Below are 60,948 nucleotides of genomic sequence, written 5' to 3' on the forward strand. Positions count from 1 at the left end.
TGTCCAAATATTTGTGTCATGAGTTTTAGAAGTGACAGCACAATGATGTCACACAGCAAAAGAGGTCAAGAACTGCTGTAGATGTTGAAAAGTGCTCAACGGTCTTCTTAAAACACCTCATAACCAGCTTTTAAAAGAGTGGTTCTGAGAGACTCCATCTGAGAAATTATTTGTTAGTGTTAATGTTTTATTCTCTTAAGGATTTGAATTTAAAATAAATCAGTTTTTTCAAACATTACGTTTTTCAAATGAGCTTGGATAAGTTTGCAAGAATAATCAAATATTTAGTTAATTGAGCTCTTCACACTTGAAAAGAACTCAGGGTCATCTTAACTCAAATTATTTATCTTCTTGTTCAATGTTGAACCACATACTTGGTTCATATAATACAGTAATACAATCCAAGTAGTCAGGGTTTTGCAAAAAACTGGATCTTATTGACATTTTTACAACACTAAAAACATTGGATAAGTGCAAGACAGAACGAGCATGCAACTTGTTTTAGTTGGAAAACTGTCAATTAAATTGATTTATTTAACTGAACTCTTCCATCACTGAATACTGTACTTTACACGATTCCCTCATACACTGAAACTAAGCCCAGTGCGTGAGTTTCTGTGACTGTATTCATGAAAGTTGCATGAATATTTAATAAGGCAGGCATTGTTTACCTTATGATTGGATGGTAAACAACTGATGTTCTAGGAGCACGTTATTTGACACTGCATGCCTTTGGCACTGCAAAAGAGCTTCGTAATAACCCAGAGTTAACAGCGGAGTGAAATGTTACTTAACCCAGCTAAAAAGAAATTAATCTAGAGCTAAGTGTAGACTTAAAATCCTTATTTTCCCACACACACAGAATTTTTAAAAAGGTAAAGGAGAAAACAGAACCAGACATGGACACATTTTTGGTCTAAAGTTGCACTTTAATCCTAACACTTATTGGCTGTTTGGCCCCCTCCCTTCTTTGCCCACCCCGTTCCCACCCCATTCAACAGGCACACAGAGAGCGATGAGTAACAGACAGTTCAACAGTTCTGAAACAAAATCCAGATTGGATTACAAATTCCATGAAGAGCTTCTGAGGTAAGAGCGAGACACACTGACAGAGAGGGAAAGGGATCTTCTCAAAAATGCAGATAAAGAGTCGAAAGTGACCATCGTCATCAACATCAAATGTCCAGAAGAGAAGCGAGTATGTGTTCTGAGAACAAAAGGAAAAGCATCTGCATGTTTCCTGACAACATGTTACGGCAGAACTCTTTGGTTTCAACATGAAATCGGAGAAGGTTTTAGCATGAAAATCTTCCTTCGTTGACCTAATCAGTAACCTTTGGATTGAAGCTGTAGTAGCTCAAGGGAAACAAACTGGAAAAACAGTGACGTTGCATTGGATATTCATTTAAATAAACTGTTCTAAGTTCCAATTTGAATGTTGCTGAGATAGAAAATTTCCATTAATTTAAATGTGAGATTTACCTGTTTATGGCAAAGCAAAACAACAGAACATACTGCACAAAATGACAACGATGCAGTCGTGGACATTCCTGCTGTAAATGGTTGAAGAACAGTTTTGCGTGTGCATGTCTACAAGAACGTCCATGCAATTGAGCACGTTCAGCATGTGAGAGGTCCTGCAGTAGAGGTTTAACTTTGGTATCATTCAGGGCCCTCTACGGCAGAGCCGTCCACACACACTTACACAGAGTTATATACAAAAAGCAATCACATGAGCAACATACACATAGAAAACCAACGTGAAAACAAAATCTGCCATCAACTGTTCTTCAAAACCAATTGTGGGCCGGATAGTTGAACCGGACGTAGGATAGATAATCTGGGGAATCCTGTGAACCCTTATACTCACGCGAAAAAGACCCTCTCCTGAGCAACATCTCCTCTGCTCCCCTTTGTCAAATTCTTAAAGCTTTTTTCCCATCTATTTGGCATTTCTAATCGAACATGAGGTATATGCAGAAGTGTATCTCTCTCACTCTTTTCCCTCATCCAACGCATCTTTAAAAAACAAAGCAAAATTTAAATAAAAAGAAACAGTTGGAACAAGAGTTATATTTAAAATTAGCTCATACATATACATTACATTGACTTAATGTGAGAGATATAGTTTAGAAACTTGTCATCTCTCGAAAACGTTGGACAAATTTTTTGAAAAGGTGCCCATGAAAACAACAGTTTTAGTAGCTAGTTTTGGTTTCAAAAACTGATAAACTATGACACTTCCATTTTTTCCTGAAGCTACCCCATATTTTGCCCAGTTTGGTTTTACGAAGATTAAAAAAGACCGAATTGATAAATGAAAATGCTATAAATACATAAATAAGCCAATAAATAAGATGAAGAGTTGGAAACATAAATCATCGATACACCCTCCCCTCGCACAATAAATAAAAATTTTTGAGGGAAAAGAAATGAAAGAGAGACAATTTAAAGCTTTTGGTCTAAAATCAAGTCATCGTCATCATTTCATAAGGACTATATTTATCACAGCCTTTTTTTTTTTTTTTTTTTTTTTACATTAGCAATAATAAGCAGTTGAACATAGATTTTTTTCCTACAAAATCTATCAAAGCACTAACAGGTACATTCCCTCTAGAAGTGTAACGTCAACTGGACTTCCAGTTGCATTTAAACCCCCATTCCACCCGGTCCCCCCCACCTCTACATTTCTCCTTTGTCTGCGTTTTTGTTTGCGTCTAAGTCGAAAACAGTTTTGCTGACACCGAGCATTACGTTACGTTGGCTAAACGGTCGTGTTTCGGTTTGGTATCCATGCTGGAGATGAGCTTCCACATTCACACACATCACCCAATCTCTCCTCGAAGAGACCTAGCACCAATACGGTCTTTCTCCACGCGTTGTGCATTGGTTAGGTTGCTATTTGGTGTCAAAAAAGCTTTTGGTATGTCTTCAGTTTTGGCTTATTGTTTCACAACATTCGCAATCGAAGCAAAACTTGGAAGCTACATGTTCACAGTATTGTTTCAAACCGCCTGATGAGGGGAAACCCCCCTCGGCACGATCAATTCAAAACGACGAAACACACGAAATATGAAAATAGGCAATACGTCAACCCATTATCCCAAAAATATAAAGCAATGAGACGAGTCACACAGCATAAACGGACAGACCGAGAGGAAAAAGCAATAAAACAAAATATATATGTATATATATATATTCTGATGTTCAGTTCAATGAGGTTAATAAATATTCTCCCGTCCAGGAAGGAGAGTGAAAGCATTGAATTGATGGAAAGAAGGAGGGAGGAGGTGAAGGAATGATCTTCTGGTCGAAGCCACGTCGAGTCTTTTCACGAGTCTTGCTACTCTAAACACCTCCTCCTCCTGCACCTCCTGTGGTCCACTCCTAGTAAAGCTCAGTTTTAGTCCATTGGTTTTGGTTTGGTTTCATTTTTGGTTTAATCCATGTGTTGAAAAAAAAAAAAAAAAAAGCAACAACGGCGACATCGCATGTCTCTCCTCTGCATCACGGTTGTTGGATTCCCCCAGCGAGTTTCCTCGGATCCTCTTCAGTCGCTGCTCCTCTTGCCTTTTGTTCATTTGGCTGACGTTTTTTGTCCGAGGCACAGGGGAGGGGGTCCAGAGAGGATGGAGGGCAGGGGTGTGGGGACTCGGGGGATTCGTTTTTTTAATTTATCCTTGTGTATGTTTTTTTTATGTCTGAGGTTTTGACGTCTGAGCACTTTACAGCCGATGCAAAAGCCCAGTCGAACGCTTTGGTATCCAAGAAAAGTGAGTCAAAGTTTGAGGCATGGATGCGTTTCCAGCGGGTGATCAGTAATGGAAAGGGAATCGGGAATGTGTGTCACAGTAAGTGTCAGTGTATGTGTGTGTGTGTGTGTAAGTGGGAAAAAACCCCTCTAAATTAGTTTGCTGTAATGTTTTGACAGGGAAGAAATGCTGAAAATATTATGGATCAAAAGTGAAAATGGAATAAATAAGAATGAGAAAATCTAAATCCTTGGTAGCAGAGGTAGATTGAGAAATACATTTACAAATAGTAAAAAAAGAAAAAGAAAGTTTAAATTATAGGGGTGCATGGAAAATGGCATTTGGTGTCGTGCAGAGTTAATCTGATCCTGGACAAGTCAGGTTTCAAAGTCTTAGGTAAAGCTTTTCTCTCCGATTTTTTGGTTTTGGTTTTTGGTATTTTGGTTTTGTGAGTCTTTCATTTCTTCCTCCATGTGTTTATTTTTTGGTTTCTCTTTCTATCATCCAGTGACACTTGTCAAATGTCCTTCCTTTGTTCCATTCGCTGCCACTTGTTTTCCTTTTTTGTTGTTGTTTCTTCGCAAAAATGTTTGGCTCTCGACCCTGCCCTCAAATTCATCTGTTCGTGTAGGTTTATCTTTTTCCATTTGGAAAGGAATAAATGTACATTCTCAAAGTAGCTCCGTTGAAGCCACCTCTCCACGCTGTATAGGTCAATTTTTTGGTTTAAACAGTCCCGTTATCCTGTTCTCTCCTTATCCCTTTTCTCTTCTGCTCATTTCTCTGTATTTTTGGCATTAAAAGACATAATGAGAGAGAGAGAGAGCGAGCACAAGAGAGAAATGGAGGGAGGGAGAGATGGCTTTGGTTGAAAAGGTGAGTCTTGTCTTGTCTTCTTTCTTCCGCCCCTCTGACTCCCCTCAGATGCAGCAGGTTGGTGTGGGCGTCACTCAGCCATGGCTCCGCCCAGAGGAGGTGGTGAGGCTTCGCCTAATGAGCAGAAGGAGGCGGGGCTTGAGCAGGGGGAGACGGAGCAGGAGTCTGGGCTTGTGCCACTGGCGCCAGGTAGTGGAGAAGCCCTGGGGGTGCCGACCAGACCCATGCCTGCGCTCCTCGCCAGGGGCAGTAAAGTGGGGCGGTTTAGGAAGAGGGACTGGCGAAGACCAGCTCCTGGACCTCCAGCTCCACCCAGGAACATTTGACCACTGCCCTCAAGAGCGGAAATGGACATCTGCCCACCACTGGCAGCCAGGGCTGTGAAACAGATGAGAGAAGAGAGGGGAAAGAGAGGAAATTAGGGCATGCAATGTATATATACTCGTACGATCGCTATCAGATGGCTCTTTTCCACAAAAAAGATGCTGGTGCTTTTCATCAAAAATACAGTAAAAACAGTAGTATTGTGAAATATTATTACAATTTACAATCATATTTTTATTATTAGTTTATGTTAAAATGTAATTAATTACTGAGATGAAAAAGCCGAATTTTCAGCATCATTAATCATGAAAATATACTGATTTGGTGCTCAGTATTGCTTAGTATATTTGTGTAAGTCTTTACAATTATTTTTGATTTATCAAATTTGTGGTTCCACTTTATTTTACAGTACGTGTACTTACAGTGTATTTATCTAAGAAATTATGGTAATACAAGGTAACTACATGGGGTAGGGTGAGGTTTATGGGTAGATTCAGGGTTAGTACCTAGTTATTACATAGTTATTGTAATTACTATAATATGTACATAGTATGTACATGGGGAACAGGACTGTAAAATAAAGTGCTACCAAATTTGTTCTTGCTGAATGAAAGTAATAATTTCTTGCAAAAATGTTTCTTTCTAAGCCCATTCTTTTGAAAGGTAACTAGCAGAAAAAAAGGCACAAACGCAGGTGTGCCTTTTGAAAAGGTACCGCCACAGTGACAACTTTTGTACCTTTTTTTCTGAGAGAAAATATATGATTAAATATAAAAAAAATATGATTAAATATAAGATGAATATAATTTGGTCCAGAGTTGTCTTTTGTTCAGGGTAAACTAAAACAACGGTTCTAGAATGCACGTTGGCTCCAGCATTGTGTTTGGGGCAAAGGGTTTTAAGTGGTTAGGATGAAAATGAGTTCAAGAACAAACATAAGGGCACAGAAATGGCAGGTGCTTTTGAAAGAGACAGACAAAGTGCACAGACACACCACATATACGCACACGTACACCACAAACACACGTATGTAAGTAGTGAGGATGAAGATGTGATGAAGATGCGGTGAGAGTAAAGTAGACGGCTCTTTGTGATGACTGATGGAAATGTTATTCTAACTGATCTCTAGTTATGTTCTCCTCCTCCATATCATTCTATTAAAACACTTTCATGCAACCATCTGTCAGTCGTTTTCTGCCCTTTTTCTCGTCCTCTCACTATAACAAACCTTGCATTGTGGCCAGGGGGTTGCTGCTGATGAGGGCCTGGTTCATTCCTGTGCTTACACCCATCATTGTGTTCCTGTAACGTGTGTGGTGTCATTTACACATGCCCACAAACACACGCCATTCATACATGCAGAGAGAAGCAAGCATTTTGAGTGACATTTCCAGAGCAACTGTGTCCATCGTGGAGTTTGTGTTCATTACACATGCTGGAAAGACTTGCATAGAGACAGACAAAGAAAGAAAACTAAAGAGCAAGAAGTTCAGCAGACGGTTTAGATTACAGTTGATAGCTTTGGAACACAACTGAGAATAGAGATCTCATTGCGAAAACAAGTATGATAAGACTACAGCATAGCTGTAATTATTTGAGTTCAGAAGGCTTAATCACACTGAAAGCTGCTGACAGAATTACACTCTGTTGTAATCACAGGCTTCAAACTTATGACCTCAACATTTCACATAATGCAGAACAGTGGATGCCAGATTTATTCAAATATTATTGATTATCAGAGGTATCATAAACAATAATAAATGAACTTTTACAATATTTTATATTATATATTCAGATATAATTAATTGATTGAAACAACCTAAAGATAGATTTTTTTCTTTATTATTATTATTATCTTTATATTATATTATTATTGTTAGAAATATTTGTAACAATTAGACTTACATTATGTAATTATTTTAGCAAATTTTGCACATATTAAAAATAATAATAATTATTATTATTATTGTTGTTGTTGTTGTTATGTTGTTGTCATTTACATTATGTACAGCATTGGATCCTGAGTTTGTGCAAATTTGTAAAGTATAATACACATGAATAAATTAAAATTCATATATGTGACCCTGGAGCATAAAAAAAGGCTCTTTGGTATATTTGTAGCATTGTATGGGTCAAAATTGTATATTTTTTATGCCAAAAATCATTAGGACATTAAATAATGATCATGTTCCAAGATATTTTTAAATTTGTACAAAAAAAAAACAATTTCCTACTGTAAATATATCAAAACTGAATTTTTGATTAGTAATATACATGCTAAGAACTTCATTTGGGCAACTTTAAAGGTGAATATTTTTACTTTTATGCACCCTCAGATTCCAGATTTTCAAATAGTTGTATCTCTGCAAAATAGTGTCCGTTCCTAACAAACCATACATCAATGGAAAGATTATGTATTCAGCTTTCAGATGATGCATGAATCTCAATTTCGAAAAATTGACACTTAAGACTGGTTTTGTGGTCCAGGATCACATATATCATTCGCATATTTATCATTCGATACATTACTTTCTTAGCTGATTCAAACAGCCGAAAACAAATAAATGATTAAATAACAATAACCATCTTCTTCATAATCATCTTTATCATAAATATTCATATTATTTATAATAAAAAATCTATTATTTACTATTAATAACAAATATTTATTATAATTATTATTGTTGTTTCACTTTCAAATAGTTATTACTATAAAAATAATCGTTATTACTATAAAAGCAGTGTCAAAAGAGCATTTTCCTGCCCTAAACAGATGAAAGCGCTTCTTACCCTGTGTTCAGACCAGGGCTGCTGAGACTGGGTGGAGTCGGGCTGACTGTGCTGAGAGGAGGCGGAGTCACAGAGGAAGGGGCGGAGCCCATTGCTGCATGTCCACTGGGGTTGAGAGGGCAGGCCACAGAAGGTGTGGGACTGACGGCTAGATTCAAGAGGAAGAATTCAGTGTCAGTCTTCAAAACCACAAATGTGAAGTCGTGCAACACTCTGATTCATTCAAACTGCTCTTCTTACCGGTTGTGCTGAGACTGGTAACAACCTGAGCCAGTCCCTGACTGGACATCTACAGGAAAAAAGGAATAAGACTAATTAACAGACATGCGTCTCCTCTTGACATTCTTAATATTTTCCTTCACAGATCCAATGATTATTTTATGGTGGAACGCATCATGACCGGACATGTCTCCTCCCCATTCTCACCATGCACCATCCAAATAACATTTCAACACCAGCCATCTTCCCGGAAATGGCTTTGGGCCAGATCAATGGCTAAATCTGTGAGTGGGCGTACCATGTGCGGGCTGTAGCAGAGCGGTTTGTGCGTTGAAGCTGGATGATGGTTGGGCAGAGGAGGGGTGGCGCTGGAGGGGTTTATACGCTTCTCTTTCTGCCGTCGGTTGCAGAACCAGACTCGGATAACCTCTTTCTCCATGCTGAGCTGCTCGGCCATCAACAGGATTTCTTCAGAGGTAGGCTTCTGGTTCTGGGGGTGAGATGAGGTGCATGAGTACATGAGACATGCCAAACTCTTGCACCAAGGCCAAGTTTCAGCCCGAAACAATTTCATGTTGATGCATGAAATACTCAATGCATGATCAAAGAAGCAGTTGAGCAACTGATGCACAAAAATGCATGTAAACACAGATTTATTGAGTCCTTAAGAGCATTTAGGCACTGACCGTAATGCCTACAAGTAGAGTTACTCAGAAATGGAACGATACAGTGCCGCGAGTGTATTGGCTGTTTGCCTCGGCTTGATCTCTTGACACTTTTCCTTGGAAATAAGCATCAGTCTTACCAACACAGGTGTGGTGCTTACCAGAGAAGTGCTTTTGAAATGCATGTGCAGCTGTACAACAAAACTGCTTTTGGGGATTACTGAATCTGTGTGGTGTGGTATAAGACACTGAACTGATCTGGAAATGAGTTTTTTTTAGGCCTGGTCTCCATGTTGGTTTTTAGATTCACCAACACTAAGTGCTACTTGGTGTTCCACCATTTGAACCAATAAACAATCAATTTTTTATTTTACTGTATTTCATTTTATCCAAAGCAATTTATAATAAGATATCATAAAATGCATCATTATTCTAATATTATGATATTTTATTATACTTAAAAATATTAATCTTTTTTTTTTAAATGTATTTAATCCAAATAGATTTACAAAGAATATTTTATTTTATTCAAAGCGACATACAAATGTGACATACAAAAAGATATCTTAAAATATGTCATCATTATAATATTATATGAAATACTAATATATTTTGGAATACTACTTTATTATTTTACTTGTATTTATTTATTGTATCCAAATTGACTTATCAAGAGCCAAAACCAAGAATACTGTAATTTATCATAGCATATCATAAAACTCATTATGATGAAAATATATCAAATATTATATTCTGGAATTATGTTTTATTCTATATGACATATTGTTATATTTTGGGATTATATTTTCACATTTTAATGTATTATTATTTATTATTTTATCCAAATAGATCTACAAATGAACAACATTGCAAGCAATTTATAATAAGATATCATGAGAGTTATTATTATTATTATTATTATATTATGTTCTTTTTTTATTTGTTATTTTTCCTCAGTTGGGAACCGCTGTCAAATTACTACACTTTTCCAAAGACATTCTACTTGAACAGTTTAGTAATCTGGCCTATGATAATAATGCATAATAATATGCTCAATTAATGCCTTTACAATCACGCCAGATTTTAATGCGGGGACAATTTTTATACTGCATATTGCAATAAATTAGTTTGCTGGTAGATTCTGATTCTCCATAGAGAGAGAAAAAAAAATGGCATCAGCATTTTCAAAAAAAAAAAACAATATACTTGTTTATCAAGCCGAGATGTGCTAAAAATCGTACAACATTTGGTGCGGTGTGTGTGTTCATGTGTGTGTGTCTAACCGAGATGAAGTTGCGCTCCAGGGCTATGCGGACGTTGGTCTCGATGCTGGTGCGTTTCTTTCGGCGGCGTCCAGACAAGCCTTCGAAGCCCAGTAGAGGCGAGGACAGAGAACTGGGGCTCGGCAGCATGTTGTCTATCGCCATGGTTTCTGTAACACAAAAACACACACATACATGAATCACAGGGAACGCTAACGTGAAACGGCGATCGGGAACTGACAGAAACACACACCTGCGTCGCTCAGCCATTTCTCCAGCAAGGGTTTGAGCTTGCACATGTTCTTAAAGCTGAGGTTGAGAGCCTCGAAGCGAGAGATGGTGGTCTGACTGAAGTCATTGCCGTACAGTTTACCCATGGCCATACCCACATCCCCCTGCAAGAAGACATCGAGCAGAGTTAACATTCACATTTTATTCATTTATCCCTATGAAGACATGAATAGATAAGTCTGAGGACAGCTCGACTTATGTTTCACAGACATACTGATCTGATCTGACAGAAATGTCTGTGTTGTTTTCTCACAAAGCATCTAATTTATTTTGTTCTTCACTGAATAGCTTTACTAAATCAAAATTTCTCACTATGGCAACTGTTTGCATCTGCATCATGGATTTTGACCTTTTTGCCAAACCTCTGGTAAAATAACAGTACGGCTGGTTAATTAAATAAACACTTATACGTTGTTGGAGACGTTTTCGTCCACTAGAAGTTGAGTCTTATTTTGGCCACAACTTTCTCTGTGTTTGAACTAATGGAATGATTTTTGGTGACAAATCTTATTTTGACCCATATTTTGGGAAAATGTTTTGAAATTTTTCAAAAACTCAACAGTACACTGTGGGCAAATTCACTACCCTTTCGTTATGTTCGTGGATGAAAACATCCACTAAATTAAACTGCTGTAAAAATGTATCAGATAAATATTTTTTTCAAATTTTTTTTTGGGCATAAATCTATTAATCAACCTCAGTCCTGATCAAAACTACCAAATGTTTAAAAAAAATTCCAAGATGTTAACTCTTTAATTACCAAGTTCATAAATGATGTCACTGATATGGGGGGAAAAAATACACAAAATTACATATTTTTTAATATAAGTGATTGTGGACTGGATATTTTTTTAACTTTTATCACAGTCTTGGGCATGTCAAAGATTAGTAAAAAGATTGGCTTTGATGCATTGTTAGTTTTTGTGCAGCATTAGATTTGAATTTTTTCTCCCTAATTTGCCCCATTGACTTCCATTAAAACGACATTTTTTGATTGCAAAGCCATGACACCATATAATCATGCATTCTTGATTGTTTGTGGTTTTCCCTTTTGGGAAGAGGTAAAAAAAAAAATATTTTTACAGTTGATCACTAGGTGGGACCATTAACCCTTTAGATAGGCCTGGTAAATTATTTTTAACACTTAATTGTATTGTAATTTAAATTGGTATTAAAAAAATGAAAACACAAATATTTAAAAGCTGTCATTTAAATGTAATTAATGCCTCCCTTATTTACATATATGAAAACTAAGTATTGTTTATTTCTTTAAAAATGCAAGATGATAGTTTCATATTTTAAATATTTATTAAAATTCCAAATGCATTAATCTTGTATTAAAATGTTATTTTGATCAATACAAATGTGAAAAGTATTATTTCAATAAAAATACAAAAAAGATCATAGTTGCATATTTTAATATTTAATATTTTAGCATATATTTACCAAAAATGTAAATGCATTAAAGCTGCCTAAATTCTACACGTTTCTAAAAATCATATTTTTTGGAGTTAGATTTTTAAAACATGTTAAAGAAAATATTCAAGATTACACACCTGTGTGAAGCCCAGTTTAATTCTCCTCTGTTTGAAGGTTCTTGCGAATTGTTCGAGCTCCTCCAGATCACTGGGCTCCTCTGCGTGAGCTGTCACCGTAGAAATGGAGCTCATTGGCTGTGCTGAGGAGGGGGCGGAGCTCACAGCGGTCTCCACGCTCTTCTCCCTCTGCAATGACCACAGCCTGTCGTCAAGATGATGCTACAGCACAGATTGGGGAAACACACTACTTTCTCAAACACAGGTATGGTGCGAGACAGACAGCGCTTCCATTTCAAACACATCACAAAAAAAATCTTCTTCATATTCCCTGAAAATTCGTTTCTACCCCTATGGTTTTGAACTGTTCTGAAGGGAACAAATCTAGACTTTAGATAGCATACTACATACTTTCAAAAATATTCAATATGTACATTCATGTTCCAAACGTGTGGAGTCTGTGAGATATTTGAATTATAAAAAACTAGCTTATGCATTTTTAAAAAAAATTGCAATAATATTTCACAATGTTACTGTTTTTACTGTATGTTTGATCAAATAAATGCAGCCTTGGTAACCATAAGAGAGATTCAACTGCACAAAAAAAAAAAAAAAAATCGTATGACCCCAAACCCCAAACTTTAGATTGGTAATGCATGCACAATAAGAAACAATTTCTCAGCATACATATTGAAATGATTACATTTGCTGTATACATCAGAACACACTGTAATGTGCTTGACCCTCCATTTCTTGTGCATCTATAAAACTCCTTTATTGACTCATTATTTTATTGTACTGTCGAAAATTAACACTTATTAAAAAAAAAAAAAAGACAAAGAAAAATAACCATATTTATTGCTGAGATGATAACTGGACACCACTTGCTAATTAAATAAGCAATAATAAGGTTGACAGCAATGTAGTTTGAACCTGTTTTGGTTGCATACCTGTGCTTGAAGGCCCAGTCTAGATGGCGAGGTCAGGAGACTCCCTGGGCTTTGCTGAGGTAGTGGAATCAAATTTTGTGTCGAAAGCAAACCTGAAAGAGCGTGAATGGCAATTTCTCACTAAAGATATCAGTACACACAAATGTTATTGGTGTGACAGAGACCCCATTGGCAGGATGAGAATGTGTGAACTCACCTTGCTGCCCCTGCTGAGCCTGGGCTTGAGGAAGCAGGAACTGAGCAGGAGACTGTAGAGGATGACCTGGCATCAGGACCAGCTGCTGTAACTGCAGAAACTGCTGAATGTCCTTCAGAGAGAGACAGAGAGCCTTATGAGAGTGGGCAACAAAAGACAGGGGAATAAGAGAAAAGGCACAGTTAAGCTACAAAGCCAAGATTCAGAAGCCTCAAGTAAATCATAATTTGTATTTGACTTTTGTCATAGATCCTTTTACTGAATATTTGAACTGTGGTCGCAATTCACATTCTGGTAATGACTGACTAACAAAATGTTTCCTTGCATTATATAGATGCATATTTTAAATATTGAATAAAACATGGTATGCATTCAAATTGTATTCTAATTTGCATCATCTGAATGAATTAAAAAATGTTTACTCAAAATTATATTCAAATTGTATTACATTTCAATAACAAAATAACAATATCATAATTTTATTATATAAAAACAATATTAAAATTATCATATTTTTGTTTTAGGATTATATAAATTTGTGTGTGTGTATATATATATTTAATTAAATAAAATGTATAAAATATATAATATAATATAATATAATATAATATAATATAATATAATATAATATAATATAATATAATATAATATAATATAATATAATCAATATTTAATTTATAATATAATCAACAAATTACAATATAAATTAAAAACATTCATTCAAAATGACTTTTAAATTGTATTACATAAATGTAAGTAACAAAATAACATAATATAATAACTTAATTAAAATTAAAAATACAATAATATTTTAATTTTTCAAATTTAGTTTTTTTTTTAAATATATATTCATTGAATATTTAAATGCAGTAATTTTCTCTTCATAACTGGCTGCATGCCACAGATAGACCAACGCTACTTTTGCGTCATCGAAGGGTAACGCCCCTTTTCGGGGGAAAACTAACGGATTCCTGATACAGAACTCGCTCCAGGGACCTTTTGTTTTTCATTGTTTCTGATGTGTACAGGCCTTTCAGACACAATTTCAAACAGATATGGTTTAGTCCTAGCCTGCGAATATTTCAAACGTAAAATCAATTAACAGCCAAGGTAGCGTTTCTAATGAGAGCTAACGTTAATGACGTAGCTGCTAGCAGCTTCGTATTTCTAACTAGTATAGCTAGTCGACAACAAAACTGTCAATAGCTTAAATCAAGTGAAATATGATCCAAGTAAACCACCGACTCCTCTTGACATGGCCTCATCGTCTAGTTTATCATACTAGGATTGTGTTAATGACAAAAGTAGGCTACTTGGTGATTCCACGAGATATTGGTAACGTTAGATGTCCATATTTGGCCACTGCGTGGGGTTATTAATCCAGTTTTCGACCATTTCAAAGGGAAACCTCTGTAAACATCATATCCAGTAGCTTCATTAAATACCTCTCACGGTCCTCGGCCGGCAAAGAGAGTGTGTGTGTTTCTGCCATTTTTGCTATCAAGAAATTAGAGCGAGTTCTGTATCAGGGGAATGCGTTTGTTTTCCCCAAAAAGGGGCGTTAACCTTCGATGACGCAAAAGTAGCGTTGGTCTATGCTGCTGATGGAGTATATTTAACCGTGAATGTTCCTTCGATTGAAATACAGAAAATATTTTTTAGGAAAATGCGCTTTCCTGAAAACCCAAAAGTGCAGCGCTGAAGGTACCTGGGCAGTGAGCTGGATAGGCTGTGACAGAAGCGGAGGCGGAGCTTGCTCAGGTTTGGCTTGAGACTGGGCTTGTGCTGCTGCCTGATTGGCCTGCTGCTGTTGTGTCTGATGCTGCTGATTGGCTGCCGCAGCTGCGTGGGCCGCATGTGCAGCGTTTGACTGCTGCATGGCTGCTGCTAACAGCTGCGCTTGAGCCTGCTGCAACAACAGCTGCTGCTGCGCAGGGAGGAGAGCGGCAAGCTGAAGACAGGAAGGAGAGGAGCGAGGGATGAAGAGAAAAGAATAGTGTCACCAAGCGGCATCTGTAGCAGTTGAGTTAGAGAGGCATGTAGTTGCATTTAGTTAATACAAGCATAGAGCAGAGAGAGAGAGAGAGAGAGAGAGAGAGAGAGAGCCTTGCTTCAAGGGGAATCAAACTCACGACCTTGGAGTTGCTAGCCATGCTCCAATGTTTGTATCCATATAATAACCATAAGTTTTCATTGAGATTTATTATTATATAACATAGCAAATCAAAAAGAAGTTTATTTCCAGAGCAGGATTTTCAAACAACTGTTTCTGCCCTAAATAGTACTATCGGTTAAATAAAAGTGCCACAAAGCCAGTGTTTATGCTTCACGTTGGAAATAATTACAAAGAATTGGCAAGCAACACTTTAATTAAACAATTTGAAGTAGAAAGACTGAAATAGTATTTATTTTCTGAAATACTAATGACCTAAAACTTTTTTTGTTTAAAATTTAAAAAAATATTTTTTTACAGAGTACGAATGGCTTGTTTACAGTTTATGGCAATGGAAAAAAGCAAAGTATTTGAATAAAAAAAAATGGTCATGTATAAAATGTGTATAAAAATATATATAATTAAAATGATTAATTTGGTAAAAATGTCACATTGACAATCAAGATAGAATGTTTTAATCTGATCATTTTTAAACTCAATAAATGTATCATTTATTATACTTAATTTTAAAATAAACACTTAAAATCTCAGTGGTGCTTACTAAAAAAAAAAAAAAAATAATTTAGACTGTTACTCTAGTGTGGTTGTTCCCGCTCAAAAATGCGAAACATCTTGTTTTAGAATCTTCACTAGAGAACCTGTTTGTCTCATTGTGTGTGTGTCTGTGTGTGTGTGTGTGTGTGTGTGAGCACATACCCCTGCGAGCTGACTGCCGGCCAGCATGAGTTGTGTGTGTGGCAGAGCTGGCTGAGCTGGAGGAGGTGGAGGAGCGTGAACACTGATCATCTCAGCTGCCTCCTCAGCTTTAACCTATCAAACACATTCACATACCTCAATCTGTGTTTATATGTTAATCAAAGACAAGCTTCTCAAGCTTCAAAGCAATACAAGTTTAATACAGCTTTATTTTTTTCCCACTACATTATGTGTCCTGTTTAACTGTATTTGTTTCTGAGCAAAAATGAATGACTATTATACATTTTACCATGGTTTACAGAAGACACTCACTAAAATGTCATTCAGTGTAACAACAGTTCATATACCAAAAATCTTGTCAGGCATATTTATAACAAGAATGATTAGATGAGATTAGACACAGCTCATTCACAGCACAGCTCCCAAAACAAATTCATTCAAGTTTTTACACTATCCTTCAAACCACTAGGTTATACCCATTTATCAGCAAGTTCTTAATCATTCAAATATAACAACATTTTATATGATCACGTGTTTTACTAGTGGTCAGAATCAGTATGACGATGAACCATTATTTCACCCATATTTTGACATTTTATTTTCACAAGCGTTCAAGAAGTCAATTTACTTGCATTTAATATGCTTTCTATGTACATAAAATCTATTTTGTAAATTAAATTTGATGATGAAATCAACATAATGGGACATCTCATCTATGAGCTATGTGTAATAAACACTCAGATAAAAACTAATAATTTAATACACTTATGTTCTTTACACACACACACACATAAACAGCAACATTACAAAACACACTAAAACGCATAATGCAATATCAAACAAATAGAAATAGAAATTATTTTAATTACTCTAAATATTAAGACTTAAACAGCATTATTCATTTTTATTCCCTTAATCTGTGTCAAATGAACAATGAATCATTTGTTACTGGTATAGCTAGTTTTCAACATCTATGCAAATTGCCCTTACTAAATGTCAACGATCGATTACCCTAACTACCACTTCATGCCTTTTCTTGACAAAGACAAAAACCACACACAAAGTCCATTTCCATATGTAAACACACACACTTCCAGTTATTCATTTGATTACTCACCGATTCAACAGAAGAGCAGCAGTTCAACTTGTACAGTTATGTTAATATAAATCAAGAATCTCTCTGCTAACTACTGTATCTGCTCCGGTCGATCCATCTCTTTTTACTTTACTTTATCAACTCTCTACCTCTCTCTCTCTCTCACGCTCTCTTTCTCTCTTCTTTGTGTTTTGTCTGGCATCTTGTTAGGAATGCAGTTCAAATGACTAAGGACATCTCATTTGCATATTACAGTGGCAATGGAGAATTACCTGAAGGCTTCCATCTGAGCAAAAACACACACACACACACACACACACACACACCTTTGTGTTGCTGGGTGCAGGAGACAGGCAGAAAGGACTAGTTTTAATTGGCTGGGTCTAAATGAGACAGGAAAAATTGATTAGGGATAAAATCTAAATTAAACGTTACAAAAGGTTTTTGCTATAGAAGAACCATTTTAAGTTCTTTAAACAAACTTTCAGTTAACAATTCTTAACAGAACCATTTTTCTTAGTGTAAAAAAGAAAAAACCTTTTAATGACCTAAAGAACCTTTTCCTCTATAAAGAGCCTTTTGTGGAATGTAAAGAAGGATGTTAAAGATTCTTCATGGAACCATGGAACCTAAAAACATGGTTCCAAAAGCATGTTTTCTTTTCTTTTTTTTTTTTTTGTTGTGAAGCCATAGAAAAACATTTTAGTGATCAGTTCTTAAAAGAACCGTTATTCTTTGTGTGCATTTTAATGATCTAAACAACCTTTTCTCACTTGAAAGAACCTTTTGGTGCAATGAGGAGGTTACACAGAACCACAGATGCAAATAAATCCTGTATTGTTAAGAGTGTAACAGTATTAATGCACCATGTTCATTATTCATTCAGGGGAGACTTGCAAACAACTGTGAACTTTTCACTGCATCTGTCCATATTCTCGTTGCAGTAAGCGACACACTTCAAAGTGGGAAAATGAACATGTTAGCCACGGGACTGTCCCTGCATTCACCTGGGATGACATTTGCAAATGACAAATGATGCATGTAATTAAAAGAAAGGTTTGATCTGTCGGGAATATGAATGGTTTTTAGCATCTTTTGCCAGATATGCTAAATATCCCTATGTTGTTTTTCCTCAAAATCAACTCTTTGACAACCCTGATGTAGATGGTCAAGTTTCTGGAGACTCATGGGCATGTCTTTTGTTAATTCACTGACATCAAACAACTAATAAAAACTATACACACACCTGATCGCTGGCTTCTGGACTGTTCCTCTCAGAGTCTGTAGAAACAAACACACACACACACATCAGGTCAGAATAGTGCCTCAGGCTCCAGCCCTCACATCAACAAAAGCATGGTCTGGTTTGCCAGAGGCACTGCATTATTGGAATACCATGGAGCGTTTAACCTAGCTTATGTGTGTGTGTGTGTGTGTGTGTGAGTGTCAGATTGAGGCCACGGCTGACTAAAGTGTTCTGTGTGTGATTCAGACCAAGTGGAAAATGTGAGAATTATGTCGAAACAAAATCTCATCACGCTTACACACACACACACTCGCAACACATCTAGGAATATTCATGAATCATAGTAGTATAGATGATAAAACATGCTTACACATGCAGTGTTTCTCTCCAACAATAGCATCACACCTACACACTCTCCATCTTCATGATTTCACATACTGATAACACTAATTATAGTGATTTTATTTATAGATACTGCACATAATATAAGTTTCTACTACATCTTAAAGCATTCAGGCTCACACAGACCTTTAATAATCAGTTGTAATATGGATTTTTACCTGTACTGTCCACTGGAAGCTCAGTCCCCATCTTGTCATCCTCGACGGCTTTAGACATCCTGATATCTACTGAAACAGACAGAGAGAAACTGACTGAAAACACTTTATTTGTTCAATCGTACTTATATCATCAACCACATAAAAGGGTAGTTGATAAATTACCTGTTTTCATCACAAAGAGTCATGGTTTAAAGCATTTAAATGTATATTGTAGGTGCTGAAAATGGCTTTACATCCCACTACTGACATTCTATGACACATTTTCAGTAAAAACTTATTGATTGTTTTTGGTACTTTTTTTAGGTTTGTGGATTAAATTTCTGTTTTTATTTTATATCAGTTTTAAAAATCTTCCTATTTTTAACTATTAAATACTTTACTAAAGTAAACACCTTAAGACCAATTAAAAAACATGAATTTAAACACTCGGATTCAATTTGATTTGAGGATCCTAGGAGAGTTCAAATTTAACCAATTTTAGCAGCTCTGCAGTATTAACTTAAAGTACAAATATTGTCACCTCATTTTAAAATGCCCAAATCTAAAATTTTCAGATTTAAAAATGAATAAATAATAAAATGTAAATAATTTAACATTAAGCATAGCTTGTGTAATATAATACTTCACATTCCAAAAACACTGACAGTTGATTTAATTGAACTTTATTTAAACAACATAACATTATTTTATCATAACATTCTAAAAGAACATATATAATATAATAAAGATAGCCTAATAAATATAAAATATACTTAAAATCATAATATTAATAACAACTTCATCCAAAATGTGAATAATCCTTAACCCAAAACCTCCAATTAATGAAACAAACACCTTTGCATCAAAAGTCAATTTCCATCAGCAGAACTATTCCAGCAGCTCCACTGCTCTATCTGTCTTTCCTTTTCTATTTCATTCTGTTTTGGTGCTGTTTGACACTCTCTTCATCCTAATACAGCACCTGCGCCTCCCAGAGAGCAGCAGGGATGCAGGGGCATGTCCCATCCTGCACGCCATCGTTCATACAGATCCACACACACACACACTCACACACACACACCAGCAAGAGCTGTAAATGCAGGCGGGAGAGGATCTCATCCCGCGAGAGCACGTGTTGCACTTCATAGGAGGATAACAGCTTTTCTCTTTCTTACTCACGGTGAAATTGATGGCCACCTCAGACCATCTCTTCCCAGAACAAATTGATTTCCCTGTCCAGTTTACTCAATGTTAAATTAGCTCATATTACATGGCTGGAACGTGTACGCTGCACATCCAATTTATTATAAAACTTATGTGTATGGAAGTAATCATGCATCAGCAGAGATTTTAACAGGCATTCATGCAAACAAATCAACAGTTATTGCACAAACATTGTAAAAATATAGATTCAAATGCACCGGAAATAAACAAATTTTTCTCAGAAATCGCTAGTCAATTTTACAGATAATTATAAAGAAATGGAAAGCAATGTTGAATTAAATGTGAAATTTTGAAGTAAAAAAAAAACAACTGAAATTGTATTTTCCTGTCAACTCCAGTGATTCTTGCTTTATTTATAGCTTTAAATTAATTATCAAGATGAAAAACATAAAAAAATAATAAAAGAATTCAACAACTTACTGTAAGTCCTACTGTCAATTTTGTGGCGTTGCAAAGATGACTGGAGGATGTTTTACAAGAAAATACCATATGAAAATTTCATGTTTAAAATTAACTAGCAATTTTTGAGCCCAAACAAAACTTTTTTAATCAGCATATTAAACATTTCAATTAGATGTTTAGACATCTAGACAACAAACCCCAGTATTTAAATTAACTTCTGACCACTGACCACTTCAAAATAATCGCGCACACAAAGCAAAAAACTGAACCTGATATTCAAGTGATATTAGAATAAGTCGCGCTTCAGTGAAGAGTGACACGTTACTGAAGCTCGGTGTGTTTGTGACTCACCGGAATGTTTTTAGCTCAGCTCTCTCTCTGTCCTCCGATCACTCGATGAGAACAGATCCTTCACTCTATATGCCACTTTACCAGCCGTGGGCGCTTTTTAAATTTTTTTTATGGTGGTTCACAAATTTCACTTGCTTTAGTCATAGAAGGCAAAGTCAAATTAAAGTCACTTTCCATCTGAAGCAAACGAAACCTCCATCCTCCGCCGCCCACCTCATTCGAGTGCGTTACTAAATTAGGATCAATTACTCACTGATATTGATAGTCAAATGAGTGGAAATGAAAGAAAAGGTTGATCATCTGCTTCCAGACAATCACGCCGGTGAGGTGAACTGGAGATTGCGATCGTAAGCACATTGTAAATCACAGTCAGTGTACCACCAAGTTATTCTGTCATGATGCAAAGCCACGAAAGGCCTAGAGCTCAATATGACGCGCCGGTTGCATAAAAGTGTCTGGTACTTCCTTTATCTGAGACTCGAGACCCTTCTGACACGAGGAACCTTCAGAGCAAAAGTCTGGTTGATAATGAGGCTGTGATGAAACAAACGGTGAAAATAACTACAGAGACACTTGAAAGACGCTCAGGATAGATGTAGAATAAGGAAAAATGCTAAACTGCACTCAGTAAACTATTGATTTTTTTTTTTAATGACACAATGCATGTGTTTCAGGAATAAAAGAAATGTTCATAAACTTAACGTGTAATGTCCTGACCAAAACAAATAAACTTCTAGTACCTTTAGCTATTTTTCTGTTGATTTTACAGTGTGGGTTGTGTGTTGATTTTAAAAGCATTACTAAACTTAAAAAAAAACATGTTTGATTGTTTAAATATATATATATATATATTTTACATTTAATTTAATGTGACACAAAGATATATAATTTCCTTTCAAATAGTTAACAATAAAAAGTCTGTTTTTATAATATTATATAGAAAGAAAGGCATTTATATGCTTGTCGAAAGCCTGTGGTATATTTTAGAAATGGCTGAACTTTTTATTCGAAGGACACAACAAACATGACTAACTAACCATAAACCTCACAAAGCCAGGTGGAAATATCATTCTGATGACACTGTTATGAAATACAAAATTGTGTGAAAAACGTGAAGGTTGATTCACATGCATTCGGTTCTGTGTCAGATTTACCCACAAACCTCTGTGTGTGTGAGTCAGTGTAGTGTCAGCCCCATTTCCTGTTTAACTGTGTGGCCTTCCACTCACACACACACACACGCACACACACACACACGCACACACACAGAACGACAGGTTGAGAGATATTCTTGGAAAAACTCGATCAATCAGTTTCAGTCACATCTTCTTAAAGGGCTGACCAGGGGAAACAAATGTACAAATCATGATCTTAAAATAAAAGCCTTTGAAAATTCTTATCATATTTAAATAATAGTGTATGCATGCACCTATTAATTCATTGATAATGCATATATGTATGTATATATGCCTGTGATTGTAATGATAATTTTATTATGAATATGAAATGACCTATTTAATTAAATTTTCGTCTATAGCTTTAAGCAAGTTTTTTTAAGCTATAATATATATATATATATATATATATATATATATATATATATATATATATATATATATATATATATATATATATATATATATATATATATATATAAAGATTATTAAAGATAATAAGATGTATGGTTATGTAGGTGTGTTGTTGTGGGAAAACAATATTAAGGTTGTGATTCAAATAAAGTTAAAAGCCTCAAAAGCATGTTAATGATTTTCTTAACATGGAGTAAAGCAGTAAAGACACAGCAAGAAACTGCAAAACTGCCCAAATAACAACTTCATTTACACCGGTAAATCCTGTGAACCTCTTAAAAAACTAAGTACAGTACACCACTCACATTTCCTACAAACACATTCAAATCTAAAAGCTCCTCTTTTCTAACAACAATATCGGGGTTCTCCATCTTTAGCCGTCATATTTGTGCTATTGGGCTGTGGTTTATGTATTTGTAATCTGATATGCCAGATATGCCACCTGGAGCTTTTCTGGTCATAGAGTGACATTTAGTATAGAAAAGCTTTTATAGGAATAAAACATACTCCACTGATTTTTTTTAAACTTATTGCCTCATCTCTCTAATATTTTAATGTATTAATAAAGTACCGGGAGTCTGTACACACTGTTTGCTTACATCAGGCCTCTACATACACCAGCATACATTACACCTCATATACACACACACACACACACACACTGATATTCAAGTCTCTTGCATTCCTCCAGAGAGTTGCTCCTGACATTTCATTAGTTCTGGCCTCAGTCCAGTTAGTTTTGATGTCCTCTCATTAGCAGAGTCTGTTAGCGAAGGCCAAGCTAATTAACCTTGCGGCCCCCTCTCGAGAGATCATTAGAGGGAAGGAAAAGCGAGAGAGAAAGACACAACGACTTACCTGGAATTCAGACATTTCGCCATAGCCGCCATTTTATAAATAAACCACAGCCTTCTGTCTGCGTTTGTCTGAGTCTCTCAGGTTTATCAGTGTGCAAGACTTCAGTCCAGCTCACAGAGCCCTTATGAGCTGACCAATCACTGCTCTTGATGATCAATTCATGCAAATTACAGAGTGAATATTCATGCTCTCATTTGAATATCAGAATCCATACCCAAAACAAGGCTATTGACTCAAACTTCTAGCTTGATAGGTGTTCGGCCGTCCTGGTTCAGCTGCATTTAATTGTCAAATGAAAAACTGAATGAGATATGTGTTCATACAGTCACTCTCTCCTCACTTCCCTCCCACATTTTCTCTCCACCCCCCAAACACCACCTTATCTCACCCCTACACTTCCTCTGACATCTCTGAACAGGGGTACAAGTGAACACTCACACAAAAAAGGAAAAAGTTATTCTCTAGAGACATATATCAGGTTAAATAGGTGGTTATTCTATGTTGTTTTGTTGTGGGCAGTTATCAAGGCTGGTTTGAAGTGGTGTAGCTCAATGTTGAGAAAGAAGGAGGCAGAAGGAGCGAAAGAGAAAGAGCGAGACACAGCTCAAGTGCTGGGGTGGCTGGAAAGTGCTCATCACAAGAACGAAAAACAAGTATATGTCATTTTCGCTCTTCACACGCCTCTATTTTCCATGGCTCGTTCTCAATGCGCTAAAATAACCACTTCTGCCCAGCGAAAACGAAACTGAAGTAGCGCGAGTGAACCGCGAGAGGGCAGCACTGTCTTTAATAATCACGCCTGACACCTGCTTTACAGATTTCTGGTGATTTTTCCACTTCGGTTTATTATTTGTATTTGTTTATTTATTTGTTGTCGCGTTTATTTTAAATATTCAAAGACTATGGTTTTGATTAATACAGCTGCCTTTTAAATGCACATTGATTTTAGCTAAAAAGGGAGAGCAAATTTAACCCTGCACGGATCGAACGGACGTTTCCTTGATATTTCCAACTTTCTCCTCGTCCTGGTAATTTTACTCTTTACTTGTGCTTTATTTCAAGGTATATAGGCTCTACTTATAAATTATGTGAATTATAAGAAAGTAAGACTAAATCACTCGCCGCACGAGCGAATTAATTATATAATAAGTCGTTTCTGCTTTCAACTTCTCCCTCTCGTTTTTAATTTTACCTTTCTTTTTTTGACTAGCTGAGCTTTGTCATTGGAAAGCTGCTTTTGTTCCGAGTAAGTTGTGTTTATGTCGGACTTAAAACAGATGACGGTGTATATTATGTTATTAAGAGTTTAAATAATGGCATTATTCGGGACGGGTGCCGTAGCCTACCCCATAATATGGAAAATAGGTTTTCATATCCATACAATAAGCCCTTTATCACGTGTAATATTCAAAACACTTTTTTTCTCCAGGACTGTTTTTTTTTTGTCATCGGGAAATATTACAATATAACAATAAAACTTAATTTCAATGTAGAAACAGGGAAATAATTAAACAGACTGCATGTCTACTCTTCACATTTGCTGAAATTGTTCATGACAAAACATTGTAAGTAGTTACATATATGCCACAATTTCTAGCCTGATATTATTGGCGAGGTTTTTTGGATCCAAAATATAGCTTGTACATAGAAATACTACTAATAACACTGCAGGTTTTAGCAGGAAAGTGAGATATTGTGCATTATCGGAGCTATTCAACCATCAATCACCTACTTACATCGGTTCTGAAAATACATACACATTGACTTTAAAACACTGCAAAAAATGTCTTATCTTACTTTGTAATTTTGTCTGGTTTCTAGTCGAAATATCTTACAATTCTTAAAAAAAGAGTATTTTACTTACCCCACTGGCAGATCATTTTACTCGTTTTAAGCAAAATGCATTTAAAAAAAATGTTTTCCTTGAAAACAAGACTAAATATCTTAAAGTCATTTGGCTTATCTAGTAAAAGTATCTTGATTTAAGAATTGTAAGATATTTTGACTAGAAACCAGACAAAAATACTAAGTAAGATAAACAATTTTTTGCAGTGAACTTAAAAAAAAAAAAGCCACACATGGACCCCTCGCACACATTGATTCACTCAAAGAACAGTTGATGCGTCTTTTGGTTTAAGCCTTTTACCCCAGCGCTCATAATGGATCTGTCTTCTGAGTATGTGTGTGTGTGATGCTCAGGGTCACGGTCAGGGGTTTAGCAAGTTTTTGGGCCTCCTTTATGTGCCCCCCAAGCTCCTCAGTAACGCCTGTCAGGGCCGTGACAGACGGCGCGTGGGTGTGTGCGTGTCCGTACTAGGGACTGATGCTGGGTGGCGTGTGTTAGGGTCAAGGGTCAGTCCGCTGCGCACCCTCCCTTATCCCCCTTCCCCCTGGTCTTGCCCCCCTTGACCTTTGGGGAGGCCAGTGAAGGGGGTACGTCTGCCTCGGAGGAACAGGATGCGGGGTCTCTCGCAGGGACGGCTCTATAAATAACTCTGGCCCGCTGATCACAGACTAGTTGCACTGGTCCCAATTAGATTCGATGTAATTAAGCGCTAAAAGACGGGTATGCAAATACATGTATGTAGATATATTTGTACTTTTTTCAGTCTTCTTTTAATATTAAAGCTGATATTCAAGAGGTTAAAAAGTCATATGCCACAATTTCTGATAATATTGCCAAGATTTCATATCCATAAATATCATGTACTATTCATGTAATATTACAAAAAATGTCAGCAGTCAATTGGGAAAACATTTGAAATATTTGGTTTCCAAATATCCAAGCAATACAACCGTGAATCTCAATCTCAATTCGTTTTTTACCCCGCTTTAATCTTTAAATTTACTTTTGTTTCTTACCCAATCTATTTAGCTTTAAATAAAATTTTATTCATTAATATTGTGACACCATAATTAATATTTTGTCTTTAATAATAAAATGAAAAATAGATGTTACCATTTTGTTGGTTAAAATTTTTCAGGCTAAACAAACAAAACATGAATGAAATGAACCAAAACATGAAAATGAACTTACTTGCCCAACACATTAGGTTTATTTTTTCTTACAAATGAAAGGATGTGTCAGTAATATTGAGGAACATGCCACAGTCCTGTGTCCAGAGTGCTTTCACCGTATTCCTTTAACCCAAACCAATGCAACATTAAGAACAGGTTTAGAGATGCAGCGCAAACACACACACACACACACACACACACACATCTTCTCATACTTCAAGCACAGCAGTGACCCCCCCTCGACTCCAGGAGAGATGCAGAGGCAGCTTAGGGTGTTAAATCTTATTGGCTGTTGACCTGATTTAAAGACAATGGAGCAGAACAATGGATGGAGGGTACAGGTATAAAAGAAGACCTTCCTCGCACTTTCTCTCTGTCCGTAACCGAAATATACTTATAAAGTTGCATCATGTGCTGCCCAGGCTTTGTATTCAAGACTCACTTCAGCCATGGTATGTTTTAATAATACATTTAGTTGAATCATATATACACACACAAAATATCATTGTGGTGTTTTCACAATGATATGTACAATAAAATATACAAAATCTTAATGTTACAACAAAACTTTATGGTAACTCGTGCCGCTGTGGTTCAGTATACCCCCCCCCCCCCCCCACTCTGTACAGCGAGCAGCAGTGCTGGTCAGCTGCGGTCATGACATCACTGGACAGCACAGCTCTCCAATAGGACACCTAGCCTCGTTGCCAGGCAACAGCAGTGAAAGACCTGCATGTGTGTGTATATGTGTGTGTGTGTGTGTGTGTGAGAGAGAGAGAGCGTGTATGTGATAATCAAACTAAAAAACTAAAATGTTCTGGTTTCAAATAATAAGTTGGTTTGTTCTTGTTCATACAAGCAAATTTCCTCTCTAACATTTACATTTAAAAAAATAATACACACTTCAAACAGGAATGTATCACAAATTCAGACCGCCATAGTGTGAATTAAATATACCATCCAGTGGACTTTAACACCATGCACCTGAGTAGTATTTTCAAGGTCAAAATGTTTCTCTGTACTTATAAAAACACTTCAGTAAATGCAATTTAATGCAATTTTAAGAAGCTTTTCAGCTCATATGAATCATCTGTGTTAGTGTATTGTGTGTGTTTTCTCGACCTCTAGCTGTGTGCATGTGTTTTGAGTTCATATTAGCCATACGCATTTCTAAGAGCGGATTTACGTAAATATATTTGTGCTCGGGTGTGCGTTAAGCCTCTCTGGCGGTGAGTATTTTGTATTTGTGTGTGTACGTGAGCATCTCTGGGTTGGTATTTTGTATTACTGTGTGTGTGCACGCCTCTGCGTCTGCCGTCTCAGGAGTGTATATTATATCCGATACAGTACCTCTTTCGCGCACCACATATTTCTGGGCCGATCGATACCTCTGACTCCCTACAAGACAATAATCGCTCCTCTCGCCCCCCTCCCCTGTATGGCTACCATTATTACCACCCTCCCCGGGGGAACACACAAAACAGGGAGGGAGGCCGATGCTTCCACCCTTCCTCCATCCCTCTGTCCATCCACCCTGACCCTCTGTCCTTCTATTATTTCCCTCCGACAGGAGGAGTCAGTGATGGAGGGATGGAGAGGACGACGGGCAAAATAAAGTGGCAGGAAGCATATTAAGATATGAGTAAATGCAGGACGGGTAGAGAGACAAAGAGAGGAGAAGAAAAGTGAGTGCAGGTGCATTGTGATCTTACAATAAAAGGAGGGAATGACAGAAGATTTACACAGCTGTCACCTAATAAAGGATAAGAGGGAAGGCTCAGACGTGGAGAGAGGCAGCGTATAATTATGCCCAGAATTTACAGAAATCCAAATCGTACGCCAAGTTCAATGAGCACCGAGCCATTCTGAACGAATCGCATCTGGGGGACGGTGTCCGTCCCTGACAGAATCTACTAAGCAACTAAACAGCATGATGTATGTGTTATGGGGGACGGCAGATTGCTCGGTGTATAGGTTTATCGATTGCACTGGACTTAAATTGGCTCTCAATTAAAGAGAACACTTATTTGACCTCTTTCTTTCTGCCTGCGCCGCACGTCTTTCTTGCTTTTCTTTTCTCACCTGCACATCCATCTCTCTCTCACATGCTGAGGCTACGACCTCAAACCTGTTCTGGCCTGCTCGTCCAACCTGGAGGCCAGTCCCTCTTTCAATATCGGCTGGATCCTGCAGAATCTTTCACCCGTTATCAATCCAGTTTAAAACTGCGGAGATTAATTATTAAGTTTATTTATTCAAACACTATTAATAATATAAGCAGACACAACACCTCGAGTCGAGGCGGACAGGAAGAAGTGCGTGAAAAGGGAGAGAAAATGTGGTGTGCATAGGGGTAGTAGTCGTAGTTGGAGGGCTAAAAAAGGTGGAGGGAGAGGAGAAGGGAGGGTTAGGAAATTGGTCTGGCTAGCGGAACAGCTTTTCACCCCTCTATCCCCCCTCCACCACCACCCCCCCTTCTCTCCCCCATTCTGCTTTGTATTCTGTGGAGATGACAGGGAGAAAGCTTTATTGCTCTGAGTTGGTATCGATCGGGGCCCCTCTCAGAGGGTGCTCAGACCCGCGCATATTGGAGGCACTTTTGCAACGCCTTCAACCTCCCCCCTGTCTCTCGTTTCTTCTTCTTCTTCATATTTCTTTCTTATTCTGCTTTCCTTTCTCTCATGCATTCTTTTTTGTGTCATTTTTGCAGCCTGGGGATTCAAAAATCACAGTTTCAAGACGCTTCGGGTTGTATTTACCTGAGCGCTTCTTGCACGAGTGCAGCGGGGAGTCGAATCAACAGAGGGCCTCACAATTCAAACATGGATGAATACACAGAAACTTACAGATCTCTTATTCCCTCATCCTCAGCCTAATTTCTTCATTCCCATCTCTCTTTTATCGCCTCACACACTTGGTTAAGCGCTGTGTTTCAGTGAAAAAGTGACAAGAGAGAGAGAAATCTGCAGGCGGCTACATGCTGCTCTCGAAGGATCGAAAGCTGCTTTGTAAGGTAGGTGTGTTGTCTTTGGATAGCGCCGCAGCGATGCTAACAGCACCTCAGCGTCGGGAAACATTAGGATGGCTGTGTGGAAATACACTGACTGACAATTCCCCTGAAGAATGGAGGGAACGGAGAAATAGAGGGATAGTTGAATGGATGAAGGCCCCCTCTACCCTTCGCTCGTGCCCTTGGGCAAGGTTTTTCACCCATGGTTCCCTGGGGTGTGTTCAACCTCTTCTTCTGTCTTTCTGTGCTGTTCGCCGTCCATTTTGACCGCGGCACCTGCTCTTCTTTCACGTTATTTAACCAAACTCCATTTTGAATTGTGAGGCTCATGGCCACATTCGTTCTCGGACGTCGTCCTAAGCTCTGGCTGTACAAAAAAAAAAAAAAGGTAGCCACTCTGCTGTCTAATTTTACCTCGCCCTCTCCATCAGCCTACCTTTCCACCGCCTCAGTGCCACTTATGTTCACTCACCAAATGACACACAAACACCCCCATCTCCCCCCATCCATCCATCCATCGCTCGCCCGCTCTCTTTGTTGCTACGACGTCGGCTATATGGTCGTCAAGCATGGCAATTTTGCCAAAATCACAGTGAGTGTGTGTATTTGAAGGGGAAATGGCAAGATATGTGTTTTTGTGTTAAAGATGTTGAAAGGGGAGTGCACAATGTGGCTTAAAAGTACTTTGTGAAGTCACCTTTTGATTTGTAGTGTGTTAGGGAACTGCACTTTCGTTTAAAAGGTGCAGACAGAACTGAAACAGATCTTATTGTGGACAAAAATAAAATCATGTCATAAAAACATAAAATAAATCGATACTTTAACCTGTTAAAGTATGAAATGATACCATCTTATTCAAAAAGTATAATCTTAAGAACATGAATTACTTTGAAGTCTTTTATGACTTATGGAGTTTATTTAAGTGTATTCCTACTTAAAAAATAATAAAGTCTTCAATAAATGTCTTAAAGTTACAAACGGATGTATACATCAGCTGTACATTATGTTGATGTAAGGAAAACATATGTGAACATATCGACATTTTTGTATAGTATGTTGTTAAAGTATTCACTGTATTCACACATACACATCGACTACTATATTTAAAAAAAGTCAATATTATTAATTAAAATATTAGTTTTAAATAGTTTGATGTTAATTTTATATTATAATAGTTTTTTTTATATTATAACAGTATAACCTACATATAATTTATTATTATGACCATTTATTATTATTATTATTATTATTGTTAAATGGTGTAACCTTAAAATTATATCTCAGTGAATATAAAAAAACAAACACTACACACACACACACACACACAAATCCATATTAGTCTGGTTATTTAAGATCTTCATCTATAAATGACTTATCAAAGTAAGAACTGTATCAGATATTTATGAATAAATATATCAAAAGCTCATTAAGTTATTTTGTGTTTTTTTTTTTAAATATTCACAAGGATATTATATTTAATATATATTAAATATTTGAAAATATAATTTTTTTTAAAAAATATCAATATTTAAAATTAGATTTTATAACATTTTACATCTAAAATAATTATACAGTATAACCTATTAATATTATTTATATTACAATATAATTTATAAAAAATATTAATAACTATTATTTTAAATTGTAACCTGTTAAGGAAAAAAATACATTTGTATTTACATTAAAAAGGTTTGTTCTTTAGTCTTTAGTCTGATTTCTTCTTTAGCTTTGTGTCAGTGTCTGCATGTGTGTGTGTGTGTGTGTATGCACATGTATGTATGTGTGGTGTGTGTTGATTGCTGGCTTGTGGTCATGCTGGGTGCCAGGGTAGTGAGGTGCTGGGTGAGTGGCACATCACCAGCAGAGAGAAAGAGTGAAAGAGAGAGAAAAACGAGGATAGGAAGAGAGCTGAGAGGCTTTGGGGAGCGCCGGTCCCCCGGCCGACCGCCATTTCACACTGGTGACCAACACAAATTGGATCAGGCCGTGTTCTCATTGCACCAGCAAAAAAACCAGACGCACAAAATGGCTGAATCTCCAGTACCGCAATACTGGACACTGGACCACTGACGACTGGACAGAGGAAAACATTTGTAACACAAAGTAACGCAACAGTAAGAGTGTAGCAAGACTATATTAATATAAGAATATATTAATGCAAAGTGACACGCCACAATGTCTTTAAAAACAACATGAAATGCATAATGTGGAAAAATATTTCATATTAGGATATTAGAAAAGAGAAATAATAGTAGGCAGGATTTCATTTCATCCATCGTGAGGATTTTTGACAGTTTTAAAGCAATATAAGTGGAAAACGGAAAGCTAGACTCGAACTCTGGTTGCAAACCAATCTGCGTCTCTGACAGACTTGATTTGATTAGTGCTGTGGAAAAACATATCATACTGTGATATTCCTGGTTAATATTGTTTTTCCCCATCTATGCTGCCCTAAGTTACATCAAGTTAATCAAATCAGGGGCAGAGAAAGTAATGACAGATTCTACATTTTTTCTCTTTAAAAACATGTACTGATGAATTGTGCAAAATAAGACCAGAGGGCATTTATTAATAAAGTAAATCAGAGTCGATATTGATTTCATGTTGTCTTTAACAATTAACAAGGCTATTATATGTAGTATTAACCTGACAAAGAAACAGATTCTCCTGCATGCTTAATGATGCTCATAACATCATTCAAGTTGTCTGTGCTCAATGCTCAAAAATTAGGTTCAAAATTAGGTTCATATTGAGGATTCAAAGCCCACACAATAGTCTGCAAAAAAATTTTTTTTAATCCAAGGTCAATGTTAGATTCAATACATACTGAACAATATATATCATACCACAGTTGTAATCAACTCAATCAGTAGAGTGAAATCAGAAGACTTCTGAGCCAAATTCACTTATTCACTATTGAAGTCGAAGCCATTTATACTTTTAAGCTATTTGTGAATGGCAAAACAAATAATGAACTGCAAAGCAAAGACTGTTCTGTAACTTTCTGATGAATATATACTTGACATCTTTAGCTCTTTTATTCAGACAGAGTAAACCAGAGCCAAAGTCAGAGTAACATAAATGTTTCACATTTTTGCTAATGCACGCTTTGCGTATTTGTTTATGCGCGGACATATGTAGTTCTGGCACCACGTGTTCGGCGTGTTTACACACTGAGAGCGGGGCACATGGGGCGATATCTCACGGCAATCGATGAGAGGGGGGGTGGAGGGGGGGTGGAGGAAAAATCGGTAAGGAAAGCAGGTTATCTCCCGTCATTAATGGGGGGGAATCCCGGGTAGGTGGGCCCTGCGTGTGTATATGTGTGTAAGTTGGGGGAAGACCTGGATTCATTGAGAAAAAACACAGACTGTTTGGCATCGGGAGAAAGCAGACAATTATCTGTATTGATTAAAGCCAGCCAGCCAGCAGGCTGAAGACAGAAAACTATGACTAGATCAATAGAGAGAAGGAGAGAGAGAGAGACACACACAGAGAGACAGAGAGAGAGGGAGGACCACTGTGTGTTTTGTTGGGGTACTGCAAATAGGTTGTGAGTCGGCAGAAAAAAAAGCTAAGTGATGCAACAGTTGTACGAAGCAAACAGGACAGAAAAAAAGGCAGCGGTGGACAAAGAAAGGAGGGCGTTTTGTTAGGTCAATGAAAGGGAAACATGAAAAAATAAGTTGTTTTGCTCTTTCCGTCTGTAATTTTATGAGACTTAAAGCATCTGAAAAACTTTTTTTAATCTGTACAATTCAAAAACTTGAAAACAAAAAGTTCGAGTCACACTAAAAATTAATAAAAATGGCAAAAAGCCTTGAAATTGTGACATTTCTGGAAAGAAATTGAGATATGGTGGGTTAACACAAGTTTTTCAGGCATTTTGCATAAATGCAGTTTTCCACCTCATGTATTTGATGCTAAATAGTAAATCACTGCTGAGCAAACAGATGGACAAAGTGAGGGGTCACGGTTATTAGACAACATGAAGCCAGACAAGCAGACAAGAACTAAAGAAAGAAGTGTGTTTGGGTCTCCCAATGCAGTTGTGTGCTTTGTACTTTCTTTAAAAATACATCTTGTATGATTAAACTTGAAAGTAAACCATACTGTGCTAGTGTGTCTAACAAGCCACTTCAAAATCAGCAACCAATCACACACACATAAACAGCTGGACACACATATTCAATTATGGCACACTCCAACATTGTGGTGCACAAGTCTGGCCTGATTTCTCTCTCTCCCTCTCTGTCAGGGCATGCGTGAAAAACAGACACAGAGAAAGAAAGAGAGAGAGAGCAGGTCTTTCCTGAGCTGTAAGGCCTGGGAGAAATGGAACTTAAATGCCTCTCACTGGCTCTCAAACTCCAGTTGCCTTTATTGATGCACTGGCCTACTGCCAACCAGAGGCCTTTTCCACTTCAAAGGCTCCACGTTCACACACACATTCAAAAACACACACACACACACACACACTCATCCTCAACTGTGAGCATGAAATGCACTCCAACCTCTATCTGTACTTCAGGCCTATATCCGTGATGTCCACCTCCATGTGTAATCTCAGATATAAAAAAGGGCACTCAAAGTGCGATTCAATGTGCAATTCAAACCTCTATCTGTCATCTGAAAGTCTATAAAACCCCATCTACTGTATACTGCAAGCGAGCGGCACCGCAAATCTAAAACACTCCTATTATAATCGAAGCGGTTTCGAAACGTAAAGTGATTGGAGTTTGTTTTGATGCTTGTGGGGATTAGAATCTGATTTAAAGCTTGCAGTCATTCAAAATCAATTCATAGATAGCATTCTTTAGAATCCACTTTGAAGATCTGAATGGATTTGAATAGGTTTAGAACTGGCACTGGTTTCAATTTTACAAGGAGTTTAAAGAGATTCAAATTACTTTTGAAGTTTGCAGTAACTCAAAGTAAATTATAACGTTAGAGTGATTTAGATTTGTTTTGGAGCTTTAAGTGTTTATATTTGCAGTGATTCAAATTCATTTCAACATTGTGGATATTCACATTCAGTTTGAAGATTATATTAATTGAAATTCTAAGCTCTTATTCAGTGTTTTAAACATGCTTATTTGCACTTATGTTTAAAGAGAATAAAAGTGTTTAATAGTTCAAATTATGAAAAAATGTATAATATTCTAAAAGGAAAATAAATCAGCATGTATGTTTTCTGTGACTTACAATTCAGGTACAAATGATTTATTCATATTGCAGTACTTTCCTAGAAAATAAAATGAACCATGTGAAAATGTTAAATGAAAAATGAATAAAAAATAACTAAAGATGCATGAAATAACATGCATTAACTAATGCATTTTTTTCTCTATTATTTTTGTCTAAATGCAATAAAAAAGCTATTGAAAATGCATAAAAGCAGCATGTACATTTTCTGTGACAATCCATTCACAAATAATGACGCATAATAAAATACTTCTCTGGAAAAAAGTATTCTTAATGTAAATATTTGAATGCCAAATGAATGCTAAGGATGCGTGCAATAACATTCTTTTAGGTCAACATGAACGATTGTTAAAATAAATGTACTTCTCAATTAATGTATAAATTAATAAATAAATCTGCATATTACTTATTTCTATCTAAATGCATAAAAATGTGCTACTGTAAATGCACAAAAAAACCTCAGGTACTTTCTCTTTGGCTTAATAAACACCTTTATAATTTATGACATAACTGTTAAGCGACAACTTGTCAAGATCAGTAGAAACGCTCCTACATTTCAGTCCCTCTCAGGCTCTACAGGTCTGAGATAGAAACTCTGCGCTGTGTGGATCCCAGAATTCACAAATGTCGATACGACTCACATGTCTAAGCCTCAGCCTTTGCATTTCAATGCAGTTTCTTTTTCATTATTTATGACTCTTTTACCCACATCAAAAAAAAAAAAAAAAAAAAAAGCATGGGCCTACACCTCCACACCTATCCCCATAGTTACCAGCCTCACAAGTCCTGTATATGCACAGAGAGCCCTCACAGAGCACGTATCATATACAGGAGTATGTGTGAGTGCACGCTTGGACATACATGTATGCACAATGGTAATGGGCTTCCTGGTGTCCTGGGGAGGAAGTGTGAGGGGTGAGCGTCTCTCCATGCCCCTGAGAATGGAGTGAGAAAGCAGACTACCGCTGAGTGTGAACTAGCTGGGACAAGATGCTGTCGTATCTGATGGGACAATGACAGTCTGCATATGAGGACATTATATAGAAATATAGAAAAGGGTTTCAGTTTTCTATATTGTATCTTTGCCAAAGGAAAAATATATCTGATTTTCTGTACAAAGGGGTTAACATGGTCACAAATAATATATTCTGAGTTACAGTCATTTGAATTCATTTTTTTCTAGAGATTCGTGGTCAATTATAAGTGATTCAGATCCATTCACGAACATAAAGTGATTCAAAAAGTGAGTCATTCAGTGGTTTGCCTCTTGCACTGATTTGAATTCGATTCAAAGCTTTCAGTGTTTCTGCTTAGATTTGGAGCTTCACCTGACCACTAATCTATTTGAAATTAAATAGATTTGAACGATTTGAATTAATTTTGACGTGATTCAAAGTAAATTTTAATGTTGAAGTAATTCTGGTCTATATGGATCTTGCAGTTATTTCAAATGTAATAGAATTTGATTCAAGGTTGCAGTGATTCAAATTCAGTTTGACACTTGCATTAGAATTCATTTCAAAGTTTGCAGTGATTCAGATCTGATTTTGAGCATCACATGGTCACAAATTTCTTTAAGTAAGAATTTTAGAGTGATTTATTTATTTATTGTGTGAGGTTTGCAGTTATTCAAAGGCAACAGGAAATGTTGGAGTGAATCGTTTTGGAACTTTCAGTGTTTCAAATTCTGTTTGTCACTTGCATTGATTTGAATTTGAGTGAAGCTTACAGTGATTCAAATTCGATTTTGAGCTTCACATCATCACAAATGTGATTTAAATTCAAAATGGAGTTTGGGGGATTCAAATTCATCTTAAGGTTTGCAGATTCTTACATTTATTCAGATTCCATACAAACCATTTCATTTAGTCTCACAAATGTGCATAATTGACCTTAGAAATAGCAGAACCTTAAAGGCATAATTCTGTCTTCGTTTACTCATCCACGTTCCAAACCTGCATGAATTATAATCTTATGTGGAACAGAAAGGAAACATTTTGAAGAATGTTTGAATTTTTTGTGTCCATAAAAAACAACACTGGAATGCACTGACTTTCACTGAATGGACAGGGGGGGAAAAAAATTCCATACAGAAAAAAGTAAAGTTTGAAATTACATAAGGGTAAATGATAACTAATGATGAATTATAATGATGAATTATTGACTTATTAATTTTTCATCATAACATTTCTTTGTATTACATTACTCTTTTCCAGGTTTTGAATTCCAGATGTAAATGCCCAATATCCTAATACTATTTTTCCATCAATCCATGAGTAGTTCTGTTTTTACCTGCGCCTGTTCCATTGTCCTGCTTTGGCCCATCATCCCCTTTTCCTTATGTCACTATCGTTGGACAATAGCCCTTACTGAATGTCCCCACCACTGCAGCTTACACTTAATGAACAACAGCCCCCCCCCCCCCACCACCACCATCATCCATCTATCTACCCCCCAACACCCCCTCCCATCCACCCCTGCCCACAACCACTGTTGTCCACTGTTCACCTCATCCATAGTAGACAGTATTGATTTTCAGTGGGGAAAATAAAAAAGGCCATGAATTTTAATGCTTTCTCTCTCTCTCTGTTATACCCCCCATCCACCTTTTCCTCCACCCTTCTCCTGACCCATCCCTCTGCTATGTTCTTTCCTGGGGGAAGGATAAAGGAGAGGGGGATGGGACAGTCAGGGAGGGGAGAGGTGGAGGGGTTGGTGGTGTGGCGTTGGGTCATTTCTCATTTCCGAACCCTGGACGGTCACCTCCCCCCTTCCTGTTAACTAGCCTTCTCAGATGCAAACACGCAAGGACCTCTCTGGACGCTCTTCATCAATACGATTTGTCTGTGACTCTATGCAACCTTGTGTTTTTAGTTAAATAAATGAATAATCTGATCATCAGACACCATATTTAAACAAATGCATGTTAATTAAGAGTTTCTAAAGCTTAAAAAAAATTATAAACAAATTTTAATTTCATTTAAATGGATTCAAAGTTAAAAAAAAAAAATTATAAGACTTTTTTTTTTTTGGCAAAGATAAATTACATTGATAAACAAAGTGACATTTGTGATGTGACAAAAAGGGTATTTCAAATAAATAGCATGCTTTTGAACTTTCTGCTGCCAAGTAATCCATAATTCAAAAATGTTCAAAAATATTAAGCACAAAAATATTAAGAAGCACGTCTGTTTTCATTATTTAGAAGAAGATATGTGACAGCCAAATCAGCAAATTAAAATGATTTCTGAAGGATCGTGTGACACTGAACACTGGAGTAATAATGCTGAAAATTCAGCTTTACATTATAGAAATATATTAAATTAGAAACCAGTTATTTTAAATTGTAATATGGTTTAATAATATTATTGTATTTTTGGTCAAATAAATGAAGCCTCTGTGACAATTTACTGACCCCAAACGTTTAGCTTCTGCTAATAAAATAATAATAATAAATAATAAAAAGCTATAGGTATAAGTCAATACAATATATTAGTAAACAGGCAGTATTAAATGCATTCTTAAGCACAGCATACACAACATACACTATGCTATATGACAACTTGACAACTCATTAGCATTTATGTGTATTCATGAGACTTTTCAAACAATAATTAGACTGGAAATGCTCTAGCATTCAGCATTACTTAAACATGGACTCCCTGCTAATGACACATGGTCATCACCGGTGCTCAAATAATATAAAAGCAGTGAAAAGGACACACACAATATACAGTACCATTTCTGCAGGCACATAGCCTTACAGTGAGTGACCACATACTCCAGTTTCCCAGCATTTACACCTAATTGTCATCAGTGTAATTTCTGACAGATAAATAAAGGAGCGAGGAAAAATGTTCAAGGTAGGACACATGCGGTGAGGCATATAATTCTGACAAGCACATCTTTTTGTGTTATTTTCTGTATGTGGTTTCTCACCGCCTTCCAATATAAAAGCCGAGAGGATGGACGAGAAATGGACAAAATTGAGGGAGTAAAAAGGGGCTTTTAGGGCCGAAAGCATAGTTGGTGTGTGTATATGTGAGCTTGCATCTGTGTGTGTGTGTGTGTTAAGAGAGGGGTCTTAAAAACTGCATCTACAGATTATAAAAACACCATAATGTTTTATTTCCTTTTACAATTACACAGTGAACTATTATTGTCATCTACGGTAGAGCATTCAGACAGTCGGTTGTCATTAAGATAATTTTAATAATGTTCAGTAAATATTTTAATGAAGTTTAACTGAGTATACCAAAAACTCTGAAGACTGTGCACATTTCTGTAATTTACCCTACACAATAATACTAAAGAAAATACATCATGTCCTAGAAATTTCTGTCTGTTCTACAGCTAAGTGACTTCTGATACTAAATTCAGAACTCATGCATTTAAAATGTGACAAATTCAATTTGACCCAATCTCAATCTCAAATTCTGATAATCATTCAATTACACCATACAAAGAAAGGGCATTATAACAACATTCGCACAAAATGGTTAAGTGCAAAAAAATATTCCTTGAGTTGATGTTCAAATATATCTGGATTCTTATTCCCCCTTTACATTGGTCTCTTCTCGATTCAACGATTCATGCGTCTCTCACCTCCACCTCTCATGCCACTCTGAACCACACCGAGGGAAAACATATGAATGCATGTCTGCTGAGAAGCTAATAATGACACAATGGTGCGTTTCTTTGGCATGTTTTCACCGTCTGTGCTTCTGTGACATGCGAAAGGTCATTTGCTGTGGACTGTGGTATTAACTAATAGCCAAGTGTTTTGTGGTTCATTCAGGTTTGCTGTTATTCTTGCGTGTTTTGATTAATCTTGTGAGAGCTGCTGGACTCATAATGAGGATTTGAAATTGAGGTCAAACACTTTCGAAATGCATCAATACGTATGTCAAGAAATTCTACTGGAACGTCACACAAGCATTCATAATGGATACATTCAAAAACGCATAAAGCATCAAACAAACCACAAGAATCATGCGTTTCTCATCAACTCTGGTTAAATTAAGCAACATAGTTTATTATATTCAAACCAACCACAGTTCATTTACTTGAATATTGGAGATAAATTTGAGGCAGTCTCAAGGATATATTGCAAACGACATTATACAATAGGCAATATCTCCATATTCTGGAGGCACTTTTGGTGCACATCACAATGTTGGTTCATTCAGGTTTGCAGTTATTCTTGCGTGCTTTGATTAATCATGTGAGAGGAGCCAAACTCATATTGGATATTTGAAACTGAGGTCAAACACTTTCGTAATGCATCAATACATATAGAAGAATTGGAACATCACAAAGACACATCTAATGGATACGTCATGTCACTAAAAACACACAAATTGTTATACGCATCGCAAGAATTGTGCATTTATTCATCATTGGGAACTTTCATCAAGTCTGTTAAATGAAGCAACACAGGTCATTATATTCAAAGCACCCAGAGTTGATTTACTTGGAAGACAATCTCAAAAATCTACTGCAAATGACATTATAAAATGTCTAACATGTCCAATTTTTGGAGGCACTTTTGGTTAATGTTAATGTTGGTTAATTCAGGTTTGCTTTTGTTATTGTGTCTTTTGAATAATCTTGCATGTGCTACTGGGCTCATAATGAATATTCATCATTATGCATTTTTATCAGCTATGGTTCAAATAAATACATCTAATCATATTCAAACCAACCACAGTTGATTTACTTGGATTTTGGATATAAATTTAGAAGCAATCTCAAAGATTTAAGGCAACAACGTAAACAATTTTGGGTTCCTCAAATAACCATTCAGTAAACAGTTCTTCAAAATCTTTTATTAATTTGAGGAATATTTTTATAAACTACTTTCTTAAAAGTAAAAGTTCTTTGTTGGGATTGATGAAAAACATTTAACATCTATGGAAACTTTCTATTCAATAAGAAGATCTTTAAAGTGGATTCTTTATATTTTTTAAATGTTCTTCACATAAAAGAAAAAGTGGTTCTTTTAAGAACTGTTCACTATAGGTTTTTTGAGGAACCAAAAATGTTTTTAAAATGACACTGTTTCAAAAAACCCTTTTTAGAACTTTACATGTTCTTCATGGAACTAGTGTTGCTTTCATCAAAGAAAATTGTGACTAAATATTGTCATCAACGACCTTTATCCCGTGACGAAAACAAGACGAGACACAACATAAATGCTGGTCATGTGACGATTGACTATAACTAAATGTATAATGCAATATTGCTTTCGAATAAAAACGAGACAATGTAGTTTGCAAAATAAAAACTATTCTAAAATGTCTTCATTTTCAATTGACCAAAACAATATGAAACGAAATGCTTTAACGTTATAACGATGTGTGTACTTCTAACATGTTTGTTTGGTAAAAATAAATGTTATAAATTCAGATCAGAGCATCTTCCGTGTCTGGAATGGATGTATTCTTGAGTCTAAATGGTAATAATAATATAATAAGATAACCTTGTTTTAAAAAGGTTTGGCTAAAATAAAAATTTGGTTTACAAATACCCTACTATATTGACTGGGTTAAATAGAATTGCATTACTAAAATGAGACTAAAATAAATTTTCAATGACTTAAACTAGACTAAATGTTATGAGTTTTTGCAGACTAAAAATTGACGAAAATAGTCATGGATAATTCGGACTAAAATAAGACTAAATTGCTCATATTTTAAGGTGACTGAAACTTGACTAGACTAAAAGGAGTAAGAAAGTGACTAAAACTAATAAAAGCTAAAATGACAGCTTCACACAAAGACTAGCCTAAAACTAAAATTAAAACAGGCCACCAAAAACAACACTACATGGAACCATAGATGCCAATGAAGAGTGCAAACAATGTGCTTGGAACACTTTTGATGCAGATCATAATGTTGTTTGCAGTCCAAGCACATGGTGCATTAAGGCACAAGGCAGAGGTTCCCGCTTCAATGCAAGCGGCCCGCGAGGCCTTGAACTTGAGACAGCGGGCGAGTCAATAAGAAAACAGTGCTTTTAGAAAGACGGGACGAGATGAAAAAGAGGAAAGGGGGATGATGAGTGGCTGCATGTGAATTAAAGGGGGCACAAGAGAGGAGGGGAGGAGGGGTAGGGCTGAGGCAAGGGTCAAGGGTCAACTTGTCAACCCCCACTGCCCCTCATGGGCAGACAAAGGGAAGCGCGAGGGGTCAGAGTGCACGGCTGAATGGACAACTGGCGAACACACTCCAATCTGGGGTATCTCTTTAGCCACAAGTAGAAAAGAGCGTTTTTCACACTCGCAGCTCATCCTTATGAGGCTGTTTGAACCGACTGAGACATTCAGATTCCTTTCAAGGTCTCTAAAAAGAGAAATTTGAATACACAGCCGCCCTGACAAGAGTCTCTTTTTCAAGAGCCGCTCTGCAAGTTCACGTATGCACGCGGGCTCTTTTGAATATGCTAATGTGACTGAAGATTTCCTTTGTTGCCTGTACGTTACGACTCAAAGAAAATGATAACAAATCTCCTTCTAAATATAGATGCAATACACATGCATGATTGCACGTCACAACTCCCTTATTATCTTAAAACATGCATCGCTGCCGTGCTGGCAGAGGTCAAGTCCACTTACGGTCCGAGCTACGCTAGCTATTTATCTTATCTGCGGGATTAGCCGGGCGGCCTGTCAGGTAAACCACACCCCGCACCAACTGCACAGTTCCCGTGGATACCCTCTTGGGTAATCAGAGCGGGATTTCTTTATAAGATTATGCAGCTGACCAGCATGTATACTCACCATATTCATCCTGCATATGGAACAGGGCAAGATGGATAGACGTAGGGAGGAGCAGAAGTGATGGGGTGGGTCACCTGACCTAGTTATTCTTCACAAATACATATTATTCATACATACACAAATCAGAAGTGTCATCATGAGTAAACACAGAAGTGCATTAGGAGATTGGAAACATTGCTTTCTATATGCCTTTGTCAGTGCTATCATATGATTGCATTCTTTAATTTTCAAGCCAAATAACATGACTTGCATCAAATTAATCATATATATATCAATATTTGCTGAAATAAAAGCACACAAAAAGTGGCAAAAGGTGAAGTCAATATAAGGTTTGTTTTAGTTCTATATCATTAAACATAAGCTGATCACTGCCTACACAGTCCACAGCATTAGATTTTACAATAGAGTTAGTAATTCTTTTTGAACTAGGCAGATTCAATCTGCACCATTTTTAAATGTTAATCTATGCATACTATCATTCAAAAGTTTAGGGTAAGAATTATTTTTTTAAGAAATTATTACTTTTATTCATCAAGTACACACTTAAAATGTGTTAAAAGTGAGAGTAAAGAACTTTATAATGTTACAAAAGATTTATATTTCAAAACAAATGCTGTTCTTTTGAACTTTCTATTCATCAGATAATCCTGAAAAAAAAAACTATATCACGGTTTAGGTTCAGAATTTGAAGAGTTCAAAGAAGTTAGAAGAGTTGCAAGACCTCAGTTCTGACATGCAGAATGGCAAATAAAGAGTTAAAGGGACAAATATAGAAGAAAGATGGTTGTAAGACAGTAGATTAGTTTCATTTCAGGATCAAAAGAACTGAAAGACCAAAAAAAAATATTTGAGTATAAGTGGACATACAAGAAAAACAAGAAAACAAGAAAATGAAGTGTTGAACTCAGGCACTTGTGCTTGTGTCGAAATTTAAACAAGCACCTTGACCTAACAATGTGTATGTGCGGGACAGGCTCTTAGTATTCCTTTGGACACCCTTGGATGTGTTGAATTTTCAAATGTTTTAAGCAAAAACAAAAACATACATATTTTATTATTATGAATCTCAAAGAAATTCAAAGGAGCTCCTCGCCAATCTTTCCATGAATATGTGGACTTGATTGTCTTTCTATCAATTCTTTTGGCCACATGCAGTGTCAAAAGTGTGAAAGAGTACATGCTCGCATTGTGTGTGAATGTGTGTTGCAGGAGAGAGGTATAGGGTAAAGATGCGGTTACTTTGAGAAGACTGAAGCGCAAAAGCACTCTGATTTATTAAAAGCTGCTGCTCACGCCTACCTCCCTCTCTCTCTCCCACACCATTGTTGCAATACCCCCTTCATTGTGTATACATTGTTGAGGGATATTAAATTTCTCCCTCCGAACCCAACTGTAACCACTACACAGCCATGGGGAAGGGCAGCACGTCCCTGCGGTCCAAACACACACACAGATACATGCACGTGCTCATTTTCATACAGCTTGTCCATCAAATTAAACTGGGCGGTGAAAAACCCACCCCAAAACTGGACACTCTCAGTCCAGGAGCTTATATGAAATGCAGGGCAGAGGGACAAATTCAATCAAACATGCTCTGGTTGTTATGAGTCCACGTTATTACTTAAATGGCCACATCACGGGCGGCTGGTCAAATGTAGATACTTGTGAAAGACATGCGTACACACTCTGAAACCTGCACAGTGAGACCAGACCAATCGATAAAAGTTTAAAGGCGAATATTAATTCAAGCAAGTAAAAATTTAAAATCAATATGAATGTGTACCTGATTGTTTTACGCTCCTCTTTACACTCCACCTGCCCTCTGTCTTCATCTAACACATTTATTCTTTCTGCCACTCAGCAACCAACAATTTCTGTTCTGCATGGTGCAGAGCTGACCAGAGGGCTACGGTCTCTTTCTCCTCATAACAAAATGTGTGAACTCTTGACTCTTTTCCTTCAAAAGAGCGGGATTTCCTTGGATAAGGGCTCAAAAAGTGGCAGTGAGGTGGAGAGAGAAAGCAAGATGGCGAAATAAGAATCTTCTAATGATGCATGTGATTTCAAATGGGTAAGTGTGTATCTGTGATTGGTGAAATCTAATTCCTGAGTTTAATTAAGAGACAGTAAGACCCTGACCTCAATGACAAGCCCTATGGTTATACACAAACTGCTTTCAGAGGAAGAGATTTTTACAATCTGTTTATAAGGCAGAGATATTTGGTATTTATGAACATACTGTACAAACAACTAAGATGATGGATGATGCTTCTCTGGTTTCTAATTGGTCTAGTTATTTATACCAGCTAGGTTTTCAACTGGCTAAACTGTCTTGGTCATGCTTATTTAGGCTGGTAGACCACCCTAGAACAGCAACAAACCAGCTTGACCACCTTAGGTCAGAAACATAATTAATGCTAAACTTGAATGTGAATGCATGGCCAATGCACTGCAAGCAAGTAGTCCCACTATACATTATTAACATGCATAGAAATATTGCAGTACCTCAAAGAATTTTTTTCTGCTTTATGCTATTATATTTAATTGTTAGAAAATGTTCAACTGGAAGACAAAAGCCACATTTTCTGTGTGGATCCCGTTGGATTTGCATTGGATTATGAGTTCAGATAAATTTTGCATTCATACACAAACTTCCATATATTTCACACACATAATATATTTCATGCTATAGAGGTAGGTCATACAACACTATTAAAAATAAATGTTACAAAATGTTTTTTACAGTTTTGCCATGGCATAGAAGAACCATTCTGGGTTCCCAAAAAACAGAACCATTTATCTTTAGTGAATATACAGCTTGAAAATGTGATTTCTACACGTGGGCGGGAACTTCTGCAGTTCCACGCAGCTTTCTTCTGTGTAGATATCAATTCTATGCTTTCCATCATCAGCTAGGCATGGCAGGGTATAATATCACTGTCACAGCCTATCCTGGTCGCCCAGTAAGTTTGTTTAATTAATTAAATACTTTTTAATTAAATATTTTAAACTCTAATATAGTCCTAAAAGGAAAATAATAATCTATTGACCTGAGTGTATGATATAACTTTCACGCAAGTACAACTGGAAAACCGAGATAATAAAATACATACTTTTTTAAAAGTAAATAAAAAAACTAACGAACAGAAGATACACTGATTCTTATTCAAAATGTAACACAAAATTAGCTATTTTAAGCAAAATGTCCAAGCTGCTTTCTTCCATACAATGAAAGTAAATATGGACCATAGCTATTAAATTTTCAGGCTGTTCCTCAGATTAAACTATCATGTGGTTTTAGAACAAATTAAGTTTCTACAAAGCTTTTATAGCACTTTTGTTAGCCTATTTTAAACAACTCTTGGTCACTATCCACTATTATTGTACGGAAAAAGCAGCAAGAATGCTCATCAAAAATTATTTTAGTGTTCCAAGAAAAAATAAAGTGATATAGGTTGGAATGACATACGTTTAACTTAAATTTTAATGTGAACAATTTTTTTAAACTGGAACTGGTTTTTCCAACAAGAGAGGAATGGAAACATAAAGGTACTGGTCACAGTTGACCAGCGGGAGTTTATTAACATGGCCGTACCGTGTAATTTGGTTTATGAGTCTGATAAAGGTCTATCGAGATTGTGATGCCTTGCTCTGTCTGTACAATAAGACCACCGGATCCCATTTCCCACGGTTGGGCTGTAATAGCGCTCAGTGTGTTAAGAGCTATCAGAAATCGGCCAACACACTGTCCCTCCAGCGATCGTTATGCATACGTCCTCACCTACACACCAGGTAACTCAAACACACACCAGAGCATGAAAAAAACCACTTGGCCCTGTCAGATATGGGGTATTGGAGACCGAATGAGGTCCATTTAGTCGGCAGTGGTCTTGATGGTGGTCTCCATCGCAGAGGTGAGGGCCAGCACAGAGCAGAGAGTGTTTACCTACATCCCTTTATTACCATCTGCTTAATGGCCTATGAATGTCTCCATGGATACTCAGGAGGGAGAGAGAGATGGATGGAGGGACAGAGATGGCTCCGATCGGAAAGGTAGGCTCTCAACAGGGAACTCTCGTGCGAGTGTGAGTGCGTTTGGTTTAATGCATGTGTGTGTATGTGTCCAGAGATACTTAGTGCAATGAGTGCAGTACTTCAAATGATTTCAGTTTCCTGTAAGTGCAACATCAAAAAAAAAAAAAGGATGCAAACCAGTACGTGTGTGTGTGTGTGTGTGTGGAGGGTAAGCCTAGGTGTCGGGATGGGGAAGAGAGAGGTGGTTTAATGCAATAAAGCATGTTGTATTGACATCTCTGTTGTGTCTATTGATTCCCCATTATGTCCCTAACAAACCCGGGTGGACATTTTGTCATTCGCAATCACGTTAGCACTGGGACTCGCCGACGTTTCTGCCCAAATCCGATCTATACACACACACACACACACACACACACTCATGCTCTCTGGCTGCGGACAGCAGGGATGATCTTCCTTAATCAATACCTGTTTGAGGTTAAAACACTTTACGGCACATCAAACTGTAAATCTGTATCAGTGTAAACACAGTTCACCTGCGCAGACAGACCACGACGGAGACACAGACTGACCTGATCGCATTTGACCTTTGACCTGAAGCACACCCCTATCTTCTCCTAAAGAGCTGTTACTTGGATTTACACAGCAACATTAAACTATTTTGAGGTTTTGTCGCAGTGATGTACAAAACTAGAAAAAAGACAGCACAAAAAAGCACAATGCAACAATGTGGTTCCTTATCATAGCAGCAGGAAAATAAGGCCTGAAAATAATAGTGGACCTGTTACACATCTGTAGCATTCGCTCCTTATAGCTAAAAACACATAACACAATGAGGCTACATGTTTGAGTTAACTAGTGAAATGGATTATATTTATCTAATTATATTACAAATTATATAAGCAGCATAATACACACACACACACACACACACACATATATATAGTGCATATCAACTTTTTACCTTAATGATACTTTAGCTTGCATGGACTCCACCAGTTACCATGGCCAACATCATGAATGTCTTCTATTTTAACTGAATAGTACAGAATATTTCCTTTTTTCCCAAATGTTCTTTATATTTTTGTAAATATTAAATTATTTTCATAAATTCTAAAACTTTTATCAAGAGGTTTAATTTAATATAAATAAATATTTTTTTTTATATTTTGTCAGACTTTTGGGCTGACCAGTACATCTTTTACAGCCAATATGAATATGGATGCTAATTGAGGGACAGTACATTTATTTTCTGCTTTCCTTACAGATAAACACTATTGAGCGCATTGGTTTTATTAGCTACATTTAACCAAAGCTTAGCTGAAATGACAGATCAAATGTTTTGGTGGTCTGCATAGCATTTCTTTGTGAGAGTGTGCTACACAATGTGATGAAAATCTGTGAAATTTTTGACACATACAATTACAGGAAGGTTATCACATTAGCAATTTAATGTTTACTATATGAATTTCTGGAACTACTAAAAGGACCGCTGAGGCATAACCAACAGTGCAGAATCTGTTAGAAAATAAACGCTTCCTAACAGCATCAGCCCTCAAAGTTACATTATAAATATAGTGTGCAGACTATCCCAATCTCTGACACTAAGATGCTACAGTAAACACACAGGGTAAAAACTGCTAGATATCTTCATGGTCATCGCCAAGGAAAAACCTAGTAAAAACTTTGAACCAACGCCCTCGATAGTGTCTATCATCTGTAAATAAGGCTGAACACAAATGTGGTTTCCTCACCCAATATAGAGATCCTTTCTGGCTCTTCCTCTTGTCACTCTGACCTCTGCAGCATTTAATGTCAGCTGTGGCACCTGGTGTCCATTTTGAGTCTTATATTATCAAAAAAGAAATGAATCTTTGGCATAATTTTAAAAGCCGAAAAGGTTAAAATCTTAAAACCAAGTGGCAGCCAAACGCCAAATACATACAGCTCTTTTTTTTTCATTTAGTGAAATTATAAAATGTGACACATCAAGTGGTAACATTATTTCATCACCAGACATTAAAAACGCTAATTAGCACACACACACACACACACACAAACACACACGCGCGCACACACACACACACATAAAAGCAAACACTGAACACAATTACACACACCGTCAATAAAAACACAAAACCACCATTAGTACCTGTACAAAATTAACTTGGTGCATAATTAGTTGTTCACTGTCATTGTTTAGGCTTGCAATTTATTTATTTATTTTTAACATTGTTTTTTAATGTAAATTTAAGCATCAATGTCTCTATAATTTTCGGGAATTATGCTTCCTAGAATCCCCCTATCTTTTTTTTCCCCCTTCCTCAATATTCTCCAGTTCACTGACCTAAAAGACAAATCCCAACCAAACAAGCAGGCCAATCCATTTTAACACTACCTGCATTTCAAGAAAGCCCATCACCATGTGGACCCATTATGTGGTGCAGCTAATGAAAGCTTAACGTCTGGCTCTTTGCTCATTTAGGCGCCAGTAAGTAATTAAAGACTCGATCTTGCTTTCATTTATTGCGGTATAAACCTTATTCAGTGCAGACGCCATATTTACTTTTTGTGAAGAAGCAGCTGTGAAGTATTTTTGGTTATTTCGTTTTTAACTTTGTCCCCAATCGTTCTGCAGATGCAACAATGAAAAAAAGAAAAAAAATATCCACAAAACTCTGGAAAACAGGCGATAGGAAAATTAAACTTTAGCTATATATGCATAACCTTATGAGCGGACTCTGTCTCTCAGCCTCTTTTTGATAAAAATAAATAAATATAAACATGGCCTCCACTTTCAATAAGGTCTATGTTGGATCCACGTTTTAGTATTTAGCTCTTGCATGAAAGAAGATAAAAACGGTGCAAACGCAAAGTTTTAAATCCCTTATTTACATTGCATTCATTGTGTGCTGGTGGAGGCCTATGACATGCGTTTAAGGTGACACGTGATCTATAAGTGGCGCATACGTTTAATCCATCTGCTGGTTGGAAAATTTCCGCTTCGTTGAATGCCAGACGATGCGCGCACACATTGCGCGCCCCCGCCCCCCACTAATGCAGTAGGTTACTTCAGAACAAATACTCCTTATGCAAGGAAAACTATTATGTTTTTTCCTTTCAAACCGGCGAGAAGCTTTCTTGGTAACACTTCGCATTACAAAGTCTTGTTACAATTTTCATGCAAATACAAGTAATTACTGTAATTATAGTATTATAAAAGACTCCAAGCAACTCCACAAAACATAAACAACTAGGCCTACACGTTGTTTATTTGAAACACGAATACAAATATGCAAATTCTATTAAAAAGTCTTGACTAAAAATAAAAGTTATATCTGCCATTTCAAGCCTTCAGTGGCCTAATATCTTGGTTAAATTGCAGTCGGGTATTGATGAGTGTATTTTTAAATTAGATTAAGCTATTTACGTTATTTAAGCCTAAAGTGAAAGCACTTAAAATCGACAAAAACATCAACAAATAAAGTGACATCCAGTCTCATTCTTAAACTTGTCGTTAAATTCACACACTCGCTCCGTTTTTCCCCCCTGCTGTCTGCTTGTATCGATCTCGGCGGAATCGATAAAATACCATGAATATTCCCTGAACCGGTCGTGAGAATAGTCAGACGGCAGATGGAGAAGCAGATACGGGGAGGACAGAAGGATGAAAGAAGCCAAAAGAGGCCGAGACGAACCGTTCAAACAAGGGCAATGATGGGCAGACGTCTTTTCAGCTCAGCCAGCCTTCAATTAGGCTAATACACCCTCAAAGTGGCACCACACATATACATATATATATATATTATCTATATATATATATATATATATATATATATATATATATATATATATATATATATACATAAACAAACAGAACTAAAAGGATCTGAACGTATTTTGTAAGCTACCAAAATATGTAGGCTATTGGGGCTGAGCAGGTGTTTCGGCTCCACGTTTAACTTTTTTTTTTTCCTCTCTCGCGTTCTTTTCCTTTTCAGTGGTGAGGGAAAAAAGAAAAACTGTTACCGACATTAACCAGAGGGAGGTAAAGGTATCTCTTACCGGAGTTCCCGGAGCGCAGAGGCAGCGGAGACTTGAGTCGCCAGGCGCTGAAATCAGGAGCGGTTCTCTGAAACACCAACGGCACCGGCAAGGGAACAAACATGATCCGCTGTCGGCTGGGCTTTTCTTCTATGGGCTCTTGTATGAGGTGCTTGTCTTGGGGTTCTTTTCCTTTGGTTGCTTATACTGTCAAATATAGACTGTTTTGAGGTTGTTTATTTATTTTTTGGTAATAGTTTTTGGTTTAAATTTCTCAAGCTATCTTTACATTTTTGGTATTGTGCCTCTCAGTCATAACTTCTTCCTCAGGGATATCTCGGACTGACACACAGACGGATAGCCGGAATCTTTCAAGCGGTCTAAATATAGTCTACATTCATATAAAACGTGTTTTGTTGTCACTTAACGTTTGTTTAGTCTTTCTCTGCTTGGCTGAAAAATCCGTTAAACTAACATACAAATTAGAATAACGGGACATTTAGACCTACGCTGGCAAATGTCGAACCGTTGGTTGAAACTGTGATTTTTTTAAATTCAAAACTCACTTGTTGTCCTAACTGTCATATCGTTTCCTGGGTTTTGCATATCCCGCGCGAGACCAGGTGTGCGGCCGGTAAACGTCACAATGGCCTTGCGCGCGTCTCGATCTGGTTCCACTTTGGTTTCGCTTTTTAAACAATTCTCGAGTCAAAATCGTGTTCCCTTTAGTACAAAAACTATTTGGTTCAAAACAATCAAGTCGCGTTTGCTGGCTTTAAAACGGTTTACAAAGGTGTAACGGGAATATTTCGTTTCTGTATTTGGTTTCTAGCTCTCGTACTGTTTGGTTTACCTCGCGCACATTACATGCATTTCAAGCAGCATTTTTTATCGTATAAAATATAATAGAATCGCTTAGTAGCCTATATTTAAATAATGACCACGTATAAGGCTGCGCAGCGGCTCGATACGGTCCCCCTTCGATTCCACTCACGAGCCGGTAATTAAAACGCAATCAATCGATAGCCTAAATAAATTAAGGAGCAGCACTGCTTGTCCACGAGATCTTAAAACTGAACGGAAAGAAAACAAAACGATACCCGTTAAGCGGAATTCAGCTCTTTGGCTTTGTCCCACCACCATCCGTCTGTGTGTGCGTAGCCTATGTGTCCGTTACGACAGTCCCGTTATCTGGGAACCCCGGTAGCTTGCGAGCTCTGTCCGCCTCCCGGTACGAAAGCAACACTGAAACGAGAGGAGCAGCCGCTATACTCCCCCCGCCCCCCCTTCTCTCCCTCCATCCATACCTCCCTCCCTCCCCATCCCCTTTTTTTACTAATCCCATATAAGGCAAGCCATCCTGCGTATTGATCGCTTGATTGCTCTTCATTATGATGAGTCTGATGATCGCTGTGGGCCGCTGATCGATAGGCTTACACACATTCACCGAGTGGCTTACATCAGGTGATTATATCCTCATCTACATGCAGGTAGGCTGTATGCTGTTTGTGGAAAAGATACGAGCGATATAAACGACCAGGGAGAAGCCATTGATATGTTATGGTGATTATTTAACGTGGCGGATTATACAGTAAAAAAGCAACAAACAGAACCCGATCATCGCAACCTCTTAAAAGTTTCATTTGGTCTATTGCTAGTCTCAGGGTATCTCATCTCTCTTTCTCTCTCTCTTTCCGACACACTGAATGCTGTCAGTAATAAAGCTACAATCTATGCCGCGCACTTACACTCCAGATTATTGCCGACATAGATTTTTTAAATAGAAAAATCTATACGCTAAACATCGCAGTCAATATGGGAAAAATCGAAAGCTCAGCGCCTGATCCCCCCCCACCACCCCAACTCACATTCGCCCCAATCTTCCTGTCTCTCTCTATCTATACGTCTATCTGTTCTACTATATCCAAGGTGATATAGATCAATTATGTGTGAGCGTTTCATAAGAAAATAAGACAAATACTCAATTATCAACTGATTTGAAACATGCAATAGGCCTAATAGCTATTTGATTAACCAAATATATAAAGCATTACACACGCCATATTTTGTTCAAAAATATATTTTCCTGCAACACAACAGACTCACAATGGTTCCTTGAGCTTTATTGTCCCCAAGCACCCCCTTCATTTGACAGATGACATCCGCGTGTCCAACGAGCGGGAGGGGGGAACGAAAAAAGAAGAAGAAGCGACAAGTTGTCCTTCACGAATCCCCCTCGCCTGAAAGGCCACGCGTTGCGAACCCCCCCATCCAAACTCCTTCCAGACAAAAGCAATTATTTCTTGTAGAATATAGTGTGTTTTGCGCGACTATAGCGCGGCGAAGGAAGAAAGGTGTGCAGACTGAAACACTGTTTCCAAATATGACATTTCCATTTGGTTACATTCAATGGTCAGCTCATACTCCACAAATCCCTTAACACCAATAGTAATTTCAATGGCCATGTCATCATTAACTCAAAAACTACTGCAAATGTATCATGCAAGACATTGTAGTTAAAACAGTTTGAGCAACTGTTACAATGTATAAGGTAAAAACAAAATAAAGTCACTAATAAAATTATTTAACATCATTTTTTGACAGGCATTATTGCTGCCATCATTATCATTATTCAAGTTCCTGTTTAAAAAAAAAAAAGTAAATTAAGGAACTTGTTGATCAATAGAAATAATCATTACTTAGTGCACACATAAAAAGAAACTTCCTCCTCTGTGTGTCTGGGTGGGTGCACCAGACAGTGATAGTGAAAGAGTTCATCGTTAAATGGCAATGTCATGTTGACAAATGCGTTGGTTGAATTAAATTCCCTCTCATCAATAACAAGGCGCCCCAATCAATACCAGCTTACAATTATATCAACACCCCTTCTTGCTGTAACAAGCAGATAATACCGTGGCTAGGACACATTCCCACTGTGGTACACACTGACGTATACAAGAACAGGTTCTAGATTTCTCTTTGTATGCTCAATCTTTGTGCATGTTGTATGCCTCTTAACACACACACACACACACAAAGCTCTAAAAAGATCTAAAAAAATTAAAAACTTTTACTGTACTCCGTTATTTGTTCAATTCCCGAATGATGGAGTTAGACGTAATTCAAGCTGGGACTCACTCACGTTCTCTCTTCAGCTGATCTAATGATCAGTGCTGACATATTGTCAATATCCAGCTCAAGTCTGTCAATAATCCTAATTCAAATCCATCCTCTGAGCCGTAGCTCTCTTTTAACACACGCAGTCGGGTAATAATTACACAGTGCTAATGCTGTCTTCTCTTAATCACTAATCGACATCAGATCTTGTCTTATTGACAGGTAGCCTGCTCATCAATGCAAGGGAATGTTGGGATTTGTAGTTCTTTATATATCTTGTTTAATGGATTTAACATTTGGCTTATTTCTTCACTGACAAAAGTATGAATGAATAATACCACAACAAACGTCCTTTTTAATCTCAGATACAGTCTAGGCTGCTTACATCATTTGGCTTTTTTTTGCTCTTCTTGCATAGCCTGCCAAACACTCTTACAATATTTCGATTTCACACATTTGCTTATGGCGGCTAAAATTCAAAAACACGATTTTTATTTCTTCTTTTTATTAATGCATCCTTTACAGGAACCGCCACAAAAAGTATTTTCCATTTCATACAGATTTGACCACCATTCCATGCTATGCTAGTTTTAACACGATCAAAGACAGCAGCTGAAGATCCAGCAGTCAGAGCTGGTAAAAGACATCGACCCCCAAAGTGCTGGCGATGTGTCTTGCCCGCAGCGGCCTGCCGCGGCCTAATGCTATGACATGGAAGGGGCTATCAGTAGCGCGCAGACTAGCTTGAGAGGGGGAGCTGATTTCGCCCCGTCAGAGGCCTGCTGAATATGTGATCCTCCATTACAGCGGAAGAGGATAATGCCCCAATACCCTGTTTGTGATCTTTATGGGTTGCTGGGCGTCTGTGTAAGTGTGTGCGGCTACGTGCAGGTGGTGAATAAGTGTGTGCAATGTTCAGTGTTTTTACATTAAAAATAGGTGTTTATGTATTACATTTTACAAATCACTATATAAATAAAATCTGTATTATTTAATATAACAATTGTTTTTACTATATTTAATATTATAAATGTGATATTTTATTAAAATATTTATTAATTAATAAAATTTAAAATGGTTTATATGGCATATACAAATATTTCGAAAGAGACTTTTGTTGACAAGCATAAGTAATAGCATTTATGAAATATCCATTCAAGGTAATTCCAATATGTTTTGAACTCCTTTTTTGTCTAACAGTGACACACTTAACAGGTTCCTCTCCACTCTTTTCTCTCTCCCTGTCTTGCCTTGTGCATTGAGACTGTGTGTGGGTAGATTTAGAACCGAGATCAATAAGAAATGTAGAAATCAATGCACTTAGCACTAGGAAATCAATGGGCCCTAATCGGGATGCCGATGGCACAAGTCAAAACAATTAAGAGAGAAGAAAAATGTTTAACAACCTCTACTCTCTTGCTTACACAGTGAAGACGAGAGAGAGAGAGAGAGAGGGGGAAAAGGAGAATGTGGGGAGCAATGCCGATGAGATTACAGCTGGGAATCAGGAAGTGCTGAGAAAAGGGGAGCTGAAAAGCCGAACATTGATAGAGGGAAGTGGGCGAGGAAAAGGAATTTATGGTGTCAATGAAGCAGGAGGAGATGATGAAAAATTGAGGACGAAATCAGACATGTTATTATCCAGCAGAGAAGAAAAGAGAGGAAAAGCGGACGGGAGAAGGGAAGGGTGGAATTATTTGACACAAATAATGAACGAGTGCCAGCGAGAGGACTCAATTATGGACGACGGCCAACCTAAATGGACCATCACACAATTTTAAATGGTGACTAAGCAAATTAGGGTGTCAAAGGTTAGCGGCCATGTTTTTAATGTGCGACTGTACAGCAGTTGGTTCAACGGTCCCATCAGATGGCCGAACACAGGGGCGCTCATCCATGGGTAAGCATGTAAATCTAGCTGTCAATCAAAACAAGGGCCAATTACTGATGCACCTTGACCAAGTCGCATCCAGCCAATCGGAAGCAAAGTGAAGCGCCGTCGGCTCAGTCTATGAAAGCTACGGTGGCACAGGTTGATGCAGAGTGGGTGAGTTGTGATTTGGGGTCGATCAATAGCTGAACCCCATCTTGACCTCTACCTCATTCTTAAGGCAAAGGGGGGAAATCAATGCGGAGGGGTCTATGATTCCTGATGTATGGATTGGTGAAGTGCCAACTAATCAGTGAGTTAATGAATGTGACACTATACCCATTAACCTATTGATATGACACTTGGCAACCTGAACAAACATGCACATGACACTGCATATACTCACACTCCATCAACATAAAGATACAGTAGACAAAATAAATGGGCAATAACTATGGGATTTAGTATCAAGATTTTTTTTTAATGCATTTAATTGTAGCTTAAAAAGGAACATCACTGAAGATAAATACATTGCACAAACAAAAGAAAAATAAGTGAGAGAAACAAGGCACAAGATGACAATTGCAGGGAGTGTGAGTGACTGATAAGACGAGGGAAAAAAAGAGGGGAAGAGGAAGCAAAGAAGGTTGTATCAAAGGAGGTTTCAGCATTAGGGGCTCAAAGGCGAGGGGGGATACCTCTGATATTTGGGATTAGAAAACGTGGTGTAGGCAGGGATTAAGCAGGAAGAAAAAGAGGGGAGGAGAAGTAACAAAACCTATAGGAGTGTAAATACTTAGTCTGGAGATATCTTTTTTCAATTAAGAACTTTTCTGGCCTTGCATTCCCTCGTTTGTGTCTACCTACACTGTAAAAAATTTCCTGTAGAAATTACAGTAACTTACTGGCAGCAGTTTGCCAGTAACTTACTGTAAATTAAACTTACAGTAAAAATACTGTATTCATATTTACAGTACCATTTAACTTGCTGTAAATGTATTTGCAGTAATATATTTTTTTACTGTAAAACACAATTATGTTTTTTTCTCCTTTTATATATTTTAATACAATAAAATATTACTTTACACTGTGAAATTTACTGTAATTGGTTCACTTTTATTATGTATTGTAAAACTTTACAAATTATTGTATTTCAACAGGTCTCATGTCTCAGTAGTAAAAACTATAAAAAGAAACAAAAGACTGTTTAACTTCTTTTATTGGTTTAATAGTTAAATTGTAATACTTGAAATAACATTTTAATATTCTTGCAGATTGTACTTTCAGTTTTCCAAAAACTTGAATACATTTCATTTATACATAAAAGTTTCATATTAAGAGCATTTTAAAACAACAGACATGAACAGATTCAGTCATAAGAACAATCTTAAAAATTTACTAATTCAGAAAACTCCTGTGTAGAATGTATTTGCTCTTAGTAGCTTAATAGTTTTGCCAGCTGAAATCCAGAAACTCCTTAAAGGGATAGTTCACCCAAAAATCTGAATTAGGTCATTAATAACTTACCCTCATGTCGTTCCAAACCCGTGAGACTTCCGTTTATCTTCAGAACACAGTTTAAGATATTTTAGATTTAGTCCGAGAGCTCTCAGTCCCTCCATTGAAGCTGTGTGTGTGGTATACTGTCCATGTCCAGAAAGGTAAGAAAAACATCATCAAAGTAGTCCATGTGACATCAGAGGGTCGGTTAGAATTTTTTGAAGCGTCGAAAATACATTTTGGTCCAAAAATAGCAAAAACTACGACTTTATTCAGCATTGTCTTCTCTTCCGGGTCTGTTGTGAGACAGTTCAAAACAAAGCAGTTTGTGATATCCAGTTCATGAATCATTCGATGTAACCGAATCTTTTTGAACCAGTTCACCAAATCAAATTGAAATGTTTTATACTGTTCGCGTCTCCAGTACGCATTAATTCACAAATTACTTAAGCTGTTAACTTTTTTAATGTGGCTGACTCGTGAACTAGTCAGTATTTTGTTCGTTATCTGGCTCAGCTCGGTGTTCATCTTCAGTTCTCTCCTCACAGCAGTTCAGTCAGTGTACTTTTTGAGTAAATGAATTACTCCGGGATATTGGTTTGTTTGAACTCAGAAGTGTCAGCCACATTAAAAAAAGTTAACAGTTTAAGTAATTTGTGGATTAATGCGTATTGGAGATGCGAACCGTTTAAAATGATTCAGTTCGATTTGGTGAACTGGTTCAAAAGGATCCAATTACATGGAGTGATTCATTCGCGAATCGGATATCACAAACTGCTTTGTTTTGAACTCTCTCTCACAACAGACACGGAAGAGAAGACAATGCTTGGACCAAAGCGTATTTTCGATGCTTCAAAAAATTCTAACTGACCCTCTGATGTCACATGGACTACTTTGATGATGTTTTTCTTACCTTTCTGGACATGGAGAGCAGACCGAACACACAGCTTCAATAGAGGGACAGAGGAGATAAATGGAGGTCTCACGGGTTTGGAACGACATGAAGGTGAGTTATTAATGGGTGAATTAATTTTTTGGGTGAACTATCCCTTTAATGAAGGAGGATACATGAGGGTTCAGACCAGAGTTCTTCCTTTGCACCATCTTCCCACTTCTTTTGATGACGTGGAACTTTGAGGAGCACTTGCTGTTGTCAGGGTTATCATTTAACCTTTACATAACAGAAAAAAAAGTTAGATCATTTGATGTGAAAAATGTCTAACAAAACAACCAAATACTCACAACACAACCAAATACAGAAATGCACTGCAAATGGCACAGAACACAACGGAAATATTTCCAGGGGACCCAATATGTGACGAACCCGGATGGAGCATGTTTAGTACTCAACGTCTACTTTTGTTTTCTTGCAAAAAATACAGAGATTACATATTTATGACATACAACTTTATATACAATATAAAAAATGTAAAAAGAACATGAGGGTGAGATATTAATCTATACATTAGTAACATTGTAAAAAAAATTGTAATGTTATGTTTAAATAAGTTTCATAGGTAAGAAATGTAAGGTAATATAGGGTCCAAAGATGAAACAGCTAATTTTAAAGTTGAGACACACACAGATAAATAAAGCATATTACGAAAACTTTTTTTGTATAAAATGTATTTATTTGCAACAGTTATGTTAACAGCAATAATAAGACATTTATGTCCTAAGTACAGCTATTAAGCTGATAGACACCATGCTGCTTTGTCACGAGAACATCCCAGGTTAAAATAATGAGGAAATTACGTTGGCTAAATCCGAAATCGCCCCCTTAACACTCATTCACTCATTTCTACATTAGTCCACTAATACGGTTCACTTGAAGCTGTGAATGAATTCGGACAGCAGTTGATCGCGCATTGGATGTACACAGTCGGGTTCGTCACTTACTGGGGTCCCCTGAAAACATTTCCATTGTGTTCTGTGCCATTTGCGGCGCATTTTCGCGAACGAGATTATGTTATTCTCCCGATGCTGATGTACAGAACAAATGTTACATTTGAAGTAGACATATTTGTTTAGTTTCCTTAACTTTATGTGTTTGCGGTAACGTTAAATGTGAGACTGAGGGGCGGAGAGGCTTCGGAAAGTGTATGAGCATTCAGGAACTGCACACGAAAACCTTAAATTCGCCTTGTTTTTATGCCCTTTGGCATGATTAATAAACGCGTATAATGTCTCCACAGAGACGCCAGTGTTTGCACACGACACGAACATTGCGGGTTTACTCTAGCACTACAAGCATGACGTGCATTTATATGGGGTAATCAGTTAACAGCAAGCGATAATAGCGGGAAAAAATCTGACTGACTTTAAGCTAAATCCACGAAAGCTTTGTTGTTCGGCTAACAGTTCACATGAACACTCACCAGCTCCTGGAGTGGTCAAACCCAAGGCAGAGACCCGTGAATGTCCATATTTTGACGGTGAAACGTTCAGAAAAGGGAAAGAAAGGAAAGAAATATGAATGTTTGCACAGTGTCACCACAACTCTCTCTAGCTCTCTTCACAGCATAAATGTGAGGTGACTGCGCGCCATACAGTGGCAGCGTTTTTTTTTATTTATATTTTTGTTTTAGTTAAACCAAAGATATAATATATTTAAAGTAAAAGAAGTAATATTTGTACCCACCTTTGCATCTGACTGGTTCTTTTCGCATCTGTGTGTCTTGTTTTCTTCTTTCTCCAAGTGGGAAATAAAACTTGATCTGTGATTGGTCAGGTTTCGCGCTCATTTTTTCTTTACTGTATTTAGATTTACAGTAAATTAAAAATACTGTAATTTAGTGTCGCCAAGAGGGTATTCCCCAAAATGTAACTTTAAAATACAGTAATATGCTGTATAACTGTCCTACAGTAAAATACAGTTCATTTTACAGTTAAATACTGTTAAATTTACAGACATTTCTAACAGTGTACCTAATTCTTATTGGTAGGCCTATATTTCAGTTTTAAAATATAAATTCTTAACTATACAGTAACTATTGCAGGTTCTTCAAGATAAAATTTAATAAAATAAAAAAGGCAAAATAAAAAAAGATAGGGAGCATATGTCTTTTTTGTATTCAGTAAAAATACACACGCACACACACACACACACCCTTACCACTTTATTTAGCTGCTGAAAAAATACACTACAGGCCTTTTTGATGACAACATGCACGTTGTGAGAAAATCATATTTAGGGGAGACATTTTTTCTTCTTCCCCATATTAATGTTCAATAAAAACAGGAATATTTAGAGGACAAACCTGTGTAGATTAACGTGCAATTCATGATTTGACATTTACTTAACATCCTCACACAGGCTTCTACCTTTACATCTGTGTGTGTTTGTTTCTGCCGTCTCTCTCTTTATGTACGTGTGTGTGAGACTGTGTATTTTGGGGCCGTGGGGGTTGATGTTAGGCCCTCTTGAAGGTCAGGTTCAGTGTCAGTGGTCAAGGTCAGGTGTTAATTCATGAGAGCAAGTGAGAGAGAGAGACACAGAGAGTTAAAATCTACTTAATCTAAAAGGACAATGGCAGAATTTGACCAAAACAACGAAAATGCACACAACACCAAGAAATGACACCATCACGACTGCTAGATGACCGGCCCCAGTGCCAATCATTTTCTCTCTTTCTTTCCTCACCATACCAGTTTGACCACAGGGGTCAGACTCTAGTGAATGAGGTCATTCATCTGGGATGAAACTGACCTTCAACCCCTCAACTTGATCGCTTGCCCGCATTCTAAGCACCTGGACAACCAACCAGCACAGAGCTAGCTCACAAAGCGTGCGTGTGTGTGCATGCGTATATGTGTTTGTCACAAAACAATCAAATCGTTTCACTTATAGAAAAACATAGATACATGTTCTCAAGCCTAAATATATATTGGCAATGGTAGACAATAATATCATAGCTTATTAAAAATTAACCATACCATTCTATTCTTATTTTTTTAAGTAATACAGCAAAGCCTTAATGCAGCTCAAACACATGCATGCACACACACTTGATTTGGTCTGTAATAAAAGCACACACAATGAAGACGAAGCAAAGCATCGATGAGGTCAATTCCTCACTGACTCTCCTTATGATGGCACATCAAAAAATCAATGATCAGCTCCAGAATCAAAGCTATTGATTACAAACAGAGCAAACCTGACATGCAATCTACACACTGTGTCAATGCTCCGGCAAAATTAATTAAAAGTAAATTCAACCATGAAATATCCTTATTTAATATCTAGCATTATTTTGGAGGAACAAATATTTTATATAAAATATTAAATAGTATACATTTACTTTCATGGATTATTTTCGGTTTCTATTTTATATT

General features: G+C 37.1%; 1 protein-coding gene across 7 annotated transcripts; it reads right to left on the reverse strand.

Annotated features, from left to right (window-relative positions):
• Positions 1-990: 990 nt before the first annotated feature.
• LOC127934938 (POU domain, class 2, transcription factor 2-like) lies at positions 991-51,343 on the reverse strand. Of its 7 annotated transcripts, none has more exons than XM_052532515.1 (16): positions 50,148-51,343; positions 18,632-18,697; positions 18,072-18,106; positions 17,152-17,208; positions 15,730-15,843; positions 14,569-14,811; positions 12,861-12,972; positions 12,665-12,756; positions 11,736-11,936; positions 10,142-10,283; positions 9,910-10,058; positions 8,260-8,451; positions 7,983-8,031; positions 7,743-7,890; positions 6,181-6,254; positions 991-5,006 (listed from the first exon to the last, which is right to left on the reverse strand). In XM_052532515.1, exons 1-16 carry the CDS (start codon positions 50,248-50,250, stop codon positions 4,699-4,701), a joined length of 2,085 nt encoding a protein of 694 aa, XP_052388475.1. In that variant the 5' UTR covers positions 50,251-51,343; the 3' UTR covers positions 991-4,698. The 7 variants fall into 7 exon arrangements, with proteins under 7 accessions (XP_052388475.1, XP_052388472.1, XP_052388474.1 ...); XM_052532512.1 differs by having other exon boundaries at positions 12,861-12,993; XM_052532514.1 differs by having other exon boundaries at positions 18,632-18,700.
• Between the last annotated feature and the right edge of the window lie 9,605 nt (positions 51,344-60,948).

The sequence above is a fragment of the Carassius gibelio genome, chromosome A19 (assembly GCF_023724105.1).
Source record: "Carassius gibelio isolate Cgi1373 ecotype wild population from Czech Republic chromosome A19, carGib1.2-hapl.c, whole genome shotgun sequence".
In the NCBI taxonomy this organism is placed as follows: domain Eukaryota; kingdom Metazoa; phylum Chordata; class Actinopteri; order Cypriniformes; family Cyprinidae; genus Carassius; species Carassius gibelio.

Coding starts and splice junctions, on each gene's coding strand:
- LOC127934938 (XM_052532511.1), bottom strand. CDS start 50,250: ATGTTTGTTCCCTTGCCGGTGCCGTTGGTGTTTCAGAGAACCGCTCCT. Junction 12,994..14,568: donor CTATCCAGCTCACTGCCCAG/GTACCTTCAGCG, acceptor CACTCTCATAAG/GCTCTCTGTCTCTCTCTGAA. Junction 10,284..11,735: donor TTAAACTGGGCTTCACACAG/GTGTGTAATCTT, acceptor GTCTTCTTGCAG/GGGGATGTGGGTATGGCCAT.